General features: G+C 35.1%; 4 protein-coding genes and 1 non-coding gene across 11 annotated transcripts; 2 read left to right on the top strand and 3 right to left on the bottom strand.

Annotated features, from left to right (window-relative positions):
- Nucleotides 1–37,870: 37,870 nt before the first annotated feature.
- LOC109173224 (probable inactive purple acid phosphatase 28) lies at nt 37,871–41,518 on the bottom strand. Of its 4 annotated transcripts, none has more exons than XM_019322527.1 (6): nt 41,251–41,518; nt 41,010–41,157; nt 39,909–40,336; nt 39,171–39,644; nt 38,182–38,218; nt 37,871–38,091 (listed from the first exon to the last, which is right to left on the bottom strand). In XM_019322527.1, exons 1-4 carry the CDS (start codon nt 41,434–41,436, stop codon nt 39,177–39,179), a joined length of 1,230 nt encoding a protein of 409 aa, XP_019178072.1. In that variant the 5' UTR covers nt 41,437–41,518; the 3' UTR covers nt 37,871–38,091; nt 38,182–38,218; nt 39,171–39,176. The 4 variants fall into 4 exon arrangements, with proteins under 4 accessions (XP_019178072.1, XP_019178070.1, XP_019178074.1 ...); XM_019322525.1 differs by having other exon boundaries at nt 37,871–38,088; XM_019322529.1 differs by lacking the exon at nt 38,182–38,218.
- A 1,105-nt stretch (nt 41,519–42,623) lies between these two features.
- On the bottom strand, nt 42,624–45,406 carry LOC109173056. Its single transcript, XM_019322315.1, has 2 exons — nt 43,573–45,406; nt 42,624–43,186 (listed from the first exon to the last, which is right to left on the bottom strand). The coding sequence occupies exons 1-2, from the start codon at nt 45,404–45,406 to the stop codon at nt 42,624–42,626; spliced, it is 2,397 nt and encodes a 798-aa protein (XP_019177860.1).
- Nucleotides 45,407–49,045: 3,639 nt separating this feature from the next.
- TRNAT-UGU lies at nt 49,046–49,113 on the top strand. The gene has a single exon. It is a non-coding gene; the product is annotated as a tRNA-Thr (tRNA).
- Nucleotides 49,114–50,405: 1,292 nt separating this feature from the next.
- LOC109173016 (thioredoxin-like protein CITRX, chloroplastic) lies at nt 50,406–53,769 on the bottom strand. 2 transcript variants are annotated; one of them, XM_019322273.1, is made up of 6 exons: nt 53,596–53,769; nt 53,205–53,351; nt 51,773–52,026; nt 51,550–51,672; nt 51,305–51,385; nt 50,406–50,667 (listed from the first exon to the last, which is right to left on the bottom strand). In XM_019322273.1, the coding sequence occupies exons 3-6, from the start codon at nt 51,998–52,000 to the stop codon at nt 50,551–50,553; spliced, it is 549 nt and encodes a 182-aa protein (XP_019177818.1). In that variant the 5' UTR covers nt 52,001–52,026; nt 53,205–53,351; nt 53,596–53,769; the 3' UTR covers nt 50,406–50,550. The 2 variants fall into 2 exon arrangements, with proteins under 2 accessions (XP_019177818.1, XP_019177819.1); XM_019322274.1 differs by having other exon boundaries at nt 51,773–52,022.
- Nucleotides 53,770–65,917: 12,148 nt separating this feature from the next.
- Nucleotides 65,918–70,310, top strand: LOC109173031 (protein CHLOROPLAST IMPORT APPARATUS 2-like). Of its 3 annotated transcripts, none has more exons than XM_019322288.1 (4): nt 65,921–66,282; nt 66,315–67,346; nt 69,054–69,206; nt 69,792–70,310. In XM_019322288.1, exons 2-4 carry the CDS (start codon nt 66,366–66,368, stop codon nt 69,840–69,842), a joined length of 1,185 nt encoding a protein of 394 aa, XP_019177833.1. In that variant the 5' UTR covers nt 65,921–66,282; nt 66,315–66,365; the 3' UTR covers nt 69,843–70,310. The 3 variants fall into 3 exon arrangements, with proteins under 3 accessions (XP_019177836.1, XP_019177833.1, XP_019177834.1); XM_019322289.1 differs by having other exon boundaries at nt 65,921–66,285; nt 66,352–67,346; XM_019322291.1 differs by lacking the exon at nt 69,054–69,206 and having other exon boundaries at nt 65,918–66,282.
- The last annotated feature ends 1,779 nt before the right edge of the window (nt 70,311–72,089 follow it).

Below are 72,089 nucleotides of genomic sequence, written 5' to 3'. Positions count from 1 at the left end.
TGGATGATTACTTCCAATGAGTGAATGATGAAAGTGGAAAAGGATAAAACCCAAAAGTGAAAACCTTTCAATTGGTCAAGTCATCATTCATCAAGGTATCCTTAGTCTCAAAGACAATGGACCAGGCTTCCTTCTCACCACATCATTATATTGTGCTTTAATTTGCATTTCATTCTTCCATCATTGCCTACCTGGCTACCTGGCCTGCTGCATTTATCTACAATTGTCATCCTATCGATTAGGGTTCATTTGCATTGTAAACTCTGATCCAAAAAATATGTATATGTAGTTTACACATTTTGTATTTATAGTTAATAATTTATGTACTTGACACATATGTAGGTACATAATATGTTAAATGCAAACATATAAGATATTAATTAACATGTTATGTGTCTGCAGTTAACATATTCTGTACCTACAGTTTTAAAAACACATAAGATGTTGGTTAACATGTTATGTGTCTGCATTACGTTAACATATTTTGTGCATACAATTAACAATTTATGTGCCTGTAGTTATCATGTTATGTGTCTGTAATTACCATGTGATGTACCTTCAATTTATTTACAGGTATATAAACGGTTAACTACATATACAAAATGTGTCAACTACAAGTACAAAATCTAAAAGTTATTTTTGGGTCAGGGTCTACAATGCAAGGTAAACTCTGGTCCATGGTGTAATTTGCCATTTATCTATCTATAATATCAACTTCCCTTTGATGCATATATATATATATATATATATATATATATATATATATATATATATATAGATCAGTTCACGTGCGAAGACTCCCCAGGTGATAGATTGGGTGAAATCTGAGCTGTTGATCTAATGTAGATCAACGGCTCAAATCAAGAAAAATTATTAAAAAAACAAAAATGCACTATCGGTCTTCCCATCTCTAAAGCACAACTTCAAGCATAGGATAGTATGACTGGACATCAAGTTTACAATATGGTGAATTTTTCATTTCTCTCAAATATTCTAAAGCGGTTTGTTCTTGAGAAGTTTGAGGAAGCGCTGCAGATTTTTGATAGGATGAAGTTCGTTGGTTGCAAACCTGATACACTTTTCTATAATGCCTTGATTCATACATTAGACATGGCTCACCAAATAAAAGAGGTTGAAAATGTATTCAAAGTTGGAATGCAGATAAATTGTGTCAAACCAAACACTTCAAGATATAAAACCACGCACCTTAAGTTATAAAACTACGCACCTTAAGGTATAAAACAACACATCTTAAGAAGGAAAACAACACCCCTTAAGAAGGAAAATCACAGACCTAAAGCTTTAAACCGATACACGCATCTAAAGCTTTAGGCCAACGCACCTTAAGTTTAAACAACTGACGCACCTTAACACAGACCAAGCACCTTAAGAAGGAAAACCACGCACTTAAAGCTTTAGACCGACGCACTTTAAGTTTCAACAACTGACGCACCTTATGCACACAACACAAAAACCACACACCTTACATTTGACCTAGACGAAAAAAGAAAATTACCATCGCGTTTTTAATCCTTGTTAATCCTGGACGTTGATCTTGGCAAGATCAATCACTCTCATCTCACCCCACGTTCGCACCTGAGCACACCATCTATATATATATATATATATATATATATATATATATATATGAGATATCTGAGCCTTTGATATGTCCAGATCAACCGCTCTAAAAAAGAGCACTTCTAATATAAATGACGCCATCTTCTCCAGTAAACCATCTCTGATCTATTGTATTTGCTTTTTATTCAAGTCATGGAAGACACATAATTGTCTCCTGGAAGGCATAACAATATACAATGGGAAGCACAACAATATGCTATAGAAGGCTCAACAATGTGCACTTAAAGGCAAAACAATATGCACTTCGGAGGGACAACAATGTGCTCAAGAAAGCTCAATAATGTGCCTCTGAAAGGCTCACAATGTATAGTCTATGGCAAAACAATATTTGCTTCGAAGGCACAACAAAGTGCTCTGAAAGGCACAACAATATGCTTTGGAAGGCTAAAAAATGTGCTTTGGAAGGTCAACAATGTATACTGGAAAACACATCAGTGTGCTTTGGAAGACACAACATTGTGCTCTGCAAGAAGGAAAAAATGCTCTGAAAAAAAAAAAAAATTTACTCACACAAAATTATCATAATACCACCACATTTTTTAAGTAGCTTCATTCATGACCCTTGATCTGGACTGGATCAATAGATGAGATTAAACCCTATTTTTCATCTAAGGAAAGGTTTTCACCTGATCTGTTATATATATATATATATATATATATATATATAGAGAGAGAGAGAGAGAGAGAGAGAGAGAGAGTTGAGTTTAAATAAGGACCACTATATTATAGAGGACCGTTAGGACTGATGTAGTCGTGTGCCATTAATCTGTATGTCGTGTGCATAGGTTTGTTAATTAATAAAGCCTGGGACCGAAAGATGATGTTTACATGTATTCTTGTATGTCATTGTGTATTAAGTTGTGTGCCTGATACTAATTTACCATGTGCGCGTAATCATTCCGCACAGTCCTCTATACATTGTTGTCCTCATGTGAACTCAACCATATATATATATATATATATATATATATATATATATATATATATATATATATATATATATATAGGGAAGAGATCAGGTGCGGGAATAGCTTCCCGTGCGGTTGGACGCACATTAAGCATTAAACTAATGCACTTTAAGTAGACAATACACACACATTAAACACACAAACAAAACACCTTAAGAACACAAATCATGTACCTTAAGAACACCAACCACGCACCTTAAGCACATAACAAAGCACCTTAAGAACACAAATCACGCACCTAAGGTTTTAAAAATGGTTTACTTTAAGTTTCACATAACTGACGCACCTTAAGCATACAAATCACGCACCTGAAGATGAAAACAACGCACATTAAGAAGGAAACACACGTACCTAAGTGTCAGCAACTATTCACATTAAACACAAACACACGCACCTTAAGCACAAAACTCACGCACCTTAAGCACAAAACTCACACACCTTAAGTACAAAACCACGCACCTTAAGCACAAAACTCATGCACCTTTTGGTAATCTAAACGTTGATTTAAGCAAAATCAGTGGTTCCCCTTTCACCGCACAACCGCACCTGGGACCCTCAATCGCACAGGAACCCATATATATATATATATATATATATATATATATATATATATAGGATAAGGATCCTGAGAGAAAAATATCATAGGAGCCTTACATCTTTAAAAATTCAACAGATCTTATCAAATTTTTAAAATAATTGATGACATTTTCGTAATTATCATCAACTTCTCTATGCAAACTTTAACACTTAAAATATGCAATCTTTAACAACTAAATATGCAAACCTGGCAAATTTTATATCATCAACGAAAAAGTTAAATTTTAAATCTAAACTATAAATGCTAGACCTTATGTAGTAAAAAGTGAACCACTAAACTAAATAAAACCAACAACTCAATCATAAACTCTAAAATCGAAACCCTAAGTGCAATGAACTTTGACATTTTTGCAAGTGCAATCTTTTAATACTAAATATGCAAAATGTTAATACTAAATGTGCAAAATGTTAATACTACATGTGCAAACCTGAAAAAGTCTGAGAATTGCATATTTTAGTGTTCAATTTTGCATAGTAAAATTGGTGATAATTACGAAAAAGACACCGCATTTTTTTTTTTAATTTGATCTGATCCGTCCGATTTTTCTTGGTGTAATGTTGAGATTGGTTCTTATTGCTCTCCTAAGGACTTGTTCTCATTTGATCCTCTCTCTCTCTATATATATATATATATATATATGCCAACTTAATTCCATTATGCACATGCATACTCTTAATGTTCTTTACTTCTTTATATCCATGTCGCGCACTGGATGGTTCTGAGTTCTCTCCTGGGCGGCCCTTCGTATGAGAGTGTGCCCATTTATATATATATATATATATATATATATATATATATATATATATATATATATATATATATATATAAAATCGCGTTCAGGTGCGAGCTGCTCGTCCAGGAGAGAACTGAGAACCATCCAACGCGCGCCACGTGTCCAGATCTAAGTGCACCTAACGTTATAACTAGGTGCACCAATAGTTATAGGTAGGTGCATGAATGTTTGCGGGTGGTTTTCACGGGTCCTAACTACCCGCTGAACTTCCGCAAGAACAAAAGCGATGTCAAACAGAACGAACTCAGATCAATGAATGTTAATAAGGAAAATTTACATGCACTTGTAGGTGAAAATAGGTGCATTTGTAAGTGATTTTACCTGCAATTTTTATTTGCAAAGGTGCACCAACTACTTGCCATATAACACATTTACATGAACCAAAGGATACGTGGCGCGCACTGGATGGTTCTCAGTTCTCTCCTGGGCAGCCCTTCGCATGAGAGTGCGCCCTTATATATATATATATATATATATATATATATATATATATATATATATATATATATATAGGGAACGGTTCAGATGAGGGTATAGCTTCCCACGCGGTTGTGCGGTTAGATCTGAGCCGTTGATCAAATCTAGATCAACAGCTCAAATCAATGAAAATTAAAAAAAACGCGTGACTGGAAGTAAGAAGCATAAGCTAAAAATGGTGCACCTTAAGTGTTATATCTTAAGCATAGACTCACGCACATTAAGTACAAAACACATGCACATTAAGTACAACCTCACGCACATTAAGCATAAAACCCACGCACTTTAAATATTAACTCACATACCTTAAGTTTCAACAACTACTGACATTAAGCACAAACTCACGCACATTAAGTACAAAACCCACGCACATTAAGCACAACCTCACGCACGTTAAGCACAAAACCCACGAACTTTAAATATTAACTCACAGACCTTAAGTTTCAACAACTACTGACATTAATCACTAACCTCACACACATTAAGCACAAACCTTATGCACATTAGGCACAAACTCCACTCACATTAAGAACAAATCTCACTCACCTTAAGCACAAAAGCCCAAACTTTAAGTTTTAACAACTAATCACATTAAGCACAACCACACACACATTAAGCACAAAACTCATGCACCTTACGCACAAGACTCACGCATCTTATATACAAAACTCATGCACATTAATCACAGCACCGCTCACCTTAATTTTCACCTAGAAACAAAAATTACAAAATTGCCACCGCGTTTTTTTTTTTTTTTTAAATTTTGGTAATCCTGGACATTGATTTAAGCGAGATGAATGGCCCAGATTAAACCGCACAACCGCACCTGGGCACCCTAACCGCACCCGAAGCTAATTATATATATATATATATATATATATATATATATATATATATATATATATATATATATATATATATATATATATGAGTTCTGGTGCAGAGATGCTCAGGTGAAAAATAAGGTTAGATCTGAGCCGTTCATCAAATCTAGATCAACGGCTCAAATCAATGAAAATTTTTTTTAAAAAAAAAAAACGTGCGTTTTGCATCCATTTTTTTCATGTTTACTCCAAAAATAACATCTCCACCATTTGTTATTATATTGCTCTCATATTTATTTTCTTTTGAATTAGATCATTTTGAATTTGGGAACCAAAAATGGAAAAATTCATTGTACTGTTGATTGAAAAAAAAACTATAATAATGGCGTACCTTTAGAAGAAAAACAACGCACTTTAAGAAGGAAAACAAAACACCTTAATTAAGAAGGAAAGAATGCACCTTAAGAAGGAAGACCACACACCTAAAGCTTTAGACTTATGCACCTTAAGAAGGAAAACCACGTACCTTAAAAATGAAAACCACACACCTAAAGTTTTAGACTGAAGCACCTTAAGTTTCAACAACTGACGCACCTTAAGCACACAAACCACGCACTTTAAGAATGAAAACCACGCACCTTAAGAAGGAAAATCATGCACCTAAAGCTTTTGACTGACACACTTAAGTTAGTTTTCAACCAATGAGGCACCTTAAGCACACAAAAATCACGCACCTTAAGCACAAAAACCACCCACCTTAAGAAGGAAAACCACGCACCTAAAGCTTTAGGCCGATGCATCTTGAGTAGTACCGTTGGACCAAAGAGTCCATTTACCAGGACTGTTCAATGGGTCTATTGAAACCGTTGATATGTTCTGTGACCGTTGAGTAGTATTTGAGAACAATTCTTTGTAAAAAGTGATGACTAATATCAATCGCCAATCATGATTCATCAATAATTATTACAAAATTTTAAATTTGTAATATTTATAAAATCGATATAGTCCTCTTTCTTTTATTTTTTTAACAACTCTCAATTGTTAATCTATCTAAATAAATAAATAACATCGTTGCTTACTTTTTATCTGTTCGCTTATTTTCACCTAAACCTTTGATTAGCTTTACTTTGTAGTTTTGTTACTATCTGAGTCTAAACTCATTGCATTGAAGAAAGGGGGGATCCAAATCATTGGAACATTATATTTGAAAGTATAAAGCTATTAATTGAAAGGAATTTTGCTTCTTTCCTCTTCTTACAAGGAAAGTATCCCTTTATGGATCGGTTGATCAAAGGTTTCGTTACGTGTGAAGAAAACCTCTCTTCCGAGGCCATGTAATGATTTGGTCTGCATGTTCCCTAACAAATATTCAAAAAAGCATCAAAGTGAACATTAAAACCTAGGCACATTAAGACACCTTTGACCCACATTCCTAAAGCTATATCATCACCGATCATTATTACTTAGGTGGAATTTGTTCAACTATAGAGATTAGAATTAAAATTGGAATGAAATATTTAGTAGTTGAAATATGTTTTAGTAAAAGTAACTTATGTGTTTAATATAATTACAGGAATGTAAATTAAAATGAAACATGTAAAATTATTATTATAAAAAATAATATAAAGGCCATGTTTTATAAATGGTTGTTTAGTTGATTGGGTTAATTAGATGGTATAACTAGTTGATAACATTAGCTGATTGTAGAAAAGTGTTTGGTAAATTAGCTGTTAGCAGATAGTTTTTAGTATAATTTCTTTTCTCAAAAAGCTAATTGATTTAAATTTTAGCATTTTAGAGTTTCAAACAAAAGCTAATTAACCAAACACTTATATTGATTTTTTAACCAAGTCAAACAATTAATAGTGGTCAAAATATTTTTAAAATAAAAAAATCAAATTAATATCCATTATCTTTATACAAAAAAAAAAATCACATGTGAAACTTGTAGGAAAAGTGGCTAAAAGAATAAAAGAAATAAAGGAAAATTTTAAAAATAAAAAGAAGGAATGAAACCTCTAATTTTGTTAAATACATGTACTGTGATGATATCTTGGTTACGATTCCAAATAAATGATCATAGATTTGAACTTGATGGTGAGGGCTTAAATTTTTTGGGTTGAAAATATTTTAAAAAATAGAGAACATATACTATCTTGTAAAGAATCATGAATATTTAAAAAAAAAAAAACTTTTAATTTTACTTAAGAAGTTTCTTACTTTTACCCTTTTTCAAATCGCATAAGGGCCGGGAGCATTAATTTACCAAAAAAAAAAAAAAAAAAAAAAAAAAAAACACTAACCATAAAAATAATTGTGAGTCCTTACCTCAAAACCCATAAACCCAACACCCCTAGTATTACCATTATCTTGTCTCCCCTACTTGACCTTTTCGTCCATTTTATTTGCCTCAGTTCCTAATTTCGTTGTGGATGGAGTAATAGTATACTTACTATGGGATGTTTGGTTTATGGGTTTTGAACCTTAGTATCAAATTCAAATCCAATAACTTTATTTGTTTTAATCTTTGTTTTGTGTCCTAGAATGAGTTCCAAATAATGAAGGAATGCATCAAGTCATTTCCTTTTGTTAGACAATAATGTGACTAACATAAACTAAAGTAACGAGAAATCTGACCTTGTAATAACGGAAGCTTCAGGGTCATCTGAATATCTTTTGCCATAGTCGTTAGTATTGCCACTGGATGATAAACTTACAGAATAAAGGTTAGTGTTTTGTCTACTATTTCTCGATCTCTCGAATACCTGATGGTGAGTGTATGTTGAATACGGTCACCAGCGGCAGTGTGGGAGCAACCTCTCAAAGTGAGGGGGGCTCCTTGTGCGCAGTGAGCACTGGTCTAGCCTCTATGGTTCATGTTCAGTTGAGTCACCATGATTTACATCCTCCCAAATGCTCTGTCGGGCCGAGGTGTGGGGGGCCCTTAGGGTTGGGGTTCAGCCTTTTGGAAGAATGTTGAATACGGAGGCTGTGGGAGGACTGTTTTGCTTAGAAGCCTACATGCCATCAATGTAGGCAGATATTCAGTTAAAGCTAAACTGAATATTCTAAGTTGCCTAACAGATTAAATCACTAACCGACTTAATCTTCTACTTGCACCACAACCACCCAATAATACAATATATTATAATATATTATATTTAGGGAATACTTACACCTTTATGAAATTTGACATTTGTTTCTTCGAATGAAAAATGAGAAAGGAAAAAAAGTTACAAATTGCTCTCATTTTTCAAGTATCTTACACCATACAAATATATATATATATATATATATATATATATATATATATATATATATATTAAATACTAGTTTTTCACGCACATTGCATAAATTTGATAATGTCCAATGTTTATTTTTAAATAAGTACTTCAAAGTATATCAATGCAAAATTATATAGGAGATGTTCATATATGCATAGGTAATTGAATGTTGAATTTGTTTATTTAAATCGGTATCCAAAATTGTCCTCGACTATAGTGGTTTTTCTCAATTTCGTCCTAAACGACTTTGGTGACCTAATATAGTCCCAGACTTTTGTGTTTCGCTCAATTTAGTCCTTCGTTTGTTATTCCGTCAAATTGGTGTTAAATAAAGGGACAATTCAATAATAGCAATATTGACCTCTCTTTACTTTCAACCTGCGAAGTGAGAAATCTCTCTTTCTTACACGAATTACACCTAGAGTTACTCTCAGACCTACGAATCAAATTTTATATTCACAGCTTTAGAAGTGATTCTGGAAGTAATTCGTAAAAAAAGAGGGATTATGCACTTCACATGTCTATGAATAAAGAAATGCCAATATTAAAATTACTGAATTGTCTATTTATTTAACAACAAATGGACGGAATAACAAATGTGGGACTAAATTGAGCATAAACACAAAAGTCTGGGACGAAATTGAGTAAAAACACAAAACTCTGGGACTACATTAAGTCACCAAAGTCGTTTAGGACAAAATTGAGAAAAATCACTATAGTCGAAGACGATTTTGGGTATTAACTCAATCGGTATTTCAAAGTATATGAATGCAAGATAATATAGGAGAAATTGATTATAATTGTCACTAAAATAAATGTTTTCAACTTTGTACTAACGTTAGTCTAAATAATTAGTCTAAAGACGATAGTCAAAATAGATATTACTTTTGGTTTGAATTTCTCTCTTCTTAATTCTCTTTTGGGTAGCATTGTCATTGTCTTCATCTTCAGTACTTGTCTTCTTCTTTTTTGTTGGTAGTGTGTCATGTGCAATTGGGTTACCGGTGGTAGCATAGAGGGCAACATCATGCAATGAGATTATGGTGCAGGAAGTTGTGAATTTGCATTGTTGTGCATATGACTAGATCTTAGTTGTACTATGAACTCTTGATTTTGCAAGCGCCTGTTGATATTTGGCAATGATAGTTTTTTTCCTACATGTTTCATGTATTGTGAGATGTATGTCGTAGATTTTCATGTGAAAATATTAAACAAAATAATATTTATTATATTTGTAAAAGGTTCATGAGTAGTACTTCTTGTTCTAATTCCATAACTTGTTTACTTTATAGTAACAACAATGACTCTGCAGGTAGTTCGAATGCTGATGAGTGTTTTTGTTGTCAAGGTTGATGTTGATTTTGCCTTTATAATCCAAACATGTTGAGTCTAGAAAACAAAATGAATTGTAAATTTATATATATATATATATTTTTAGGGATTGTAAATTTATATTAGTTCTAATATATTTAAAGGATGCACAATAAGTATTTTACATACAAGATCAATGAATGTTGTAACAGTGGTTATTTTTTAAATTTCTTCATTTTATGGAGTTGCAAGATTGATGGCAGCATTGTTGTAGTCTTGGCATCTTTTCAATGCGTCAAGTGTGTCACGGTGTTCTATTACCTTACATTGACATTTTTAATAATGAGTTTTAAATGTAACCGCGTAAGATAAAAGATCTAATTACCATTTACATATTATTATCAACATAAAAGCATACCAATCATTTATGTGTTCTGATCGAGATACTTTTGATTTAACCATTATTGTTGAATAATTTCTTGTGGATAGAGAAATTCCTGATTTATTTAAAGAATAAAGGGAAAATTGTAAAAAATGTCCCTCTATAATATGTCAATTATCAATGTCACTCCTGAATTATGAGTGGTGTAAATGTTGCCCCTCAATTATCAAAACGGTACACATATAACCCCTCCCGTATCGGACATGTGGTTCCCCGTTAGTGTACGACACCGTTAAATCGGAGTAAATATGTAATTTAGTTGTTTTTTCCCTCCCTCGATTCGAAGTACCAGCGATGGACAGCGGTGGGGAACCACAAGTTCGTTACGGGAGGGGCTATATGTGCTCCATTTTGATAATTGAGGAACAACATTTACACCACTCATAATTCAGGGGTGACATTGATAATTAACATATTATAGAGGGGCATTTTTTACAATTTTTCCAAGAATAAAATTAAATCCATAAGGTAGTAAAAATTTATACATTTTAAATCACTTTAATAAAGAAATATGATGATTTACGTTTAAAGTGAAAAATTGTAATGTAATCTAAGGCAATGGAAAGTATGAAGTTAATGGCATGGGAAGAAGGTCCTCATTATAGAGGATAACCTTTGGACTGCTAGTAGAGACCTACCTCGATCTACTGAAGTTCTCATACTTTTAATGAGCTTCAACTCTGAATTGGAATATGGGTGAAGGAACTACTAAAGCAGCTAAATTATTTAGAAATAAGAAAACCTTGAATGTACTTTCAAAAAAAAAAACAAAAAAAAAAAACCCTTGAATACCAAGTATGAACGGTATTCGAAAATATCAAGTACACACATCATTAGGTATGCATAAATACACCACACAATATTCGAAAATACACCATTATGTGTGGTGCATTTTTTTGGTGTGTGGTGCATTTCGTGACATTTCATTTTGGTGTATTTTCGAATACTGTGTGGTGTATTTATGCATACCTAAAACTGTAAACCACACCGACCGCACGGGACATCCTATTCTCATTAGAGCCAATATATATATATATATATATATATATATATATTCATTAAATGCATATTATCTATTGTAGATGATATTACTCTTGAGAAAACTGTGTCCTAAGTTGTAAAATGAAGGCGTACAAATGCAATCATTATTCCATAGACCATGGTTCACACATTTGTATAAACCATAATTAAAAAGTACATTTTTAATATACTGAAAATACATTGTTTGTATACATGCATAAAGTACATTATTTGAAAATATATAATTTTTTTATATATATTAACAAATAATGTACATTTAGTACACAAAATATATACTTTTACTATATTAAAATGTATATTGCATTCATGGTTTACACAGCTGATTGGTAAATGACTGTTAGCTGATTAGGTTAATTAGAGGGTATAACTAGTTGATAACATTAGCTGATTGTAGAAAGGTGTTTGGTAAATTAGTTGTTAGCTGATAGTTGTTTAGTATAATTTCTTTTCTCAAAAAGCTAATTGAAAAAGTTGCTTTGAGTAGCTTTTTGAATTTTAGTATTTTAAAGTACAAAAAGCTATACTAGTTAACCAAATACTTATATTGATTTTTAAACCAAGTTAAACAACTAATAGTGGTCAAATAAGCTAAAATTGGCCTATAGGCTAACTATTTTACCAAACAGGGCCATTATGTATGTTCACCTAATAAATTATGTACCTATTACAATTAACATATTATGTATCTATAGTTAACATATTACTCCGTATATACTTGTACTTAACATATTATATACCTGTAATTAATAAATTATGTATCTATTACAACTACAATAATAAAATATTATATACATGCAATTAATAAATCATGTACCTACAGTTAACATATTATGTTCCGTCAATTTATTTAAAGATACATAATATGTTAACTACCTACTGGAAGTATTTATAATCTGAATGTGGTTTTGGACCAAGTTCGAAAATGCAATGTCGACCTTAACTTGCTCCATATGGTATAATTTGCCATTATGCATGTGTTTATGATTGCATGCCTGTTGAGTCTTAAAGGGATATATATATATATATATATATATATATATATATATATATATATATATATATATAGCCTTAAGAAATAACATGCAAGTCTATTTCACAGGATTTTAGATATTTGTATAAAAATAACCCCAGGCCCATGGAAGGAAAAGGGAGAAGGGCACTAATTAAGGCTGAGTTTACTTAATTCGTGGGATCCGAGGTAACTTTAATTTAATGACCATCTAAATAGAAGACGACGTTGAATTGTAGATGGAGTTACACCACCCTCGAACCGGTACATATAAATCTCTCTTTCCATGTTTTTATTTTTAGCACTTTACATTTCTAACACTTTGCAAATTCGTTTAAAGCTCGAGAAAATCAATAAAAAAAATAGTGTGTTGAATTTATTGTTCTATCAAAACTCTAGAATGTGGTTAAAGTTTGGGCTTCACACTTTGTAAACCAAGTTTCTCTTAAGACTAGCTAGTTAAGATTTAAACATAACACTTTGGTGTATTGTTGAGAAATCAACTTGTCAAGTCCTTAACCAAAATCACACACTTTTGAAAAGTTTTAGAAGTTCATCTACCCCGGCCTCTAGACTTTTACTCACATTATATTCAGAACTATCACACCTAAATATCATATATATTTGAGATAAATTTTAAATTTGAGATGTGCTAGGGATTTAAAAGCCATCTCAGGTCTTGCTAAATTGATGGCGATGCTTAGATTTTAGGAATCTCATATTCTTTGAAGGTTAAGAGGAAGGATTTTGAACATACCTTGATTGAATATAATTCTATGATTTTCATTCCGTTTTGTCTAGAAAATCCGCCATCTGATAATTTTAACTCCATGATTTTTTGTTTCTTTATATAATTCCATTTTGGAATGTGATTTTTTTTTTCTTTTACATAAGTGTATAGAATGCATGCGTTATTCTTTTTGAGGGGTGGAAAGTATTGAGTGTGTTTGGAGTATTAAGGGTAGTGAGTGTATGGAGGGTGTTAGAGGGTAGGGTTGTGGTGGATATAAGGATATTGATTATGTGATAGAGCATAATATATAGTATCATCCTTGTGGAATATAATATAACCTTCTTAGCCTCCATATTGATGCTTTTGTTGGACTTGTGAGTGGCAATACATTCAAATCTTTAACCAACAAGGATAATAAAAGTGTTAGAGTAAATTCAAAGATAAGAAAAAGAAAAAGGAAAAAGAACTATACTTCTTAAACAAGAAAATTGTTACAACTCCCTGGCAAATATGATGGAAGTATAAGTGTGAGTTCTATAAAAGGTGACTTCTACACAGGGTTGTCATGCTCTATTAATAGTGTGTGGGTAAAGAGTAAGATGCAAGCTAAGCCAATCATTAGCCGTACGAGTCACATAGAAGTTGGCAAATTATATTGTGCGTCTTGGCCAAAACAGCGTCGTTTTGTATATGTTTTTTTAGAAATTTCGTTTCCCGTTTCTGTCGTTAATTTCTAAAAAGAAATTAAAAAAAATTCTCTTGCATGTTTCGAATGTACATAATTGTATAGTAGAATACACATAATCTAATATAATACATAATACACATAAACTCTTAACATAATACACACAAACTATTAATATAAATAGGGCTATTTCCAAAAACATCATTCCTTTTCAGACTTATTCCGTGAACCAAACATGCTGTAAAATGGATATAACTATTAACTCAAAAATATTAACTAGTTAGAAGTTACTATCACTACAAGAAAAAATTGAAATAACTATAGATTTAACTATGCCTTAAATACCTACAAATTTTATTGATTTCCTAATTTGTCTATAAAATAGATACCTATGAATTTCATTGATTTACCTATGGATTTTTATGTAAGTAAATTTTATTTTTATTGTAATGCATTAGTGCAATAGGGTAGTGATTTCATAAAACTAATTTGGGTGGCGTTTGGTTGGAGACTTTTGTACCATACTATCAGATTTGATACACATTGTCATGTTTTTTTTTTTTAAAAAAAAAAAAAAAAAACTATTTATAGTATTTTACTATTGGGTTCAAATCATTTAGTAATTATACTAAAACTCGTTACCTCTCTCATTCCCTATTTTTTGGTCCCGGTAGTGTTTAAGAAGAGTCTAGAGGGGGGAGGGGGGGGGGAACAGACTTTTCGAATATAAAAACTAAACACGAGAGAGTGATGCACATCGAAAATTTTATGTGTTCTTTTTAATGTTTCTTTGCACGCTTTCGTTATAGAAAGATTAAGGTGTGATGATTGTGAATGATATGCAGTGCAAATGATATGAACGAAAGTAATAAGCGAGAGAGAGAGAAGATTTTTATAGTGGTTCGGTTGATAACAAAGCCTACTCCACTCTTCTTTCACAATTCGTGAAAGGGTTTGCACTATCACTCCTTAGTACAAACAAAGCCAAGCTGCGTCCTTGATCACTAAGCCGGACCACAACTTGCTAGGTTTTTCAATTCCTCGAGTTTACTCCACCTCTATCAACTTCTTCTTCAAAGTTGAGGGTTGGAATATGTTGATGTAGTTTCCAACTTGAAATCTTGGCTTGAGATTGCTTGATCTTCGATAAAAAGCAGCAAGATTTTCTTGATGTTATGAAGACTTAGATGAATGGATGATCTTCTTGAAAATAAGTCTTCACAACTACAAACTGGTTTAGAAAGCTTAGGATGATCGGTTGAAAGCTTTTTGGATAGCAAAGAGTGATAAAAACCAACACCTTCTTCAAGTGATGAATAGGGGTATTTATAGGGTGAGAAATCCATCCGTTGGAGGGAGATGGAAATTTCAAATCTATTAACCAGTGTGTAATAACCTCTGGGTAAGGAGACTTAAATGCGACTATACTGTGTAGCCGTTGGTTTCAAAAAGTAACCAACCATTTTGTCATCTTGTGCAGACAAAAGATACTACTCATTAAATGCTCCTTGATATTTGAAATTTCATTCCTAGGACACCATTTGTCTAGGATGATTTACCCATCACTGAGACTTAGACAAATATGCTTCTGATAGCATATGAATCTTGTCTAATCAAGTCAGACTTTGACTTGTGGTCTCGGGTCATATGATAACGAAAGATTGTCTATCTTTCATTAAGATCATCATACACGAGAGATAGACCCTTCCATAACTTTGGTCTTAGCTGATCTCTCGGTCTTCTATTGATCTTCTCTCTTCTTCAAACAGTTCTAACTTACTAAATACGGCTCTGATTCGTATAGATATGCTACCGAGCACGAATCACATTGAAATAAAAAATGAGTAAGAATAAATAAATAAAAAATAAAAAGGTTATTATGTTAGACTAAATATATCACATGCATCATATAATATGTGATAACAGGACCGACTAACCTCCAACCATAGTTCTTGAGACGGTTGAGCGATCCGGACTGCTGCAGAGATAACGAATATTTTGTCTCTCACTTTACTCAGCTCTCTCTAGATGGTGTATGGGGTATGTAGTGTGAGCAGTGAGAGGGCTAGTGACCTTATATAATCACTGACCATCATTGTGGTTGTATGTCTTTAGGTCTCCTAAACCCTAACCAGACTCCTAATCATAATGGTAGTCTAGCTATTAGGTTATTAGTGTTGCACCACATATCAAATACTTAATATTGTCATAACTTATCCTAATGTTATAATAATAGTAACGGATAAAACGTTACATATTATTCATGCATTCAGTATGAAACTTTAATATATATACATATATTATATATTTTTATATATTTATTTATTTTAAATTTAGTTAATTATTTATTTATTTATTTTGATTCCGATTCCTATTTACTAAAAAACAAATGATTAAGGCTAGAATAATTCTATTTTTAATGTATTAAAAAATTCATAAATTTTAAACATCTACAAAAGTCATGATTAAGGCTCTGTTTGGTAAAATGTTAGTCTATCAACCAATTTTAGTTTATTTGACCACTATTAATTGTTTGACTTGGTTAAAAAATTAATATAAATAGTTGATTAATTAGCTTTTTGTAACATCAAAATGCTAAAATTCAAAAAACTACTCAAAACAACTTTTTCAATTAGCTTTTGAGAAAAAGAAATTATACCAACCAGCTATTAGCTCCAGCAAATTTACCAAAACACATTTCTACAATTGGCTAATGTTATCAATTAGTTATACCATCTAATTAACACAATCAACTAATAGCTAATAGTCATTTATCAAACAGGGCCTAAGTATTAATCCTGACGTAAAATATATAAAAGTTTTGACCAAATAAGTAGGACGGAAAATACTATGTGTACTTTCATTTTTTACCTGAAAAAAGTAGCTTATCAGAATCTGTCATATCAGGGAGTAAAATTTAGGGAGTAGTAGAACTGCTGGACACTTCTTTCAAAATTCAAACGCACTCCACTAAGCTAGCTACCACTTATTAACAACGTAACATTAGTAACATAGTGCTCCCTTCTTCCCAACAGTAAGTTGTCGTTTTGTTTTATTGGTTGGTGTTTCTTCTTAATTCCTTCCTACATCTGATGAGTCTATTCTAAGTCCACTGACACCCATCTGTACTGTTCTTCCTCAAGAGACAGCCACAAAGTTTGAACATTATATTTTGCTGTTTAAATAATGTAATTTGTTAAACTAGCTAGGAACCACGCACTGCACGGACACTAAATTTACAACCACGTATCTACGTCATGTTTGTGTTACACTAGTGGAGATTGGAGAATAATACAAAATTTGCGACCAACGATAAGTCACAATGTAAGTGTATACTTCTAACAAAATTCAATATGTTTGAAAAGAAATTAGAAAATAACTTTTACTAGTCATTTTTTAGTATTTGACTTTTATAGAAAAACAAAATCAACAAAAAATAATAATTATTCATTCTAATCAAATGAAAAAATCCATTTGACATAAAATTATGGGGCGTTTCATTGAAACATTAGATTCTGAATCATAGTTAGAGTAATAAAAAGTTAGTAATTGTAATGTGTCTGTGTATTTTATATATTTATATATATATATATATATATATATATATAAAATAACCGATTAGGTGAAAATGTTGCCTTAGGTGAAAAATATGATTTAATCTCATCCATTGATTCAGTCTAGATCAAGGGTCAGAAATTCTAATTTTTTTTTAAAAAAAGTTAATTTTAATTTTAATTCATTATTTTATTTAAAATTAATTTTAAAAATTATTTTTAAAATCAGTAACCTACAATTTTAGGTAAACAGGTTATTTTGGACCTAATTGCATAATTTCGTGTTGTTCAGAGACTCAATTGCATCTTTTTTGAGTTCGGTGGCCTAATTGCACTTTGGTGTGCACTTGGGTGGCCTATTTGACCCTTATTCCTTTTTTTTTTTTTTTGTTTTTTGTTTTTTTTTTGTTTTTAACGAGCACTTGATCTAAGGCTGAGATTTATCCGCATGTTTCACATGTGGCGTTCTTTGCCCTAACGATAGGAGGCACTTTTAAGCCCGTATCATACTCAGACTAATCCTCGTTCGCACCGGGTCGGCCCAATTAAGAGGTAAAGTGCTGGCCAAATTGATTTTTTCATACAAAAGGGTGTTCAAATTCATGACCTCTCTAAAGGGATAAGAGTGCATGGCCACTCACGTCAACCAAGCTAGTTAAATTGGAAGAATGATGATTTATTATTTCAATATTAAATATTTCAATAGGAGGAACAAAGTTTAGTAGGAATACGTTCTCCGTGATTAGTATAATCTAAAACGGCACTTTATTATTAATGTGTCGTTTCATTACGTTTCTAGATCAGCGAATACGTTAGCTCATGTGTTAGTTAGAGCGGCGGCTTCTCAGTCTGGTTCTGGTGCTTGGTTTTTTTTTCTTATCCTGATTGTATTCAGCATTTAATTTACAGGTGATTAATAAATCTCATTTTTCTTGGTTTTCAAAAAAAAAAAAAGTTTAGTAGGAATAATTGCAACCGTCTAATCACTTAAATTTGATGAGTTTTTTTTTTTTTTTTCTTTTTCTAACTTAGGTGATCCAGCGTCACCGATTAATCCTAACTCTAGAGGATCCTGCCCCTAGAACTTTTGCAGTGGTAAATCTCGAGTCACGCAATCAGCCTACTAGTCAAATTCTAGTCTTCATGTGCATGCGTACAAGAGATCCAAACCAGATCTTCGAGCATCCTTGGTTCATTTTTCACATATATGTTTTGAGTGAGATTCGAATCTTCCATAGTGTTGCTTCCGATCATGACTTTTAAGTCAGGCGACGAACCAATCACGAACAATATGATGAGAGGTAGAGGCGCAGTAGAGCGTGGTGAGAGGGTACGGTGAAGTTAGCAGTGATATGTTACTATATGAAAGTAGGCAGTAGGCAATAGTACGTAGGAGCATGGAAAAAGTAGAAGGCTACTTTGATGTAGAAAGGGGAAAAAAATGCTTACTCAAAGGTAAGAGTACACCACACCAGATTTTGTGAGACAAACCCCTTAAGCTTTTTTCTCCATTAAATATATTGGCTCAGTTGTTGGAAGCTTTTGTCCATCAATTATTCATCACTAATATTCTCATCAATCTTTATGCATTGTCTCTGGGTGTACATGACATTCTCCAGTGTATTTGTCAGAGCCGTCACCACAAACAACTCATAAGACTTCCCAACAAAATAATTTCTCACTACACACTCACGTACTACCTATAATACACTCATTATTATATATTTTTATCTGCATGGACAGCTCAGTTCACTACTGAAAATTATGAAATTTCCGACCACCTGAAAGTGATCTTAAATCAAGTCGAAAGTCTTGTTCCGACCACTTTTGGTATCCGGAAAAACCTTTGTTGCTATTTCCGACCACTTTTTGGTATCAACTTGATTTAAGATCACTTTCAGGTGGTCGGAAATTTCATAATTTCTAGTGGTTGGTCACAGGGGTAAAGTTTAGAAACAATGGTCCGGGATCGAGTCTCATCAGCCCCAATGTGGAAGTAACCTTTCAAAGTGATGTAGACTCCTTGTCCACAGATATTCTGCCGGGTTGGGAATTTAACCTTATGGGAACAACAATTATTATATGTTTTTCTTTTTTATCTTTTTTCCACAGCCCTAGTGGGAATTGAATTGTAATTTTTAACTTTTAATAATGTTGATTAAGAGTTATACTACCTTGTCATCATATCTGGATAATTTAATTAAGTGGACAAATGATTAATAGTGCATGTTATCATTAAAGCAATTGCATTTCATTAGACACTTGATGGTAAGCAATTGGATAAAAATCAAATTCATTTTTTAAGGAATAAAGTAAATACAAACCATATTAAAATATAATACCAAACTCTTATTTAGTTATGACAAAAAAATTACAGTTTTAGTCACTGATTCAGTAATAAAGCATGTGTAATTTTAGTCCTTAATTAACAATGAGTTGCAATGATACCCCTATTTAGCTAGTCACTATGGTGTCATATTTAGTCCTTATTATAATGGATTGGATAAAGATTATTTTAGACAGAAAACTAAACAACACTAATATGAATTATTGCTTATAACATGAATGAGAGACTAAGCATTTTAGCTATTCATTTCAAATTTGGACCAGGGTCCACCCAAATTATTCTGTGGACCCGGCTCCACCCAGATGTTCACAATTTACCTTTTAAAAATTCACAATTTATATACTATGAACACAATATTAACATATATGTAATTGATTACCTTGTTTTGTATTCACAAGTTCCTTTCGAATACTGCAGTCACACAATATTAACATATTAGGTTTTGATGACCATGTATTGTATTCACAAATTCCCTTCTACAGCTGTTATGTATATTGATTTAGAAACACAATTTATATTCTAGAAGTTCACTATTTCAATATTAAAAATACACAGTTTATACATCATTTAAGACCAGGGTCCACCTTGCTGGTCCATGGTATACAACAACTCCTATGATTGCGTGAATATTCATGACACTTTAATTACTATAATTTTTCATATTCAATCTGTGTGAATGGACACTAAATGATATTTCAGGTGAGCATTAATTATCATGATTATGGGGTTTGGATACGTTCAAGATTTGGTGAAAGTTAGTGGATGTCTTTGAATTATGTTATGTGCAAACAATTTGGAGGAGATGCAACTTAGCAGTTAGCATAATCTACGCACAAGATAGTTGTCATGGTGTGTATTATTGGGCAAAACTTATAACTGTCAAAGCAGGAATGATGTGCATCGGTATGCATCATGTATAGTGCATACGGATGTAAAAACGATTTCGTTTTGACTACAAACGCGCGTCCCATTTAAAAAAAAAAAAAATCTGTTTCGATTCTCCTCAACAACATTATGTTGTTCATTGATTCTGGATTTTTAGTTCATTGATTCTGGATATTTAGACGGAAATCAAAACTGTTTTTTTTTTTTTTCATTCATACTGAATATTTAGTTCATTCATTCTGGATTTTTAGTTCATTCATTCTGGATTTTTAGTTCATTCATTCTGGATTTTTAGTTCATTCATTCTGGATATATAATTCAAATTATGCACAACATAATGTTGTTGCCGAGAATCAAAACTGGTTTTTTTTTTTAAGTGAACGCGCGTTTTTAGTCAAAACGACGTCGTTTTTGCATCCGTGCACGAATGCACAGCATAATTTGCCCAAAGCAGGTCGGTGGGGCGGGATCCGTCAAAGCCCGTTATATGCGAAGTGGGTTAAAAAGTCCATTAACAATACGGGCCTAGGGAGGCCGGTCCGTTCTGCTCCGCCTTAGGCCTATGAGGTTAGGCGGGGGCCCATTATAATTTTAACTTTGTAATTTTTGTAAACTTTTAATTTGTAAAAAAAATATGTAAATGATAAAATCATTTTAAATAGTCTAAACTCTAAAATGTGTAACATTTATTTATTTTAATTTAGTACTTTAGCCGGCTTGGCAGGTCCCTCCCGGCCACCCCCAAGCTTGCGGGTTAGGCAAGATAGACTAAAATACCTGCCAATAAAACATGCCTAAAATCTCAAAATTCGCCATTGTCCTTTTGACGGGGTGCAGTGAGAAATGTTAAACTTATTTTGATAGCTCTAGCAAAACATACTTATTTCATCATATTTTTCACTGCCTCTTACTCCAATACATCTTTCTTAAAAGTGCCTCTTACTCCAATACATCTTTCTTAAAATAAAAAGAATAAGCATAGAATAAGACACACAAAAACTTTGTTTGTACATGTAAGCATATATGGTATGAAGTATGGACTAAGGTGAATTATAGAATATAAGTTGAAGGGTGAATGTAAAATTTTTACAGTAACAGCACTGGGGAGCTAGTTTTACTAGCCTAATAAATGTCTCAGGAGTCCAAGTGAAATTATTCCATAGTAATTTATGCAATGAATTTGAGGCAAATTAAAGGCTGTGAGAATGTGGAAGTCACATTCAATTTAGTGAAAAGTTGCTCGGTTGTCTGCTGGAAGTACAACCTCACTATTGCAGTCAAAAGTTTTCCTCACCTTTACATTTTTAAGAACGTAGTAACCCTGCTTTTATTACTTAGCTACACCCCGACCCGACAAAACATCGGTGACTCAATAACTCAGCAGACAAGACCCAATGAAAAATTGGTCTCTTCTCACAAATACTACCTACTAAACCAGTGAGCTAAGGGCGTGCGAGCTCTATTTTTAAGTACTGACCAAATTAGTTTTTCCATATGAAAATGGGTTCGAACTCTCTTAAGGGACTATAGTGCACGGCCACTCACGTCAACCAAGCTGGTTAAAAAATAACTTTCATTAAATTTATTGTTCACTTAGCTTTTCATCTTTGTACTCAAATTATCGAATGCTCCACATGTTACATGTTATGAATTTATGATATACTGTACCAAGAAGGGTGATACATCAGCATGAAGAAGGGGATACTATATATCCAAGCTATGAGCAAATATTTTCTTTGAGAAAAGAAAGCAAAAGTGACAGCCTTAAACTCTCAAATTAAAACCTTTTAAACCCATCTTTGGTTTTTGGGCATGTTTTTATAATGTGTCTGTGAGTGGAAGCACGCATCTTTTTACTAATGCTATATATGTGAACCAGGCAACCAGCCTTTACCTGGGAACCTGCAAACTATTGAAAGATTACACCGCAATTACTATGTGATTGCATCGCAACGGCTCCAAACATGCCTAGACCTTTATCGTGAAACCATATCCATTGCAGTGTAATTCTTCAACAGTTTGTAAGTTTACACGTTAAGGTTGATTCACATCTGATTATGGATATATATGTATATATATAATAAAAGTAGGACTTGTATCATTGAATGGAGTGTATATTCCCAGACAATACATTATACATGGCATGCACTCAATAATGCAATGTAGAAAAGGAAAAAGTGGGTGAGAATAGAAGAGAATGTGGGAAAATGCCAAAAGCAATTAAACAACTCCAAATTCCTAAAATTCCCTTTCATGTTTTTGATTCTCTGACCATCTGAGAATGCAACAATATACCATTCTCTCTCTGATCTCTCTCTCTTTCAGATTGATTCATTAACGCATGCACATCAAGCTGACACCATCCACCACTTAAAAAAAAATAAATCCAATTTGGCTCTCCTTTTAAAGCTGTCAAATTAAATGGATTCTTTTTGGCTAATGCAAGCAAATTGAACCCATCACTTTTATCAAGAGATTGTACTAGATTCTACTTTCATGCTCTTTTTTCCCTCTCATAACCATCTTTTAGGTTATCAATGTAAAAGTGTTTTTTGGGTGTAAAATGTAGGTGGTGTACTGCTTGAAATACTTTACTTTGGTGTTCCAAAAGGTTGAATCACCAGCCCAACGTCTTCGTTGAATATTCGAGAAGATATAAATCATGATAACTTAGAATATAGAGGCTAGAGGTTTACTTACTGTGCACAAGAAGTTCCCTCATTTGGAGAAGTTGCTCCACATCATTGTTAGTCAGACTCGATTCTGATCTGACGAGTCATTGTTCTCAAATTTCACCCCGTGACCAACTGAATTGCTAATGCGGACTGCAATACTTTACTTTTTTATACAGATGATCGTGGAAACTACTTTTATTTTTAATATATATATATATATATATATATATATATATATATTCCATCACATGACTTATATTTATAGAATAAAAATGATATTAGATCACCTTTTAAAAGTAATAATTAGTTTACAATTTGAACAAATGCGCGTATAAAACTCAATAATGACACACCTAAATATTGATGCAGCTGCGTTTTCTTTATTTATTTTCATGTAAGGGTGGTTGAAAATTAGCTTATAACCGACAGCTAATTACGTTAGTTTATAATTAGGTGTTTTGATCACCAATAATATTAAGTGTTTGTAGAAATATGTTTGATAAACTAATTGTTTATTGTTTAACGGTATTAGTCTGTTATATATGTTATTTACTTAATTTTTAAATTATTGTTAATGTTTAAATATAATTAAAATAATTCAAATTTTATAAATAAATTCATAATATTAACTTCTTATTATTATTAATTAATTTTTTTAAGTATTGATTTGTGTTGGCCACTTTGGTGCATGTGTACCCACAAAAAGCAGCAAAGTAGATGGAAAGAAGACGGGAAAAAAGGAAGCAACAAAGTAGACGGAAATAAAGAAAGGAAAAGTAGGGATAGCAGCTTGCAGCTAGAGGGGTACGTTAATCTTAAAAACATAAATCATTAAGCTGCTGTCAAATACTACTCAAATTTTAGCTAATTGGGGTCAATAAAATCTTTTTTTTTTTTTTTAAAGTCACTTAACAAATACTTTTTGACAAAAGACCTTGTGGTTTAGCGACATAATTGTGACTTTCCCAAATGAGAAATCACATGCTCAAACCCCAGTGAGGGTATCGACTCATTGTGCTTCAGTACATTAAGAAAGTGTGAATCATATTATGTTCGATATAATGGGGTGTTTTAGTAAGATGAGAGGGTCTAAGGAATGAGGGGATTGTTCATCAAAATCTATTTACATATTTTCCTAACACGGGCGAAGAATGGCTAGGATAAGAACCATAAAAAAACTTGTCCCAATGCTTTAATTGATCATCTACAATGGTGTTACAATTATTGTTGAACATCATTAGTATAAAGCAACTTTGCCTTGTCCTATAGTACTGCCTTGCAAGTTTCATAAGCTTTATATATATATGTTATAGAGTTTAGGATCAATAGCCTGCCACAACATATTACGGAGTAAGGCATTTGCCTTTTCCCATTCTTTTACATTTTCAAAAATTTCGCTCAAATTCTTCATTAGATAATGTGACATAACTTGACCTTTGAACATAACTTCACGGAAGCTACCTAGTTGGAGTAGTTTTTATTTCCCCTCAACTTGTGCATGGTGATCGCATGGTAGGTTGTTAGAGTGAAATTTGATGAAGCCTATGGAGATACAAACAAATGACTAAAATGAGAGAACCTTGAATAGTAGCAAGTTGTCTATCATTAGCATGGTTGAAAGAATTGCTAGGCGCTCCTTGGCGCTTAGCATCTACGAGCCCGTGTATTTTTAATTTTTTTAAAAGATTTAATAATTATAATAAAAATTATTAATACTATAATAGTTAATACTAAAATATTAAATATTAATCTAAAAAATATCTAAAGTTTGAACAATTTATGATAGATTCACTCTTTTAGGTTATGGTCAAGTGGAGAATTGAACAAAGAAGAAGGAAGTTGTCATTGTAGAATCATTACAGAAGGAAGAAGAAAACCAGTTCTAAGCAGAGAAAAGAGCTAAGGCTTAAAAACACACAGCAGGATAGGAAATGGCAGTTATAACTACCTAGAGAAGGAAAGGACAAGAATGCCCTTCTCATAAAACTGAGCCTAACTGCCCTCAGCTGCCTAGAACACTTCAACTGTCTTCTTGATTATAAGCTCACTTCATCACCCCCCCTTAAGCTGGAGCATGAAGATCCTGAAGGCCTAGCTTACAATGGAAAGTGGTAAATGCTGACTTTGGCAGGGCCTTGGTGAATCCATCAGCAACTTGTTGGACAGATGGAACAGACATGAGCTTAATCACACCTTCATTTACCTTCTGTTTGACAATATGACAGTCTATTTCTATGTGTTTAGTTCGTTCATGGAAAACATGATTCTCCCCAATAGCAATGGCTGATTGATTATCACAAAACAAAGTAGTTGGACTGTCAAGATGAACTTTCAAGTCTGCCAGCAGGTAATTGAGCCACTGAATCTCACAAGTGGTTGAGGCTAAAGCCCTATATTCTGCCTCAGAGGATGACTTTGAGATGGTTGCTTGTTTCTTTGTCTTCCATGAAATTAAAGAGCTGCCAAGGTAGATGCAAAAATCAGTTATAGACTTCCTTGTTTCAGAACAAGTAGCCCAATCAGAATCTGAATAACTCTGTAACTTTAGCTGAGCATTCTTGTGGAAGAATAAGCCTTTTCCAGGGGATCCCTTGAGATATCTCAATACTTTGTGAGCAGCAACCAAGTGTGTACTTCTAGGCTTGTCAACAAATTGACTCAATTGCTGCACTGCATAGGAGATATCTGGCCTGGTATTTGTAAGATATAAGAGCTTCCCCACTAATCTTCTGTAGACTTCAGGGTTGCTAAGCAAAGTTCCTGCCATGCTACTGAGTTTATGTCCTGCAGTAGCTGGTGTGCTTGCAGGTTTGGCTTCCAAAAACCATTTTCCTCCAGAATTTCCAAGGTATACTTCCTTTGGCAAAGGCTAAGACCATCATGTGTCCTGAATGCTTCCATGCCTAAGAAATAATTCAGGCTGCCAAGATCTTTTATTTTGAAGGATCTGTCCAGCATCTGTTTCAGGTCCTTAATTTTGAGTGGGGTCTGTGCCTGCCACCAATATATCATCAACATAGACAAGGAGAGCCATATAGGAATTCCCTGACACTTTGGTGAATAGGGATGGATCTGCCATGGATTGTTGAAAGCCATAATGTAGCAAAGTTGCTGTTAACTTTGCATTCCATTGTCTACTAGCCTGCTTTAGGCCATATAAGGACCTCAAAAGTTTGCACACTTGCTTAGGTTTATCACTGTAGAACCCTGGGGGCAGGAGCATATAGACTTCCTCCTCTAGATCACCATGTAGAAAGGCATTGTTGATGTCCAACTGCTGAATTTCCCACTTCATTGCAACAGCCACAGCCAGAAATGTTCTTATGGTTGTCATTCTTGCTACAGGTGAGAAGGTCTCAATGTAGTCCACTCCAAGCTGTTGGGTATATCCCTTGGCTACTAGCCTAGCTTTATACCTTTCCACTGATCCATCAGCCCTATGCTTCACTTTGTACACCCACCTACATCCAATAGGAGTCTTTCCACTTGGTAAGTCAGTTAGCTTCCAAGTATTATTCTCAATCAAGGCTTCTATTTCAGCTTGCATGGCTTTCCTCCAAGGTTCTTCTTTTACTGCTTCATTGTAGGATTGTGGCTCTTGTATGGATGAAATGGCTGAGGCACACATCCTATGGCTGGAAGATAAGCAGTCATAAGATATGACTTTGTTTAGTGAGTGAGGAGAGGTCCTTCTGTCTGACAGTGTTCCATTGATGGATTGGCAGTAATAATCATGCAGTTTGGTGGGAATTTGCCTTGCCCTTCCAGATCTCCTAGGTTCAAATTGTGGTGTCTCCTCATTGGTTAATTCATTCTGCTCAACTAGTAAAGTTTCCTCACACACAGCATCACTGCTTGATTCAGCTGTTAGCTCAATTCCATTTTCACTTTCAGCAGAAGTGTCAATTTGATCATTCTCATGGGCTTCTGGATAATAGATAGAATTGTCATGCCTTTCTATATCACCACACCCTCCTGTGGCCTCAGGAAGGTTGTTATCCACCTCAGTAAGGTTGTTACCCACCTCAGTAGATACAGGTATGGAAGGTAAGCAAGGATTGAATGGTCCAATGTCAGCTGAGTCAGAATTAGCTTCTATGACCTTATTCTTGAGGGGGTAGATGTGTTCATAGAAATGCACATCCCTAGAAACAAAGATACTACCATCTCCCATGTCATAGAGTATATAACCCTTTACATAAGCTGGGAACCCTAAGAAGATGCACTTCTTGGCTCTTGGCTCCATTTTGTTTCTCCCCTGGGATGCAGTGGCACCAAAACACAAGCAACCAAAGGCTTTGAGCTGCTCATAGTGTACTGTATCACCAAACAGAATTTCAAATGGTGTGCTTCCATTAACCACTGCAGTGGGCAACCTATTGATGAGATAGGAAGCATGTAGAACACAATGCCCCCAGAACTCCATAGACAATCCAGATTGAAACCTGAGGGATCTAGCTACATTCATGATGTGCTGATGCTTTCTTTCTGCAATGCCATTCTGCTGAGGAGTGTTTACACAAGATTTCTGGTGGATGATTCCCTTTTCAGTGAAAAATTCCTTCATAAAGAATTCAGTCCCATTGTCTGTTCTCACTATCTTGATTCCAGCTGAAAACTGATTACACACATACTGATAGAAACCCTTAAAAAGGCTCTTAACCTCTGACTTAGACTTCATGAGATGCAGCCATGTGAACCTACTGTGATCATCAACAATAGTCAGAAAGTAGTGTTCCCCTTTTAGGGATGCAACAGGAAAGGGACCCCATACATCCATATGGATCAAATCAAAACACTTTAAAGCTCTAGAACTGCTAGTGGGAAAGGAGGACCTCTTGTGTTTAGAAAAATGGCAGATATCACATGCAAAATCAGAAGGCTTATGAAACTTTGCATGTTTTATTCCATGTAACAAATGTATTTTATCCATAGGATAGTGTCCTAGTCTATTATGCCACACCTCTAAGGACACAGTATTACATTGAATGTCAGAATTCTCAACAATACATTTGGTTTTCTTTCTAACAGGTGGATGACTAAGCAAGTACAGCCCATCCTTTTCTTTAGCAAAACCATCCACTACTCCATGTATGCCCTGTATGTCACAACAATCAGCATTCATAACAAGTTTGCAGCTCATATGCTTAGTCAGTCTACTGGCAGATATAATGTTGAATGTGAAAGAGGGAATAAACAACACACTTTTTAATAGAACACTGGGGTGAAGCCTGATTTCTCCCATATGTGTGACTGCTACAGTTTCTCCATTAGGCAGCTTAACAAAAACATTATGGATTCTATAGTATTTCTCAAAAATTTCCAAAGAGCAGGTAATGTGATCTGTGGCCCCTGAATCTAGAATCCATGTTGTGGGAGAATTCAAAATAGCATTAACATACAGTTTAGAATTGCACCTGCCTTCATTGGAATCTGTTGAGTTCTTAAAGCTTGACTTCATCCCATGGTTACTGACTGTAACTGCTGCATTGCTTGATGGTGGATTGCCTTGGTTCTGATTCTGCAATAAAGACACCAACCTCTGAAATTGATCAGCAGACAGGCCTATATCATCCCCATGGCTTACAGATGAAGCATTTGAATAGACATTCAAATTTTGTTGACTGTCTTGCTTGTTTTTGGACTTGTATCCTGCTACCCAACCTGGAGGGAAGCCATGTTTCTTATAACACTTTTCCACTGTATGACCAACCATACCACAATAAGTGCACTTTGGCACATTCTTGCCATTATTGCCAAACTTCTTTCTGTTGTTTGAGGCTGAGAAGGCCACAACACTCTCCTCATTTGTAGTATTCTGCACAGCATTGGCCTGACTCACTTCAGTATTCTTATGACCAAGAGAACTATTAAATTTTCTCTCCAATTTCAGGGCCATGTTCAACACCTTTTCTGCACTTGGAATGGGATCCATTACTAACACACCTGATTTTATTGTTTCAAAGTCTTCATTCAGCCCTTCCAAGAATCTGATGACTTGATCATCTTCTCTGTCTTTTTGTATCTTACTCAGCAAGGCGCATGAGCACCTAGGCACACATTCACAAGCTGGCAATGGCCTCATAGCTTTCAGCTGCTCCCATAGACCATTACATTTGGTGAAATATTCATTAATCGTCATGTTTCCTTGCACACATTTGAAAATTTGGTTCTGAACCTCTGCGATCCTATGCGGATCTGTCTGTGAGTATCTCTTCTTTAGAGTACTCCAGATGTCTGCTGCCTTTTCAAAGTACAACACACTCTCAGCGATCGTAGAGTTGAGAGATCTCAAAATCCACGAACAAACTATATTGTTGCATCGTTTCCACACTGCATATTTTGGATGAGATACTCCTGGATCTGGAATCGCGCCACTTGCAAAACCGAACTTATTTTTGACCTCCAAGGCCATTTGCATCGATCTGCTCCAGGACGCATAGTTGATTTCAGATAAGGGAGGAGAAACGAGAATCAAATTCGGATTCTCTGTGATGTGTAAGTATAATGGATCATCAAACTCGTCTGTTCGCTGAGCTGCTGCTGGGTTTTGCTCGTTTGGATTCGCATCTTGATGAGTTGAAGCTGGTCCGATCGAAGTTCCTTCTCCAGCTTGATTGTTCATCGTAACGGCCGCTGCGTAGCTCCTTTGCCGCTCTGATACCATGATAGATTCACTCTTTTAGGTTATGGTCAAGTGGAGAATTGAACAAAGAAGAAGGAAGTTGTCATTGTAGAATCATTACAGAAGGAAGAAGAAAACCAGTTCTAAGCAGAGAAAAGAGCTAAGGCTTAAAAACACACAGCAGGATAGGAAATGGCAGTTATAACTGCCAAGAGAAGGAAAGGACAAGAATGCCCTTCTCATAAAACTGAGCCTAACTGCCCTCAGCTGCCTGGAACACTTCAACTGTCTTCTTGATTATAAGCTCACTTCATCAATTTAGAATTATTTTGCTCAAAACGATGACGCTTTGAGTAAAATAACCCATTTATAAAAAATAAAATAAAATAAAAACAATAGCTAATCGGCCCCGACATAATCGGTGCCTAGGAGGCCTAGGCGGTCAGCGCCTAGTCAGCCGCCTAGACTACCAATTATGGTAATCGATACGTTAGGCGGTCGGCCAACGCCTAGGCTCCAATTAATCGGTGCCAAGGCGGGATTTCTGCAACATTGGTCATTAGTCAACAATTGTAGGGTTGATGTAAAAAAAAAAATAAATAAAAATTGCTATACTCGCCAGAGGAGAACACTCTAGCAAGTGAAGTTGGTTTGGAAAAAAAGATGCCTAGCGAGAGAGAATTGGCTAAAAAAAAAAAAAAGATGCGGCAGTGCGTGGTGGGTGAGGATGGTTCCTGTGGCGGGCTTCTCAGTGAGAGGGCACGATGTGGTTTCGAATAAGGTTGTGGTATTAGTTTCAAAAAATAACATTCAAAGATGCGTCAGAACGAGAAAGACCGTCATTGGGCCATAATTTTTTATATTTTTTAATATTGATAGGAGAAGAACTTAAAATTTAGTTGGCGAAAGGAACCTACTATGATACCATGTGAAGAAATATTTATGAATTTGATGATTCAAATGATTCTTAAAACATAAGTATATATACAATAAGAAACCTAAAACATAAAGATATGACTCTTGTATTCGATCTAAGAGTATATTCATAAAACAAAATATTAAGGTACATAAACTACAAACTCCGTGCGATAACTTTTAACTACAAATACATCATATGTAATGCCAATCACTATATTCTCTGTCCGTAATATCTCTTTATAAGTTTCTAAAACTAAAGCTTACGCTACATAAACTGTATACTCCAGTTACATCATGTGTAATAATAGACAATCACTCAATTCTATGTCCATAATCTCTTATAGAGGTTCATAAAGTCAAAGTTTAAGGTACATCACGTATAATTACATTCACTCTATTCTATGTCCATAATATCTCTTTTATAAGTTCATAAAACTAAAGCTTAATTGGGAAATAATAAGGAATTGAAAAATATAAAGTGATATCTCGACTAAGTAATGTATTTTCATCAAAAGTAATATCTCGACTAAGAATAATTTTCTGAGAATCAAGAGACTACAGAAGATTCCCTTCTGACTTAGAGGCATAACCAATCAAAATGCATTTGATAGCTCTAGGGTTTAATTTATTACCCGTACTGGAATGAGCATACACATGATATTTAAAAACTCTTAAAGCTAGAGTAATCAACAGGATTACCTGACCAAATTTCTTTCGGAATTTTAAAATTAAGAGATGAATGTGAAGATCTATTCACCAAGTAACATGTAGTATAAACGACCTTGACCCAAAAATCACATTGTTTCCATAATCCAACATTAGAAAATATACAATGAGTTCACTTCAACATAGTCATGTTCATACGTTCGTCAACACCATTCTGCTAGATCTTGCGCTTGGAAATTCCATTGGTTGCACATAACACATTGAAATCTGACTCACAGAACTCCAAGCTAGTCTGATTTATGGGGATAGACTACAATCCAATCTCTAGAAGGTTGTAAATATTTTATATATATTACTAATGATTTTTCTCATAAAGTCTGAGTTTATTTCCTGAAACACAAAAATCAAGCATTTTCTATTTTCAAAAAGTGGAAAATAGTTGTTGAGACTCAAATAGAAAAAAAAAGGTCAACAAGCTTAAGATAGATAATGGCTTGGAGTTCTGTGAGTTAGAGTTCAATGAGTTCTGTGCAACCAATGAAATGGCCAAGCACAAGTCCTTGCCAAGTAAACCCCAGCAAAATGGTGTTGTCGAACATATGAATAGGACTCTGTTGGAGAGAGCTCGTTGTATGCTCTCTAATGCTGGGTAATGAAAAACGACGTGATTTTTGGGCTGAGATTGTTTTTACTACATGTTATTTGGCGAATAGATCTCCACATTCATCTCTTGATTTCAAAATTCCAGAGAAAGTTTGGTCAGATAATCATGTTTATTACTCTACTAGTTTTTTTTTACGCGCATTGCACGAATGAGATAATGCTCAATAATTATTTTTAAATAAGTACTTCAAAGTATACCAATGCAATATTATATAGGAGAGGTTCATGCATAGGTAATTGAATGTTGAATTTGTTTAAAGTATATAAATGCAAGATAATATATGAGAGAATGATTATAATTGTTACTAAAATAAATGTTTGCAACTTTGTAATAACATTAGTCTAAATACTTAGTCTAAAAGCGATAGTCTAAATAAATACTCCCTCTGTCCCATTTTATCTGTCCTACTTACTATTCATTGGTCAAACCAATTCTTTCTTCTTTTTTTTTTTTGTTTATTTTCTTTAGTATTTTTTACTTATTTTTAAATTTGATTTTTATTGTTTTATAGTACTTTTAATGTAGTTTCTAAATATATAAATTTTGTATACTAATACTAAACTTAATATTATGAAAAATTTAATTAAAAATAACTTCAGTCAAGCCTCGTTAGTCGAATCAGGCACATAAAATATGACGGAGGGAATACTGCTTTTGATTTAAATTTCTCTAAGTCTTCTTAATTCTCTTTTGGGTAGCATTATCATTGTCTTCATCTTCAGTACATGTCATCTCCTCTCTTTTTTATTGGTAGTATGTCATGTGCAATTGAGTTACTGGTGGTAGCATCATGCAATGAGATTATAGTGTTGGAAGTTTTAGATTTTTTTTTTTGCAGTGTATATGACTGAGATTTTAGTTGTACTATGAACTCTTTATCTTACAAGTGCATATTGATATTTGGTAGTGGTAATTTTTCCTTCATGTTTCATGTGTTGTGAGATGTGTGTCATAGATTATCATGTGAAAGTATTGAACAAAATATTAATATTTATTATTATATTTCTATAAAATACTTAGTAAATAAATATATAACATATTTTGTATTATAACTTTGATATTTAATTACAAGATAATGTAAAAAGAAGACAATAGGCAATGTAGTGAATATAATTAATTAATGAATTTGAATTAAAGGTAAGAAATTTTGAATTGTAAAAAATAAATATTTTTTTTAAGGTTGTAGAAAATGAATATAATATAACTAATGAAATTATATCTCTTTTAAAATTGTTTATAATGAATAATTTTTTTTTTGAATGATGACATTATAGGCATCTAATTCTAAATTAATTAAATACATGTGTATTATTTTTTGTTGTAGCTATCAATATATTTAATTTAATAAGAGTAATAAAGTGGCGTATATACTTTTCATCAACAACGTTAAAGTCATTAATTTTTTTAATTTACATCATTGTTGAGACAAATTGTTTTGGGAGTTTGTCAACGGAATTTGCTACAATTGTTGTCAATAGATTATAATAAATAATTCAAAATATATTGTTACAATAGATATTGTTATAATGATATAATAAAAATTAACTTACAAAATTTTTTAGAAGCTTTCCTACATTAATAAAATTCTAAGAATTTCAGTGGGATTTAACATTGTCAATTCTTTGAAAAATTGTCCTATCATTTTAGAGTCCTCTGATCAACAACTTTGTAATTAGGTCGTGTAGGTCTGAAAATGATGTTAGAACACTTTTGTCCCATAAAAAATAATAGTATAATATTTGTAAAGTAATGTACAATTTTACCGTTATAAAAAGACATACAAAAAAAATATTAATATCATAATGACCTAAATCATTCCAATAATACCCAAAAAAAAAAACATAATTGAAATATTGAGTTTTGTTCTAAATAATCAAAAGAATATTAATTAAATGGGGGGAAAAAAAAAAAAACTTAACCTAAATTTGTTTTTTTTTTATGCAAAAAAATAAATTTATAATCTTTGATGCTCAACTTTGAATGTTTTGTATTTAGTCGAACTAATTATTTGACCAAAGATAATTTAAATTTTATATTGTATTTTTTTTTAATACTCCGTATATTTTAACATATTCGTAGTATATGTTTAACAATTATGCCAACTCTGATTAGGATGAGGTTCGAACCTAAGACCTTTCTTATAGAAACTAATGAGTAAGTTAAGAATAATAAATAATTAACGGAATATTGCTTTGCTAAAGTTTATACTAATGGAATCCAATGTTATTTAAGGGAAGAAAATAATATAATAGAGGGTAAATAAGGAAAATTATAAAAAAAAATAATATGAACCATTCATTTCAAGAAACAATTACACCGATATTTTTTTGTTCCAGTTAAGGGTCTAACATTATTGGCTCTTATTAGATTTGTAGATATTAAGAATCTTAGGATGTCCTGCATATGCTCATTCTAGTACGGGTAAATTAAACTCTAGAGCTATCAAATTCATTTTTTCTTTGTTATGCTTCTAAGTCAAAAGGGTATGGTTTATGGTCTCCTCGAGTCACAACAAGAGTATTCTATTACTCAAGATCGACCTAGGAAGACAATTTAAAAACCTGCTAGATATGCTACTGATAATAAAGTCCATTTGATTGTTTATACTCTTTCAATTGCACAGATTGTCCATTCTGCTATACGAGGCTATTTCCTGTGCGAACTCATCCAAGTGGTTGTCTTCCTATTGCTAGTTCAATTAATGTTTAAGTTCAATCAGCTATTCCAATTATTGATTTTCACAGTCGATTAACATCCACATCTCCACATAACCATGCAGCACATTCCCTCATGTCCACGGCGCATTTCTTCATCTTCGTGTGGCGCAAAAGTTTCTCCAAAGAGGTGGCAGCCATAATTTGTTTCTTAATCACCTCATCTCTTCAATTCATCCATTATTCTCTTTTATTTCCCTTCCCCATATATATATATATATATATATATATATAAAAGAGGCGAAGTAGTAGGGACTGATTCAGAAATTTTTTTTCAGTAAAAGCGTAACATTAAAACAAAAGAAATAATTAAAAAAAAAAAAGGAAAATTGTAAAAAATGCCCCTCTATAATATGTCAATTATCAATGTCACCCCTAAATTATGAGTGGTGTAAATGTTACCCCTCAATTATCAAAACGGTGCACATATAGCCCCTCCCGTAACTGACATGTGGTTCCCCGTTAGTGTACGACACCATTAAGTAGGAGTAAATATGTAATTTAGTTGTTTTTTCCCTCCCTCGATTCGAAGTACCAGCAATGGACAGCGATGGGGAACCACAGGTCCGTTACGGGAGGGGCTATATGTGCACCATTTTGATAATTGAGGAGCAACATTTACACCACTCATAATTCAGGGGTGACATTGATAATTGGCATATTATAGAGGGGCATTTTTTACAATTTTCCCAAAAAAAAAATTACCTAAGAATAGTTGTAAATATTGTTTGATATGGACGAAAAATAAAACATATCGAAACTTTATAAAAATATGAAACATAATTAATTTAATAAAAAAATTGAATATACAACACATTATAAATTATACATCTCACTATTAATATAAAAGAATGATATAGGTTGTGTGTGTATTAAATATTAAAGAAAAAACTATTAAGGTTGATACTAAAGATTTGAACCCTTGATCTTTAATATTACCATACATGTGCTCTACCAACTAATCTAACTCATTTCCTATTAACATTTAATAGTTTTTTTTATACTAATACTAAAACTTGTACTATATATACATATATACATACAAATATTATATATGGGGTGGGGGTGGGGGTGGGGGTGGGGGTGGGGGACAGCTGCCCCCCCCCCCCCCTTTGTCATTTTATATTTTTCCTCATTTATATTTTAACTTCTCTGTAATTCTCAATTTTTAATTATTCACTTCCACATTATTATCAGAGAAAGAACATACGTACCAGGATTCTCTCGCCGTTTTCGCCAATTTCCGTTGTATTCCTAACAATTCCATAAATCATAATCCACACAGCTGTGTGAACTATAAATAAAAAATAAAGTATATTTAATATACTAAAAATACATTATTTTGTATATTATCAAATAATGTATTTTTAATATATTAAAAATGTACCATGTATTCATAGTCCACACAATTATAGGAACCATAGTTCACAGAAAAAATTACCATATAGACTTTGCCAATATTAGTCCAAATTAGCGAAGTTTAATGCTGCCTAATTTACTAGATGTCGCAATCTGGACATCTTCCGAACAAAGTTCAACAAATGAAACAGCCCATTAAACGTAACCAATTTTTAAATTTTTACAATCGTTATGTTTTCCAAGAGATAACCCAGAAAAGTAACCATAGTCCACAAAGTGTTGGTTAATCATAAAAATAGTCGTTATACCGTAGACCACGGTCAAAACGACGTCGTTTCTTTAAATAAAGAAACGGTGCACCGTTAGTTTTAACGAAGTGCGTATTTTTTGTATGTTAATTACCAACTGACACTACAGTATATCTAAATCGACACTGTCTCACGTATTATTTTTATATTATCAAATGATGAAACTGCAATTATATCAAAATGATACTGTAGTTGTAGTGAAATGAAATTGCAGTGTATATAAAATGAAACTGAATAACATTTCACATATTTGAGTGTATATTGTACAATGAAACTGTAATTATATCTAAATGATCATGTAGTTGTGTTTTAATAAAACTATAGTTATTAAATAAAATTTTCACATATTATAGTCTATAAATATCAAATGAAACTGTAGTTATATCAAAATGAAACTATAGTTGTGTTGAACCGAAACTGCAGTGTATACAAAATAAAACTGATTAATTGAATAACAGAATTACTTTTTACGAAAGGGTGCAAAACAGCGGGAAACAGATGCCGTTTCTTTTCATTAAACAAAACGATGTCGTTTTGATGCGCGGTGCATAATCGATTATGCATCGCGGTGCATGATATAATTTGCCTCATAAAAAAGTTTATTTTTAATATATTAAAAAGTACATTATTTGTATACTGAATATACATTATACAAAATAATATACTTTTAGTACTCAAATAATATATTTTTTCTGAATACAAGGTACATTTTTTATATACTAAAAGTACATTATTTGTGTATTAAATATACATTATTTAATAGTATACAAAATAATATACTTTCATTACTCAAATAATGTACTTTATATACACAAATAATGTACTTTTTATTTATTTATGGTCCACAGCTATGTAAACTATGGTTCACATGAGTTTTATGTAAAACGTCTTTCATGAGACAGTGTAATATGTTTTTAATTAAAAAATGTAATACTTTTCTATTGATGCATAAAAATATTACTCCTCTGTCTCATTTTATTTATCCTACTTACTATTCATTGGTCAAACCAACTCTTTCTTTTTTGTTTATTTCTATTAACATTTTCATATAATTTTTAAATTTGATTTTGTGTTTAGTAGTACTTTTAATATAGTTTCTAAATATATAATTTTTACATAATAATTCTAAATTTAATATTATAAAAAATTAAATTGTAAATAACTTTAGTCAAGCCTCGTTAACCGACATATAAAATGGGACGGAGGGGGTATATTTTAATTATAAAGTATTACACATCTCACGTAATAATGTCTTACACAAGACTTACTCTATTATAAATATCTAACAATGGAAACCTGATATACAAGAAACAAAGCAAAACCTAGAAGACAGAACACCAAATAAAATGTAAACAAGACTTAAAAAGCGTTCTCTTACTATTTCAAGAAAGGCCAGAAATATAGTTCTCTTGTTAGTTAAATATACATTGTTCTAATGGAATATTCAGCAGAAACAAATCATTTTCATTGAAACACAGTGCAATCGTACAGCCACATCAACAAATGGAAAATAATACACATACGAACCTTCACTTGAAGAAGTTCATCCCATGATGCTGCATTGATCCTACTAGCATACATATAAAAAGAGATATAAGATCTTCCTTTGGAAAGATTTTCAAACAATTCAAGCAAATGTATCATCCATGCATGTTTAAACCTTTTTAACAGGACCAGCTTATCAGAGTATCTGTTTTCTTCAGGAAAAAAGAATTATGAAAAAGTTTGGCTTAGAAGTTATCCATTATCTGTGATCGGTAGTAACTTGTAACCCTTAATTGCATACAACATTCAAAACTTCAACGGAATTCGAAAATTCAATGGATCCAACATGAAATTGTTTTTTTTTTACCAACAAAAATAAAAACCCTTAATGGTTAAATAAGAATCTAATGTATTTGGCTTAGAAATGATCCAGTACAAAGATTGGTGAATTAGCAGATCTTTTTGCAGCCAAACTATCATCTTGTTACCAGATTGTTTATTTTCATATATGTTGAAGGGGGCTTAGGTATCTTGGCCCTGTTTGGTAAAATATTAGCCTATCAACCAATTTTGGCTTATTTGACCACTATTAATTGTTTGACTTGGTTAAAAAATTCAACTCCAAAATACTAAAATTCAAAAAAGCAGCTTTTTCAATTAGCTTTTTGAGAAAATAAATTATATACTAAACAGCTATCAGCTAACAACTAATTTACCAAACACCTTCCTACAATCAGCTAATGTTATGAATTAGTTATACCCTCTAATTAACCCAATCAGCTAACAGCTAACAGCCATTTACCAAACAGGGTCCTTATTAATTTATCACAAGTGTATTTTGGGAACTTCAACTTTGTTTATGGAATTATGGTTAACTAATCAGAAAACCCAAAGTGTCATCAAAAGAAAGAGTTGAAACTGCAGGCTTCCCCTCTTCAGCTTTAATCTTTTAGTACTACTAGCAAGCCAACCACATCTAGTTTCACGTTTAGGCATGTAGCATCTACTGGCTGTGTATTTTATTTTCCTTTTTTTTTTTTGTGAAGATTTTATTTTCCTTTTGTTAGTTGAATTAAAACACCAAGACTAATTCCTTACAACAAAATAAACAAGGCAAGCTCTGTGGACTACTGAATAGATCGGTGTGAAACATAATCTACATACCTAACATCATTTTGATGACTGACGGTCCCACAGGACTTGCTCATCAATCTTGCTCAGCATCTCATCATCCAGTCGCTTCCATGTTTTGATCTTTTCCACACCCATCCAGGTCTTTTCACCCTTTTCAAGCTCAGCCAATATGACCCTAGCTCTTCTTGGCCATCCAGCAATACCATAACCATGATAACCAAACCCTCCACCATAACAAAACCATATGCCATCTAGATTTCCACAAAAGTCATTCTTGTGGTCATGACCTATAAAAACAGCCTTCACATCCCCCATTGAAACAAGAGTCTTTAAAACTCCAGAATTCACTACTGAACATGCTATATATTCGCTATATTTGCCAACAACCCCTTTAACAGGACCTTGCCGGATTTCTGGAATAGGAATATGGAAGAATGCTAATGCAGGGTGCATAATTGAGAAAGAAGGAAAGTCCGCTAAATGATTGTCGTTCAGCAGTTGTCCCTGTTATTGTGTGGCCTGCAACAAGTTAATACAATCTAAATGCGCAAAGACAAACAGAACACAAGCCTTCAATTAATGCATAGAATTGCAGCTAGTTAATCGTCTAGTTGATTTTAGGGTAATGGGTGCAAAGCACAGTAAAAATTGTAGACATTTAGTCATGAAAGCATATCATGGTAGCCATGGAGACCTTTTGTTCTGTCTTTTATTTGCAATCTATCTACTAACAAAGAAAAGAAAAGTTTGGTTTTGCAGTCATTGTACCTGAAATCTCTTAGAAACACTACGAAGCCAACTGAGCTGAGACTCCTTTATCCATCCATATGTTCTGAACCCATCAACAATAGCTCTATCTCCACTATCAAGAAAATAGAGATTAAAAATGCTGCTGTTTGCCAAGTATGAACCCGGTGCTCCCCATATCCTGAGATTGTAATTCCCAAATCCATCAATATTTGTCATTGGTTTTTGTTTAGTTGGATCAAAGATATCTTCAACTGTTGGAAAGGTCTGCGACACAGAATAATCCATTAGGGAGATGAAAGACATCAATTCTTCACGATTCATTGTGGATTCCTGGTCATGGTTTCCCAAAACAGCTGCCCATGGAATTCCAGATTCTATAACAGGACCAAAAACTTCAAACATAGATTCCGCAGCATCAGTAGCACTTGGCCCAAAAATGTTATCACCTGCATATCAAATCCAATTGGATCCATAGTTTCATTAACATTGTAAAACAATAAACCAATAATTTTCACTTCTTCAAAAATCAAAATTCAATATTTGCTTTTGTGACGCAATGTAAGGCAAGGGCAAGTTAAAGCAAAAAGAAGCTACCAAAAATATGGATCCAATTGCTTATTTTCTTTACTTGTGACAAAAGGTGGAATTGTGAATACACCCCCCCCCCCCCTCCCGCATCCCGCCCCTACAATTTGTGGAGGGGTAAATCATGGTGACTCAACTAACCAACAAAGGCTAGACTTTTGTTTACTACACACAAGAAGGCCCTCATTTTGAGAGGTTGCTCCCACACTGCGGCTAGTGAGACTCGGTCACTGGTCTCTTGTGACAAATTTCACTAATCCGATTTCTTGTTAGCATGAAAGGCTGCTTGTTGTAAGTCAATGTATCTATTAACCAATTATATTAACCCAAATACAATCTATTGGTACACCTATACTCCATGGCAATACACTGCACTACCCCAGCTTCCCTTTTACTGTTTTCTTCTCTCTCTTTTTTCCCTCAATGCATATATTCATTTTCCCAAAAAGGTAATTCGCACCCCCTTCTGGATATGCATGTATACAGTTCAAGCCATTAGTGGTTATGCAAGAGTTGAAAATTTTAGCTAATGACCTGTGAATACAACCAAATCGGGGTTTTCAAGCTGTATCAACTTCCTCAAGAACACGGTCGAGTTGAGATCGGAGCAATTGTCGAACTCAGTCTCCAGCACATCTCTGCACCGCGTCACCTTCCCGTTCCCATAGTGCATATCCGCAACCTGAAAGGGCCAAACCCGAAAACAAAATCAACATCAAATCAAATAATAATAAAAGCAATTAAGGTAATCATCGATAGGGCCCTTTGGCAAGACCTGAAGGATCTTGAAAGTGCCGTCGTGGGAGCGGAAGCGAAGAGGGAGGTCAGGCTGCTTCTTGAGGCGAGCGTTTCGGTGATCAACGGTGAGCCTGGGGGCTACAGTGAGGGTATGAAGGAGATGCAAAGCGGCGATGACGAGTAGGAGGAAAAGCAGAGAGTGGATCCACTGCGATGATTCCATTGATCAAATTTCAGAGAAGAAGAGCCACGCCGCCACAGCCCAGTTCTCTGCATACTTCAATTCAATGGGTCTTCCTTTACTCAAGTGCGATTTGGAATTTTCAATTTTAAATGTCTCTTTCAATTTAGATTTATATTTGTTTATCATTTCTACTGAACTCTTTACTCTTTTGTTTTTTTTCGGGCCTTTTGGGAGAACGATGAGATTGAAGCTGCACCAGTTGGATTTATATTGGTTTATCATTTTTACTGAACTCTTTACTCTCTTTTTTTTTCTTTATAATCGAAAATTTTAATGATGGGAGCTTGAAACTACAAATTATTTCAACGACAATCATATTCTATAGATATATACTCTGATTTCTCGATAGAGTATGGATGTGGTATATATATTTTTCTACAATTTGAGGGGTGCAATTGTTTGTCTTTTTTTTTTTTTTTTTTTTTTTTTTTTTTGAACCAAAACGCAAACGACTTCATTAAAAACTTAGCAAACCAGAAATACAAGTCGGTGAGATAAATTCCCACATTCCAGAGACAGAAAAAGAATCGGTTGCCCGCACTAACTCGTGGGTCACTCGATTTGCTGTTCTCTTGACATGGCATACACTAACGTTACCTATGTCATTAGCAATAGATCGACATTGCTTAACTACCACACCTACGTACGAATAATTCGTACTACTAGAATTAAAAACGTTACAGAAATTAATGCAATCGGATTCAAGAACAATATTATTAAAGTGTAGGCCTTTGAGCCACGTCAACGCTTCCTTCGCCGCAATTGCCTCCACCATTAACGGGTCTCGGCTGCCCTCTATTCGCCCATTTCTAGCCGCCATGAAACGACCATCGTGATCTTGAATAATAGCACCAAAGCCGGCTCCATCTGGGAACGTTGCAGCGTCGACGTTACATTTCAACGAGTCACGTGGTGGTGGTTCCCAATTGGCCGCATGCGCAGTATGATTTCCCCTTCTTGGACCTTTATAGTAACTACTAGTTTCCCACCTGCTCCTGCAAGCCCACGGTGGACGGCCATGTATTACGCCAAACCACATCATTCCGAGCTGACCAAAGCACCGAGAGGATAGCTGCGAACTTGATAGATTGTCCCAGCGTGGACTTATCCAACCAATGCTCTATACACGATTGCATGCTGCGTCCCTGCAATATATCCTCCCGCCTCTAAACCTCTCTGGCGTAGCAGCACTCATAGAAAAGATGTTCCGGTGTCTCGGCCAGGTGACCACAAAATGGACATCCTCCGCCTATGAAAACGCGCTTCGTCTTCAGATTTTCCCGCACCGGAAGAACCCCGCGAGCGCAGCGCCATAACAGGTTTCTCACCTTTGGAAGAACTGGCAGTGCCCATAATTTGTTCCAAACCTGAAACTCTTCCACGGTGTTGTTCGGCCCAGTGTTTGTTGTTGATAACCGGTACCCATGTTTCACACTGTAAAGCCCATGCAGGTCACCCAACCACCTCCATGAATCTTTGAAGTGAGTATTTACCGGTGTAGCGATAATCCTCCTGGCATCCTCCTCCTGGAAAATGTCTTGAATGACTTCCACATCCCATGCTCCGCTTTCATCAAGCAAGTCGCTGAATGTAGCAAAACGTAGTTCATCAATGCATGCAGTATGTAACTCCGGTTTTGCCGCGTCCGAGAGCCATGGCCATTCCCATATTTTTGTGTCACGTCCATCCCCAATCCGCTTGGCTAACCCCAATTTTAACACCTTCTGCCCTGCAAGAATGCTTCGCCATATATAGCTTGGATTCCCCCCCCGACTGCGCCTCCATGAAGCCACACCCCGGGAAGTATTTCGCCTTTAGTAATCTGCTGACGAGTGAGTCCGGATTGATTAGAATACGCCACCCTTGTTTCGCTAACAAAGCAACATTGAAATCATGGAGCCGTTTGAAACCCAATCCCCCTCTCGTTTTCGGCTCGCACAACCTGTCCCAGCTCAGCCAATGAATTCCCCTCCTGCCTGTACCACCACCCCCCCCCCCACCAAAATCGGTTGAAAAGCTTCTCAAGCGAGTCGCAGACACGTACTGGCAATAAAAACATAGACATCGTAAATATGGGCATGGATTGTGCTATACTTTTCAGTAAAACCTCCTTACCGGCCCTCGAGAGTAACTTATTTTGCCAAGTCCCAATACGCTCCCGCACCTTCTCTTCTATATAATGAAACGTGGCAATTTTACTCTTACCAAGGACTGATGGTAAGCCCAGATATCGGCCTAGGTCCGCTGCAATGTTCACGCCAAGACACTCAGAAATCCAATTCTTCACCTCAACCGTCGTGTTCAAACTAAACACAGCATTGGATTTATCAAAGTTGATAAGTTGCCCTGAAGCCGCACAGTATAAATCCAGACATCCCTTAATCTTCATAGTTTCCTGCTGATTTGCCCTGAAGAACAATAGACTATCGTCAGCAAAGAAGAGGTGCGTAATGGTCGGAGCTCCCCGAGCCACTCGCACACCATGAATATCACCCCTTGCCTTCGCCTGCTGTAGCAGGACCGACAACCCTTCAGCACACACAATGAACAAGTACGGGGATAATGGATCCCCTTGCCTTATGCCCCGAGTGGGGCAAATCGTACCCACCCCCTCGCCATTTACTTGAATAGTGTATTTAACAGTTGTAACACACAACATCAACAGCTCGACCCAACCCCTGTCAAACCCCAACACCCGTAACATTCCTTCTAAAAAAGCACACTCCATCCGGTTGTATGCCTTAGCCATGTCTAGCTTAAGCGCCGCCCACCCCACAATCCCACTAGTTTTTCTCCTCAGATAATGCCCAATTTCCCCGGCTACAATCACATTATCCGTCAGCAACCTCTCGGGAACAAAGGCGCTTTGAGACGGTGACACAACTAACTCCAGACTTCCCTTGAGCCTATTTGTCAACATTTTGCCCAGCACCTTATATACCACATTACAAAGCGCTATCGGGAGCAGATCAGATACCCTTTCCAGGATCTTCTTTTTTTGGCAAAAGGACGATGTTAGAATCATTGAGACCCGCTGGCAAACTTTTTTTCTCCACACAACGAAGAACAAACATGGCCAGGTCATGTCCCAACACCGGCCAGAAGTGTTGATAGAAGGCCGGCGACATGCCATCGGGCCCTGGTGCTTTCTCCGGGGCCATAGAAAACAAAGCGCTTTAACCTTTGCGATTGTAAACGGTTGTAACAAAGAGACATTCATCTCATCCGTTACCCGTCTCCGAACGCAAGAAAATAGGTTTGGGCTACTTGTACTGGATGAAAAAGTGCAATCATAGTACCTTAGAATTTCTTCATGCATAGTTGTGCCTTCCTTCCATGTTCCGCCCGGATCTTTGACACGCACTAAAAGGTTTCGTCGACATCGGGCCGAAGCGGCCTTATGAAAGTAACTGGTATTCGCATCGCCATGCTTGAGCCATAACTGTTTAGACCGTTGCTTCCAGAAAATCTCTTCCTGTTGTAGTAAAATCTCTAGCTCCCCCTCAACAGCCAGAAATTCATCCACAGCCTGAGGTGCGCGATCCTCTTGTAAACTATCCAGACGGCTTCGCAATTCTCTGATCCGGTTCCCAAAACGCCGGAAATGCTCTCCACCCCACCTAGCCAACCGCTGCCCGCACAAAGTTATACGCTGCTGAAAATCCAGACCTGTAGATTGACGCCATGCTTCATCGACCACCTTCGCGCACCCCTCCTCTAACAGCCATGCTGATTCAAACTTAAACGAATGCGTGGCTGCCCGTACAGGTCTAGACTCGATGTCGACATAAATAGCGCTATGAGCAGACTGCAACGTTCTTATCTTGCGTACCAGCGTTTCCTCGTACGATTCCGCCCATTCCACCGTAGCTACCGCTCTATCCAGCCTCTCCTCTACCCAGGACTCCGTCCCCCTTCCCCGTTCCCACGTGAACCTGCCACCCACCATCCCAAGATCGATTAACTAGCAGTCGCTTAAAGTGTCATTAAATCCCTCAACCAGCGATACAGGTTGCGAATGTATGCCCCTCTTCTCCGATAGACTTGAGACATCGTTGAAATCACCAACGACAACCCAAGGCAATGGCGAATTATCTTTGAGTTGCCGCAGCAGATCCCATGTGATGTGCCTGTCTGATCTCTCTGGATTTCCATAGAACCCCGTCAACCTCCATGATGGCTTGCCCGGTAAAGAGACTTCCATATCTATATGGTTCTGAGAGTAGCTCAATAGTGAGGCGCCATCTGCATCCCTCCAAAGTAACGCCAGTCCTCCCCCCATGCCCTGCCGATCCACGTTAATCATCCCTTCAAAACCTAACTTCACCATCACCTCCTCCACTCGCTGTAACTTGGCTTTCCTCTCCATTAGAAAGACGAAAAAGGGTCGCTGCTTGGACACCATGCCCAAGAGTTCTCGAACTGTCCGGGTACCACCCAAACCCCGACAGTTCCAGCTTAGGATACTCATTTGGCTTGGCGAGCCTGGTCCACCAGACCCGCAGACATATTGTTTTTTGAAGTCTCTACCATCGTGACATCCTCCGCATGCGTACTGGCAGACGCTTCAGAGTCTTCTCGACGCCGTTTCAAGTCCCCTTGCAAACCTCCGCTCTCCTCCATGGCCTCCAACAATGGGGGCGAAATCCCGGTAACGGGAGCGGTCGCCGCCTCAGAAAGTTGTCCAGGCGCTGACAGGAACCATTTAGCCTCTACCGGACGCACTTGGTGACGTTGACCTGCCCTCATCCAAACACCAAACGGGAAAGCTTCTGGTGAAATCCCCTCCTCGTATACCCTTCTGCAAAACTTATCTGAATGCCCCAGCACTCCACAATAGAAGCAGAACGTGCTGAGGCATTCATAGCGAAATGTGATCCATTCTGATGTGCCATCTTCACGCATCAGCTTCATGCGCCTCTTCAGTGGTGAGGCGATATTCATCAGCACTCTGAGCCGGTAAAAACTCCTCCATGATCCACCAAAGTTAAAGGGGTCGATGGACACGAACGTGCCCACATAATTTCCGATCCTCGTGAGAAACTCCGTGGATGCGTACACTGTCGACAACCCATGAACCTGGACCCAAAATGAGATAGAGTCCAGATGCACCTCTTCCGGCCTAGTTTCGGGCGGAACCTGTGCGCATACAAATGTGTGGTTCTCGAAAGTCCATGGACCATCATCAAGTACTCGTTGCAGGTTCTTCAGGTGGGGGAATTGAAACAGAAACAATTCATCCGTTAATGGCACAACATGCATGCCCATCACTGGTCTCCAAACGGAGGCCATAACCTGCCGCATGAATTCGAATTTGATCGGCCGATCTGTAAGGAAGCGCCCTACCAAATTATACTCGATCGCTGCGTCTGGGTTCGTCTGAATATCATGTGCTTCCAACGCATTAATCTCTTCCTCGGCAAGTGACAGATCCGCGCATCGCTCCTCAATCTGACGGGTATCCATCATGGATCGGGGAAATCGTGGAAGAAACAGTAGGATGAGACAACAAGCAAACACTGAGAATTCCATCATCAGCAGCAGAATATAAACCCTAGATCGCTAGGGAAGAACTCCCTTGGCCACCACCAAGAGAGAGGGCCACGTTCTAAACCACGATCGGAGATCACGATCGGAAGAGGGGAACGAATATTACGAAGCAAATTTTCCCACATATTTCTCTTTCCTCTACCTAAATTTTAAAACTTACAAAAACCTTCCAAAATCAACTATTGTTGATGCCCCTCACTCACATAAATCCTAATTGTGAACTTCACTAATTTAGATTCGAAAACTTGTTTGTCTCTTAATATCTAGGGAGTTTAAGTGCAATTATCCTTAGAGTATCCATATCCGTTGAGGTTATTTTTTCAGTTTTTTGTGGATCCCAGCATCCACCTCATCACAAAATCATTTTTCCCATTAGTTTTAGGTTTTTTTTCTCAATTTTTAAGAAGGTAGACCAATCCGAGGGGGAGGAAGAAGCTAAGAAGCACATACTGGAATTTTTCATCAACTTATTTATCAAGGAAACACAGACCAACACTGGAAGCGTCTTGAGAGGTTGATTCTCAGCTCTGTCTTATGCGGATGAGCAAGACCTCAACAAACCATTTACCAAGAGGAAGTAAGACAAGCACTATGAGAGATGCCACCATTTAAGGCTCCAGGCCCAGACAGCTACCAGGCTGGATTCTACCAATAGGTATGTCATACTTTAGAGGATTCATTTACTGACTTTGCTTTGAACTTCTTTGACAACGGAACACTTCCGGATAGATGCAATGACACAATGATCACGTTGATCCCCAATGTCTCGAATCCAGTGTCCGTTAAGCAATTTAGACCAATTGGCTTATGCAACGTGTCCTACAAAGTATTGACAAAGACCATGACAATGAGACTCAAAAATCACATGCAGAAGCTAGTAGGACCACACCAAACGAGCTTTGTGCCGGAAGACAAATAACCAATAATATATTGGTGTATCAGGAGGTCCTTAATTCCATGAAAGCAAACCAAGGTGCAATAGGGTGGATGACTCTTAAAATTGATCTAGAGAATGCATATGATAAGCTCTGTTGGGAGGTCATAAGCGACACCTTAGAAGATATTGGCTTCAATCACACTTGGGTTAGAAACATTGTTGCTTGTGTTCAAACTTCCAGATTAGCAATAACTTGGAAAGGAGAAAGGACCGACTGGTTTAAACTGAAAAGGGGAATCAAACCAGGCGATCCCATTTCTCCACTTTTATTTGTGCTTTGCATTGAGCGTATAAACCATTTAATCGAAGACTATATTAGCATGGTATAACAATTGAACTCTACCACCAATTCATTAAATTTACTACTTTAACCCCAAAAATGAGCCCGGTTCAGTTTAAGCCCAAATCAACTACAACATTATTTTGACAAATTATTATGTAAGATTCGCGTCCAAATGTTCACAATTTACATATTAAATATTCACAATTTATCTTTTAAAAATTCACAATTGTATACTACGAACACAATGTTAACATATATGTGATTGATTACCTTGTTTTGTATTTACAATTTTTTTTCAGATATTGTAGTCACACAATATTAACATACCATGTATTGTATTCACAAATTCTCTTCTACAGCTGCTATATATTTTGACTTAGAAACACAATTTATATTCTAGAAGTTCACAAGTTCAATACTAAAAAGTAAAAATACACAATTATACATCATTTAGAACCAAGATCCACCTTGCAAGGTGGATCCTAATCCATGGTATAAAAACTCCATTATTTTCCTTCCAAATTATTTCTCCAAAATGGCCTAAATACTCAGCCCACAACCCACCCTTCTTATATCAATTAAGAGTTAATTTCATTGTTGCCCTTAGATTTATAAGTGACAATCCACTTTGAGTCCTTTTTATTAGAACATCCTTATTTGGTCCTAATATTATTGTGGCATGATCATATTTTGTCCTCCTTCAAGAAAATCGTTGATATTTCAATGATATTTAAACTAAATTAAAAAAAAATGCACATGCCAAAAAATATATATACATATGAGGAAAAAATATTAGGTAACAACCACTTAACACGTATGCCCCGCTCAGTGGTAGAGCGTCAGTCTTGTAAACTGAAGGTCTGTAGTTCAATCCTGCATGGGGGCATGGAGGGTCGGAATCGGAATGGGTATCAAATATTTGGTGGTAGTAAGGTGGAATGGGAATGGTTACTAATAGTAGGGAATGAAACCCTTATTGTATTTGGGTGAATAAGGGAATGAAACCTGGGTTCTTCAATTGATGGGGTATTCGAAACCCATAGTAATGTTCTAAAAATCTATCAACCAAACAACAACAATCACTTTCATACCCATTCCTATGTGCAAAACCCACCAACCAAACACACCCTAAAAAAAAAATTGCATTGTTATTTGTTTAAGGATTTTACATTTATTTTAATGTATTAAATGTTTATTTTAAAGTAGTATATCTAAAAAGAACACTCAGTACATTATTAATAAACATTTAATATAATAAAAAGAATATTTATCAGAGATCCATAGTATAATTTGTCGGCATTGGAAGGTTAAATTTTTGTTTTTGGTGATATTCTTTAAGTTAGCATGATTGAGAAGGTGTGACGAATTGCAAATTGTTTTTTTTTTTAAAGATAAAAATTGAAATGTATTTTAATTTTGTATGACATTTTACGGAACCAAATTAGGTGCTATTATTGGAATAAAAATATTGAGTTGGCGGGTATTATTACTCCGTATTATACAATATACAATGCATGTTGTGATGCTAACATGATGTCTTTGCAATAATATAGATTAGCAATTTCTCTTTAAAAAGTTTCTCTTTAAAGGGTCTCTTTGAAACCCTTTTTCTTTTTGAATGATTTCTTTTCAATGTTTGGCTATGGAAGAAAAATAAACTGAAAAAAAAAATATTGATTTTGGTCAAAGAAAAAAAAAATACAAAAAGTGTATGTCCCGTCTCTCTTATTTCTCTCGTCTTCTCTCTTGTGCCTCTCCAATAAATTTCTCTTAGCTCTTATATATATTTCATTAATTAGATAAGTCATGCGCACTCAACGATCAAAATATTGACTGTTGAGTGTGTATTTAATTCTTTTATCACTATATATATATATATATATATATATATATATATATATATATATATCCTATAATATTCTTTCATTTTTATTCAAAATTTTGTCTACAATCCATCAATCCTACTCTTTCAATATTTTTTATAAAATTTAAATTGCACTTCCTCTCAACCTCTCCACTTGCTCTAAGGAAGAACAATAGCTAATCGACTAGGCGGCCTAGTTTGCGGCTAAGTGGCCTAGGCAATCAGATCAGCACCTAGTCGGCCGGTCGCCTAGACCACCGATTACGGTGATACGCTAGGAGATGGTGAAGAATTTGCCTTATAGATTTAGTAGATATATATTTTTGGTATAATAATAAGAATTGCAGATTTTTCTTTTAATTCTTTCTACGAAATAAGGCTTCTAAAGCGAGTAACATGAAATTGAATTTTGTTACAATTAGAAATAGAGGCCTCATGAGTAATGGGTGCTACAATCGATTACATTTCATTATCAATGATATCCCTCATCATCTGTATTGGGATGAGACCTTCAGTTCTGATTGCATCTTTGTTTGAATCTGGACTGATGAAATACAATGTAGGTAATCCTCGAACCTGTGAAAACAATATTTACAACACATTCTTAATTGCCATGGATTAAAATTTTAAATAGTGCATGCTCAAATAATGAACCTTATGCACATAACTAATGAATCTTATGCACATAACTAATGAATCTTATGCATATAAATAATGAACGCTCAAGTTGTTTTCATATTAATTTGTATACATTCAAATAATGAAACATTACGTATAAAAATAATGTACCTTATGCATAAAAATAATGTATCATATGCATAGAAAATAGAAATAATGTATCTTATGCATGGCCCATGGTCCTCCTAATAAGCATTGAGGATTGTATATTTGTATGTACATGTCACTTGGTATCCCAACCAATCAAAAATCAACACATCATTGGTTTTCAGAGAGAAAAAGATCCATTGGCTAAATGAATATGCAGATAACAGAATCAGAGGCATGATGTTGGGGGGAAATAAAACAGATAACAAAACTTGTAAAGGATAATTGCACCTTGCACCCATCCATGGAGAATATTTTATATGTAGAAAGATATACTCCATAGCATAATGATGAAAAATAAAGATTTTCAAACCCCCAAAATCATTTTGGTTTATAGATTTCAAGGAGAGTGATCCTTCTTCAAAGACGAGTTAGAAATTATCATTACCTGCATTTCACGTGCAAATTCATATTCATCATCTGTGTCAACCTTCACAATAACTGCATTGCTTTCATACTCTACAGCAAGCTGAGGTAAAATCATCATATAACAACTAGTCAAGAGAAAAGAAATGAAGAAAATGGTATTATGCAGCAATGGTCAATGAGATATATCGACAATGTGAGATAAATGTAAATTTCCATTGCACAAAAGTCTAATAAAATCATGTTTGCAGGTATGATTCTTCTTACCATTTCAAGTTCTTGAGCCATCAGTATACAAGGACCACACCACGTTGCATAGAAATCAATAATCACTGGCACACTCCTTTCTCCCTTTATCAGCTCTTGGATCTCTTTGGCAGAGAGCTTCTTCTGCAACAGGAAACCAGTACAAACTCAATCCGTTAAATGAAAAGAAAACCTCAAAAAAGGTGCTAATAATAAAAGTAAGTATCTCTACGTATATCCATACCACAAGGTAATCCTCTCTGACATATTTCCCCAAGGGCGGTCTGCAAATGGACTTTCTTGAGGTTGATAATAGTGGAGAGGATCTAATGGCAGGACTCCAAGAATTCCAACCAGGGGTTCTCGACAAGAGACAATTTTTGGGTTTTGAACAAAACTGCAATTGGGGAGACGCAACCAGTGGTGCTGCAGACCGAACTGAGAGACAGCCAGCGGCGGCTAACTGCAGCATTCTTTTCAAGCTTCCTTAGCAACTAACTATGTGCATTAGAAGAATGTCAGGAAATGAGAATTTAGAGAGGTTTAAGGATTGGAGGTTTGGAATGCTTAGCTAAAAAAGTAAAACTTGCATGCCCTACCACTGAATGCAGAATACTACACCAACAAAAATCCAAATAATCAGATGAGGAGATTATTTTTATTTATTGATTTTTTCATTAAAAAAAGTGAAAAAAAAAAAAAGAGAAAAATATGAAGTTCATAAGTCATAACCTCTTATGGCCATACGTTAGGGGCAGAACTACCAGCTCCATAAAATGAAAAGTAGCTTATATAAAAACTAAGAAAACCATAAGGTCTGACAGAAACTTGAGTGTAAAAACAAGCTATGGTATATTTTCAAAAAAAAAAAAAAAAACACCTTAAACTCCAACTTTTTAGGTAAAGGAACGTAATAGGGCAGATAGAAAATTTCATACGAGTGGGGACGAAGAAGTGAAGGAAAAATGTTCAAATACAAAATATCAAATACGAATAAGATTGTTCAAATACAAAATACATTATAAATTACAAGACAAGGTTTATGATGAACTACGGGATAATTAATCATATCATTCATTATATATATTCATATCATTAATTAATCAATGATATAAAATGAATCCAACTAATCTGTAATTACTAGACGGTCTCTATTTTCTAATTAGCATAGAAATAAATCCAACTAAACCAATTTTAGGAATCCCAACTAAACATATGCAAAGCATAATTTCTGGAAATAAAAAAGAAGCACGGCATATCGAGTGTGTATATAATATATATATAGCCAATTTTCTAGGTGAGGGGTAAGTGTAAACCCTGAATCCAAATTCTCTAGTACTCAAGCTGTCTTTTGCATTCCTATTCAAGTGAAAAGATTTTGGCATAAAGAAATAGGCACAGATAAGTATTAACAGAGAAAATTGGGAGCAAATGGAAATGGCATTGGCACTTTTCAGATAGATATGCTATGAGTTCTTTAAACACTAAAAATTGAATAGATAGGGTTCTTTTATTGCAAGGGTATAACAAATTAACAATATCATTATCATATTTTGTTGGAGGTATCCGATTCACTTGTTGGAGAAGTTCAAAACTCAAAACTTAGGGCAAACAATTGAACATTTGAACAAATTAAGATTTATAGAAAGGGGGTGCGACCGGTGCGAACAACGAACCTGAGGGCTGAGGGTGAAGACGGAGCCGACGACAGATGACGGTTGAAGACGAAGCCGGGAAACCGGCGAGGCAGAGGCAGAGGCGCAGAGGACAGAGCAGTGGTTCGCGACAGATAGAGCGATAGAGCGGTGAAAGCTTGGCTGAAACTGGTTTTAAAAAAATTGTCCATTATGTATCAACTTTTAACCCAATACAATACAAGCAAATCAGTTGCTAACAACTAAGAATGTAAAATTGCATCCAACACGCATTCTGTAAAATTGCAGAATAAAAACCTCTAAATATCTATAATCAGCGTATTCTATTTCCAAACCTCCAGCACTCAAAGTCCATAATATATATAGACTGCAATAAAATCTCATTAAAGATATAACAGGCAGGGCTCATTACCTCACACGATGATGCTTCAGGCGGGTGCTGACCTAGGGCGAGAGCTAGTGGGGGAGTGGAGGACGGCGACAGTGGCCAGGGCTAGAGGGTGAGGGAATGAGAGTGACTATAGTTCGTAAAGAAGCGGCCGGCGACAGTGGCTGAGGATGAAATATCCTGGATAAAAGATAGTTTACAAATTATGGAGTATCTAACTATCTATTTGGAAAAATAGCAATAGTACTTAAGTCTTTAACGGATAAAGAGACATTATTAAAAAATTTCACCATTCACGGAAAACAAAACTTTTTTTTTAAATACATTTGGCCATGTTTGGTAAAATGGCGGTTAGTTGATTGTGTTAATTAGAAGGTATAAATAGTTGATAACATTAGCTGATTGTAGAAAAGTATTTGGTAAATTAGCTGTTAGCTGATAGCTGTTTAGTATAATTTCTTTTCTCAAAAAACTAATTGAAAAAGTTGTTTGGAGTAGTTTTTTGAATTTTAACCTTTTGGAGCTGCAAAAAGCTAATTAACCAAACATTTATATTGATATTTTAACTAAATCAAGGTTGATGAAGTAAAAGCATCCTTGTTCTCTATGGCTCCGGAGAAGGCCTCGGGTCCCGATGGCATGTTGCCATTGTTTTATCAACACTTTTGGCCAATTGTGGGCCATGATTTGGCTATGTTCGTTATACACTGTATAACATCTTGTACATTTCCACAAGAGTTAAACGATGCGAACATTACCCTTATCCCAAAAAAGAAGACACCGGAAACAGTGTCTGATTTGCGCCCAATTGCATTGTGCAATGTGGCCTATAAAGTGTTAGCTAAGGTTTTAGCTAATCGGATGAATGTGGTACTAGAATGTGTGGTATCTCAGTAGCAAAGTGCTTTTGTGCCTGAAAGACTTCTAACCAATAATATAATAGTTGCAGGGGAGATTGGGCATTTTTTGAGACGCAAGACGGGTGGAATGGTGGGCTGGAGAGCGTTGAAATTGGATATGGCCAAAGCGTACGACAGGATGGAATGGGGATTTCTAGACGGCATGCTATTGGCGCTGGGATTTGCCCGGGAGTGGACGGAGTTATTGAAACTGTGCGTATCTACTGTCAGGTACACTATTCAGATTAACGGGGAGCCTGTGGGCTCAGTTTGTCCTTCTAGAGGTATCCGACAAGGGGACCCGCTGTCCCCCTATTTATTTATTTTGTGTGTGGAGGCCTTATCTTTACTGTTACAACAGGCTGAAGCGGCTGGGGGTATACATGGTGTTCGAGTGGCACGAGGTACCCCATCTATTTCACACATTTTTTTCGCCGACAACAGTCTTGTTTTTTTCTAGGCGAATCATAGTGAAGCGCAGCGAATTAGGGACTGTTTGGAGGCATACTGTACGGCTTCAGGTCAGCGAATAAACTACGACAAGTCATTTGCTATGTTCAGCTTTAATACCTCGGCCGAATCAAGACAAGCGGTGATTCAATGTATGGGGGTTTGTGAATCGACGGATCTTGGTCGGTATCTGGGTCTCCCTTCGGTTTTAGGACGTAATAAGAAAGCAACGTTTCGATAGATTGAGGAAAAGATTCGGGACAGGATCGGGGCTTGGCAACATAAGTATCTCTCTAAAGCTGGTAAAGAGATCCTTCTAAAAAGCATTGCTCAGGCCCTCCCGATTTTCTCTATGTCTGTCTTTTTACTGCCACATAGTGTTTGCGATTCAATTGAAAAGATTTTCAACCGGTATTGGTGGGGTGGGGGTGGCACAAGCAGTAGGGGGATACATTGGATGAGCTGGACACGGCTGTGCGTGCCGAAGGATCGAGGAGGGCTTGGTTTTAAGAAAATCCGCGAATTCAATGTAGCTCTTCTTGCCAAACAGGGTTGGAGATTGTTGGTACATTCAGAGTCTCTAGTCAGCAAGGTTTTGAAAGCTAAGTATTTTCCTACGTGTGGTTTTCTTGATGAAAAATTGGAGTGAATCCGAGCTTCATATGGAGAAGTATCCTAGCAGGTCAGCAAGTGCTCAAACTAGGTGTGACGCGTCAGATAGGGGACGGTAAGGAAACAAGAATCTGGGACTGGCCATGGGTTACCAATGTAGAAGATCCAAATCTCATCACACCCCGGAGGGAGGATTTAGTGGAGGCAACGGTGAATGGACTGATGACAGGGCAAGGACAATGGGATGCGGAAGTTATTCGGGACATTTTTCTGAGCGCCGATGTGAACAAGATCCTAGCAACACCGATCTCTACACACCTTAAGGATTCGTGGCGCTGGCGGGGTGATATCCGGGGTACGTACACGGTTAAACACGGATACAAATTACTCATGGAGACGACACTGGTTGAGGACCCGCATGTTATTTTTTCGGCCTGGAAGCAGTTATGGAGACTGCCGGTTCCACCTAAAATCCGCAACCTTCTGTGGAGGTGTGCACGTGGTGTGTTGCCGGTAAGAGAGAACTTAAAGTCGAAGCGTGTCTGGATTGGTGGCAGATGTCCCATATGCGGCAGTGGGGCGGAAACAGTTGAGCATTTGTTTTGCGATTGTGTGCAGGCGCGCCGGCTGTGGGGAACGGATGACATTCCATAAGGTAGTACTGTCCAACACTTCATGGAGTCCAGGTTGGTATTGCCGAGCTCGGATCAGGCAGTTCGAATGGCGGCAATGTTCTAGGTTATCTGGAATACCCGCAACGATATGGTTTGGCGAAATAAGGAGAGGCAGATGGAAGTTATGCTCGTACAGGTCACCACGCTGCAGACCGTTATGAAGGAGGTCTATTTATCTCATAAACCGAATGGACACGGTGTGATTACTCATATCCATTGGAACCGCCTCCTCCAAATTATTATAAATGCAACGTGGGCCCTTATCCCTAAACCCAATCCTTAGTCCTAAAAGGAATAGAGTTAGCAAACCTATAGTAATTAGGCCCTAAGTAAGACTCTTAGATATATAAATAGGGAACATAAGGAGGCACCTAGAACTCCCACCACAATAATCTCTCACCACACCAAGAATTCCAAGAATTCCCCTAGGAGAAATCAAGAAAGAAGAAAGCTCAAAGAAAGACCCTTCATAGCCAAGGAATTAATTAAGGCTAAGAGGTAACCCATGTCTCAACAAAACCTATTTTCATAGCTATGATTCCCCTCTTAGGATTTCCCCCATATTCTTGTGTGTTGATGATTCGTTATAATGATCTTGATAATTGGTGCTATGATTCCATAGGTAATCTTGATGATAAGAGGTTCTTGATGATTATATGGTGTTCTTGATGTTCTTAATGATTATATGATGTTCTTGATATTTATATGATATTCCTATCGAATCTTGATTTTAGAAGATGAATTGTGTTCTTGTTGATTTAAAAATAATTAGAACCCTAGGTTATATCGTGGAATTCGTATGGTATTATTCTTGGTATATTGGGTGGGAATTCGCATGATTGGGTGTTGATTATGTTTAGAAAAACATGATAGGTTATGTGCCGTATGTTTCTTGATTTTGATCCGTTAATTGTCTACGTGTGTTATCAATTGCGTTTGAAAGTGTCTAAGCATGGTTTCGGGTTCCACAAAGGTTCCCGGGGCGTTTTTGGTGAAAAAGAGTCAGTGGGGGGTAGGGGACCCGCCACCTACCCACGACCAAAAGAGGTCTCGCCGGCAGCGGGCAGCCGGCGGGCGGGCAGCTGCCCGCCGGGCACCCGCTGCCCGGAACAGTGCCGCCGGCGGGTGACCCCTCACCCACCGGCTACCCGCTGGTTTGTACCCCACCTTGGGATTTTGGCTTCCTCGTTTGATGTTCCCCCGACCCCTGTGACATCCTAACGGACTCCGTCCATCGTGCCCATGTCTAGTTTGATATTTCGGGTACCATTCGTAGGTTGTACGAGTCTTATATATTGCATGCTAGTTGAATTGGTATCCTGTTGACCTAGGTGAAAGAAGTATGAACCCCTTAGGAGTATTCTTAGTATGTGAAGGATCACGCATAGGTTTTGTTATGCGTTTCCTCCCCCTTCCCAATGTATTAATGTGGGTTGCATGTGCTTGCTATGTGTTATGTGTGCATGATACCCCAATTTGGTTGCGATCAAATTGGCTATACGGGCAGTTGGATGGGTTGAGAACCATACTGACTGTTAACTAGGCCGGTTGCGATCGGTCAGGTATATAAATATTATATAGGGCTGCGGTCCACCATTCTACATGAGCTGCGGTTCATTTCCTGGCTACGGTCAGATGACATACTCTTGGGCTGCGGTCCACTGTTTGGTTGCTATCAAACTATGATGAGCTGCGGTTCATCGGTCGGTTGCGATCGACCCCTCCGTATTGTGAGACGGGGCAGGGTGTTGCGGGACCGTGTCAGAGCTATATGCGCTGACCCTCATGTATGGGCATGCGATTGGTCCTGTGGCGCCAACAAAGTGTGCTTATGTGATGAGATATGGATGAGTTGTGATTATGAGTATCCTGGGGATGAGACTACGGGATTTACGTTGGGGATTGTTTATGTTGGGTTATGATTATTGACTATGCTCAGTCTTATCTGCCTTGCCTGTTGCGAACTATATATGCTTGCTATAACTGCCGTTTGTGCTTAGCTTTATGTGTCGAGTCTATCCCTGTTTTAAAAACTAGAGTTCGTAGGATATATCTTCATGTTCAAAATGGTTTTCGTATATCTATATATATATATATATATATATATATATATATATATATATATATATATATATATATATATATGTATGTATGTATTATATTTCAACGCGTTGGAGTGGGTTACCAGCATCTCTCGCTGAACAGATATATTTGGCTTTCAGGCACAGAGGAGTAGACACTGGAGCGGCCAGAGTCTTGAAGCGTAGAAGTAGATAGTTTTCCCTTCGGCCTGCGTGCCATGCTTATATATTTACATTATTGAGGATATTAGTTAGTTAGCCTGTGCACCTGAGTTCTCTAGCTCAGGTGTGGCATAGCACCCCGTACTCTTTATATTATGTTTTGGGATTTAATAAGAATTTACCTTTATTATATAAGCTTCAAAAATTTAAAAATTTCGGGGTGTTACAGTAGTGGGGGGTCTTTCATGGCAGCAAAGAGCGGCCGGATTGTATGCGAATGTGATCCTCTTATGGCCGAAGCAGTTGCGGTTCGAGAAGCTCTCACTTGGGTGAAAGATCTAGGACATAATAATTTAATTCTTGAAACAGATTGTTTAAATTTTTGCACTGATTTAATTCTTACTATTTAGACTATTCATACATAGGTTTGGTTGTAAAGCAATGTCGTTCACTTGCTAGAGACATCGGGAACGTGTCTGCTCGCCATGTCAAGAGATCAGCGAACCGAGTAGCCCACGTGTTAGCACGGGCGACTGGTTCTTCGTCTGGCTCGGGTTCGTGAGTTGTCAACCCTCCGAATTGTATTTCAACTTTGATCGGAATTTAATGAAGGTTCTTTGGTTGGTTTTCAAAAAAAAAAAAACAATTAATAGTGGTCAAAATTTTGGCTTATGAGGCCAAATTTTTTTTACCAAACACGGCCATTATTAAAAAATTGCACCATTCACGAAAAACAAAACTTTTTTTTAATACATTATTAGCCTTATGCTAGAACTCAAAAACTGCTGGAGGAGAATTTCTACACGACTATTGAAGTAACGTTTTTAGGGTGATCGATTGAATTAACTGAACTAACTCCGCAGGAAACAAAACTATATTTATTCATTCGTTATCATAATTAGCCAATCTCACTCACATTAAAATGGGAATCTACTTGTATTCTCACTTTAGATAGTAAAACATTTTGGTTCATATAGTTTGATCCTACTTAGCATTTTTTTAAAAGAAAGTTTGATCTTTTTTTTTTTTTTTTGTTGAAAGGAAACGAAAGACTTTTATTAAATTAAATGTTTAATACAAAATGGAATAGAAGAAATCCAAACACGGGGATCAGATTGTGAAAAAACCGCTCTAGCAATGACATGAGCACACATATTCTCTGATCGGCGAACATATATAATTAAAGGACACTACATCAAAGTGTCTACGAAACCCCTTACAAGCTTCAATCGTACATCCTGCATATGAAAAATTCACACTCAAGCTATTAAGGAGATTACATGCCACCTGACAATCAGATAAGAAAGCGACATTAGAGATACCAATCTCTTTTATCCAGGACATAGCTTCACGAATAGCAATCACTTCTACAAATAAGATATCCTTTGATCCTATTTTAATTATGCACATATTGTAGATTTGATCACTAAAGTATTACTATAACTATTTTTTTCTCTTTAATCTCTATCTCTATATATATTAAAGCAAAATGATTAGGAAAAATTTTTTCCCTCCAAAGTGTGAAAGCATTTATTGTATTCACATTAATTTATAAATTCATGTAATTTTTTTTTGAGGAATAAATTCATGTAATTTTAATTACAAATTAACATCAACATCAACATAATTATTAAATTAGTCAACATAACATGTCTATATCATTAATTTATAAAATATTGCATATATTATTATATTATATATTATATATTATATCTCTATCTCTATCTCTTCTCTTCTCTTCTCTTCTCTTCTCTTCTCTTCTCTTCTCTATCTCTATCTCTATCTCTATCTATATATATATATATATATATATATATATATATATATATATATATATATATATATATATTAAAGCAAAATGATTAGGGAAAAATTTTCCATAATCATAATCATCATAAATAATTAAATAAAGATGAAAAGAAAATCAAAGTGAATAATAAGCAAAAAGATTTTAGTGGATAGGAGAGTAATTCACAAAATTAATTTGAGTAATAATTGTTGATCCATAATTGAGAATTAACATTACAATAATTATATTATGTTTATAACATTAATTGATTGGAGATAAATTTAAAATTCATAATCAATATTTACATGAACATCTACACCTACTTCAACACTATAAATAAACCATCATCCACAGGACCACAACCAATACTACAATTATGTTTTGGTCGTGGCTGGAATTGGGAGGATGGTTGTGGCTAGAATAGGGAGAGGAATATTTCCGAGAGTTTAGATCTCTTATAGAACTTTATAACGTGTGATCTAGGGAAGATGAATCAAGAAATGCGCAGTAGACATGAAGAAAAAACTGAGGATAAAAATCATACCTTGCTTCTGAACCTGGGGCTTCGATTCTTGGAGCTGTTCTTTCTTGGAAGCAGAGACAACTGTTAGCCGTAGCTCATGAACGCCAAGAAGAAGAAGAAGCTTACGTAAAAAGACTATTTTGCCCTCATGAATTAAAAAATTTAAAAAATCTAAGTTTTTCTGGCCAATTTCCACCGGTGATTTGGCCGAAAGGACCAAATCTGCTAAAGAAAGCATAGTTAAAGGACTAAACTGTTAGTTTTAAAAGTGATGGAGCGAAATTAAAACCCCCCCTATAGTCATAAGATCAAAAGTGTAAATTTTGCTCATTTGTTAAATTAATAATAGTCCGTGCATCGCATGAGACACTTACTAGTCATATGTAAAATAGCAATTTTGACAATGTCTTAATAGAACTCATCATATTCGACAAGAAATGTTCATTATATAAGAAAAATTGTTAAGATCAACCGAGTAAGGCTTTTTATATTACTAAAATACTCTGACTTTCAAACGTGTTTCTTACTTACGTAAGATCATATTTGCAATTGACCAATATTTCCATTACATCTCTATCTACAAGACTACAACTCTAATTTACTCTATACATACATACATACATACATATATATATATATATAATACATACATACATATATATATATATATATATATATATATATATAATACATACATACATATATATATATATATATATATATATATATATATATATATATATATATATATATAATAGAATACTAAAATGTTGGGATTATGGTGCTTTAGTTTACACCACCACATGGCATCCTTTAACTTTTAAGATTTGTGGACAGTATCATGGCAATGACATCTACAAGCTCCTTAATGCCCTTCTTCGGCTTTAATTTGAGCCCCCTACCTCCAATTTGGCAGCGTCTTTTAGCAATTTCTTGATTTACTTCGATACCTAAGCCTTTGACATCGAGCAAGCTAAGCTATCGCTAGAGCCAGCTTAGTAGTGTTATTTGGTCTAATGCTATCCTTTAATTTGTTTATGGTTGGTTTCTTGGTGGCTAGGAGGCAGGAGCATTAGAGACAAAAGCAAAGGCAGCCTTCAAATCACTAACCTCATTTTCCTCTTCCTCTTCCTCTCTCTTTCTTCTTCATATTCGTTGTAAACTTCTATTTTTCCTTCTTCTAGTTGAGTCCCCAAGCTAAGGTTGGTAGAGTCAATTCAGTTGCCCTAATGGTGTTGGAACTTCTATTGTAACATCAACTTCCCCTATTTGACTCAATCTAAACTTAGAAAGGTTGTAGGACGATAAATGTGTAGGGAAAACTTTCTATATTAGTATACTTGAAACTTTGAAAGACCGGAGAAGAATTGAAAGCAAAATTTAAGTATATATATGAATAAAACTTTTGTTAGATATGTAAAATGAAGACCATATATAGTTATTGTTAGTGTTATATGTTTTTACCCTACTTTATAAATGACTAAGTTATTACGACAACATAGAAGAGTCAGTAGATGTTACAAAATATTACTACGAAAATAATATTTCTGAAAAAATATAACAAGCACAAGAACGAAAGGAATTTATTGGTAGGTGGTTAGTACGAGTCGAGCGAAACACTCTTTCTTTAAAACCTTATTTGTCGTCTCCCAAAGGTGCTAGGAGCGTTACGGCCTAGGTTTTTCAAGATAAAACGTATTACGATTCCAAGTTTGAGCACTCAAATAATGGAATCCGACGAACTAGAGCAAGGGATGAACAACTCATTGGCTAAGAAATGAGTAGGAGCAGAGTTTTTGAGAGAGGAAAACTGATTTCGTTGTCTTGTAAAATCTGCTACTCAAACAACAACTTATATAGGAGTTGAAGATTAAATAACATTTAATTCATGGCATTAAAACTGATATTAAACTCTAGAATTCAAAATTGAAATTAATTTTGGATTAATTCCATAACAGATGGATTTATTAGTCATCGACTAATAACGCTCCATTCTGGCGAGCGAGTAACTTTTTAGGCTCTTTTTGGGATTTGATTTGCAACCACCCCCCCCCCCCCCCATACGCGAGAGAGAACCTCTATGCTATACAATTCAATAAGCCTTAGAAAGACTCTTGTATAAATAGTGGTGCAAACCTACTTCCAAACCAATGTGGGACAAAGGCTACTTTAAAGCCTTTTCCCTTCATTTTTTTCAACTCAAATGGGCATACTTTGAGAATCAATTCTCATTCACCCATTATCCGTTTTGAGCATACAATATATCAATCTCTTTGTCTCACTACGAAGAACTCGAATCCACTTTGCCCCGACCCCAATTGGAAGTTGACCCCACTAATAATTAAACCAAAAAGTAGCCATTTAAAATGTCATTTTATGCTATTTTTTCTAACAATAGAGTCCACAGATATGTTATGTAGATTAAGTCGACTGATGGACGGACTGCTGCAGGAGTAGCTCACACAGTGAAGGATCTACCGTTCAAGAAGCAGTTACTAACTCAATATATTGAAAGGAAGGATTTTCAAACAGAGTCAGTCTTGGATAGCCAGATCATTAACAACATCAAAGAAGCTTCAGGTTCCTCCAATGAATTCAGCTTCAATCTTGTAACACAGTTTGCGATTCAAGTTTCTTTTAGCATTGCTAGCTGAAAGTTGTTTCGATGTCTGACTGTAAAGAATGTTTTATCATTCTGTTTCAACTTATGATTAATGAATTAGCTCTTTATTTCAAAAAAAAATAAAAAATCTTTATAGTTATCAATCTTACTATCCAACCAACTAGACTAAAATTACCTTTGGACTCCCATATGAGAGGTTGTGAGTTCGAGCCTCAATGAAGACGTTATTGGCTCTTTGTGTTTTAGTAGGTTCAGAAAATAGTTATAAACAGATACTACATTGAATAGAGTGAAGCATTCAAAAAAAAAAAAAAAAGGCCTCAATCCTTACATAAACCTTATCTAAATTTAACAACCTCCCAACCAAATTTATTACTTAATTTCCAAATTTGGGAATTTCTAGATAGCCAAACGTAGGACTGCCATTTGCCGCACAACACACCAAAACCGCTTTAATGATTGCCCCTTTTCCTCTCCTCAGATCCAAAAATATACCGCAGATACACGTGAAAATCTACCAACCCATAAAGTGCTGCCACGTCGCCCAAAATATCTGGATCTTCCAATCAGCACTCCCCACGTCACTAGATAAGAGGCGCTTTTTAGTTTTTTTCCATCAATGCACCCGTATGGGTGAGTATGTACTTTTCTTCAAAAGGAAATCCCAGGGTGCCCATAATTAAGGATTACGTTCATTCTACAATTACAAAATTATCCCATGCTGGAAAATGAAACAACATGTTAGGGCATCCACAATAATAGTTTTTGGGGAGATTTTTAAAGAGATCAAGCTTATGTGGAGGAGAGATGGTGAATTTAATCTGATTTGAAGAGCTTGATTTTTGTCAAATTTATGAACCTTATTAAGAAAGAAAAAATGTCATGCGGCCTCGCGTGAGGCGCAAATCTTGCGCCCAGTCGACACATAAATCTTCACTTTTTTTTTTTAAATTTTGTTTTTGGTTATTTTTTTTAGATTTTGCTTTTGATTTTTTTCCCTTTTTTATTTCCCTCTTATTTTCTCTTTTCTAGTCGTAAAAACTGATCAAAAAATATAACTATTACAAATGCTTTTAAGAGGTAACATAACTATTTCTATTTCTATTTCTATTTCGTTCAAAATTTTATCGCATCAATTAAAAGTTTAATTTTTAACAAAAAAAAAATTACAAATTTAATATATACCCCATTTAATGAATGGATTTAATTTTTTCTTTTAAAAAATAATTGAATAAAATCTTATTGAAAATAATAAAAAATCTCTATTTATTTTACTTTTCACTTTTAATTCAATTTGCAATTAGTCATAGATAATTCATGTATTTAATGTTATTTACCACTTTTGTTATCTTAATACACGATATTGTAAAATATTTTGTATAATATATATTGACGTTTGTAAGATTTTAATTTCTAAATTTTTCGAATTGACAAACTTTATTATAAAATACTTAATATGTCATCACTTTTTAGATATTCAATCGAACTTTGTGGTTTTTCAAGTAAGAATATTCTGAATTACTTTTGATCAAAAGTACAAAATAAAATTGATTAAATATCTGAACATTAGTTTAGTGGATGATAAATATCTCATTTAAGATTTACTTTCCGTTACAGACTGTGGTGAGGCTCCAACCCTATGGGTTGATAGGATTGGGTGTGGTGGTCCTAGATGCAGTTCTTGTCCCGTTCTATGTTATCATCTCTATCACTAATCCTCACCCTCAATACACACACACACAGAGTGGATGCTGTTATGTTATCCAGTCAGCGGATCTTAGCCCTTTATCCCCGTGACTCTCTGCACCTTCTGTCCCTTCTCTCAATTTCATCTTTCTTTTTCTTTTTCTTTTTTTAAACATTTCGGATGAGTTTGGTTCATGGATTTACATATTAGAAATTAGGAATAGGAATCAAAATCATTCTTTAAAAAGGTTGAACTCCAACCAACTTTGGGATGATGTAAATCATGGTAACTCAATTGAATCACAGAGGCTAGACCTTTGCTCACTGCGCAAAAGGAACCTCCTCACTTTGAGAGGACTCGATCACTGGTCATTCTTTCAAAGTTTCACCTCTATAACCCGTTGAGCTGCCCATGCAGGTAATAAGAATCAAAATCATAGTTAGTGTTTAGTTTGACAATTTTTTAAAATACTTCATTCTCTACTTAAAAATGAGTATCATATGATTTTTAAGTTTGAATTAATGTTTTTAGATTTTTGTTTTCATTTTTTTTTCATATTGGTGCAAATATCATTATATTAGAATCAATTACCTTATTTTTTTTGTTTTTATATTTTTAAAATTTTTATTCTCATTATAAAGTTATACATAACCAAACATCAATATTAGTAATTATTACAATTCTACTATACTATCAAGCACTCAAAATGCTTTTGGCAAAATTTATTACTATTACCAAGTATTTAATTCTCATTCCGATTAGCATATGCGAACCAAACACACCCTTCTATCTCCCTTTTAAAAACACAAATTTAAACTACGCTTTTCCTTCGTCCTTAGATATTTTGTCCTGCGGGCTTTCTGGCTTCTCTCTCTGCATTTTCATCTCTTCATCACGTCCTTTCACTCTTAGCTAATTCTCCCAGAGTAACTTCCACCTCCCATTTACTTGCTATCTCGCACATATATATGTTCGTTTCTCTAACATTAATAAATCTCTTTCTTGTTTCGACGAGTTTGAGGTAGATTTTTGGGGATTTCCATTTAAAGCCTTAGCCTTCATTATTTTATTATAAGGCTCTGCTATCTTCTCTATATATAGCACTTTTATCTTTAAAAAAAAAAAGTTTTTGGCTTTTGTGAGTTCTCAGGGTTTAGGGTTCTTATAGTACTTGAGTTTTCAGGGTTTAGGGTTCTTCAACTTCTCCTTAAATTCGCACCCAATATAGGAATGGGAATTGGGTATTAGCCAGCCAAAAATAGGAGTTGGATTCTGGACTGGGCAAGGTATAATAATGGCGCCTTGTTGTCTGAGTGGAGGTGGGAGAGCATATAAATTGGAGGTTGAGATAATGAAGTCTTCGTCGCCATTATCATCATCATCTACTTGTTGGGCATCCCGCTTATCTTCTTCTTCTTCCCCTACTCTCTCAGAATCCAGTAATTCTTCTTCTCCGGTTGCGCTCTCCACCAGAAAGCCTCGGACGCCTCGGAAACGCCCCAACCAAACATACAATGAAGCCGCCGCGCTCCTATCCACCGCCTATCCGGCTATATTCACAAACCCGCCGCCTTCCAAATTCGCCCCACCCGCCTTCTCCGGCGATGATGATGATACCTTTCTTCTACAATATGATGAAAGAATCCCTGCTGCTCTCCCTTGCAAACTGCTCGCCGGCGGCTGGGAAATCCGCTCAAATTCGCCGCCCATCAGATTTGATTATTGCCAGGATTATTTTCAAGACGGGTTTGACGCGGGTTCGATTTTGGATGGGGAGATTGAGGAGGGTGGTATTGGTATTGATAGCATTATGGGGAAGCTCGGCGGCGACGATTCCGCACGGGAGGGTGAATGGATGGGCGCTAGGGCTACTTCTTACGGGTTTCCGATTGGGATGGGATTTAAGGCGGCCTTAAAGAATGTTGGCGGCGGTGATGGTGGTAGTGGAGATTATTGGTGGAGATTTCCGAGGGTTAACGTCGTGGACATCACCCCAAAACCAGAGAAATCTGCGCCGGCGCCGGAGAAGATGATGAAGAAGAAGAAGAAGAAAAAGAAAGTGGAAAAGCCGGCGGGTGAATTTCGGGTTACTCAGAAAGAAGAGAAGTCGTCGTCTTCTTCAGCTCAACGTGCAGCATTATCCAAAGAGGATGAACCCAAATCCACTTTGCTCCTAAAATTGAACTACCACAGCGTTTTGACGGACTGGATGGACCGGCCATCGCCCTTCTCCGATGAACCTCCGTTCTCCGAAGCTACCGGAAATGATGTCCAAGTACGTTTCACTCACTCTCTCTCTCTCTCTCTACTCTCTTCCCGCCATCATTTTTTTTTTTTTTTTTTAATTCTCAGCTTAAGTCTCTCTGGGGGAATTTAAAATTGGGAGCAATAATTTATTTTGAAACGTTATCTAGTGTTTCAAAATAAGTTTGGATTTTTTAATTATTTTTTTCTATTTTTATCTTTATTAATTTATAAAAATGGCACCAACTACCCTTCATCAATTAAAATCTTAGGGGGCGTTTGGTTCAGGTTATATAACATAACCAAAGGAATGTGACATTCCAAAGCTCACATTCCTATGTTTGGTTTACATTATCTAAGGGAATCTAACATTCCCCAGGAATGTCACATTCTTTCCATATAGGATTTTGAAGGGAATGTGATTCCCTTCAATTTCTAAGGTTATGTAAGATAACCTTAATTATGTTAGTTTATTACACACACACACACACACACACACACACACACACACACACACACACACACACACACACACACACACACACACACACACACACACACACACACATATATATATATATATATATATATATATATATATATAATTATTTTTTATTTTTATTATGTTAGGTTAGCATATAAAATAATTTTGTTTCTCAAGTTCAATATTTTAGTTAATATTTTAAAATCATGTAATTATATATGATACCGTAAACCAAACATGATTATATTACATACCTCAATTTTAACCAAACACAGGAATCTAACATTCCCAGTAATCTAACATTTCCTAAGGTAATCTGACATTCCGTGAACCAAACGACCCCTTAATATCTTAGTTTATCATTTTATGTTTTTTTTTTAACACTTATCAGCTACAATATTAATATACTAACATTTTAATTTCAATTAATTATCTAATTAACTTTTTAATTTTCAACTAGATGTCTTGATGCCAAACAGAAATTTTAATCTTCAATTTTCACCTTTCCCGGTACACTTTACATACCTCACTTACAACTTCTAACTTTTGCTCTCACTCTTCTACGTATCTATGAGATCCCTGTACTATAGTGTTTTATTCAACTTAGTTCATCTACCTTAATTTTGTTCAATTTAGTCTTTGTACTTTAAAAAATGAAATAATTAATGACAATAGCTTATGTGGCGCTGACATTATCATTACCACGTCATCATACTTACACGCCAACTCATATATTATTTTAAAAATATTTAAAATTAATTATTTTTACCACCAATATATTACATTAATATGTCTAAAATAAGTACATAAATATTTACTCACATCAGCTATTGTTTTTAATTGTTTTAATTTTTAAAGCGTAGGGACTAATATAAACAAAATTAAAATAGAAGAACCAAATTATTAAAAAAAAAAAAAACTGTAATACAAGGACCTCATAAGTACTTTGACTCATTTAGTCATTTACACCACACGCGTACACTCACTTCATTATTAACGTAATTTATATTCATTTCGAATTATATGTTACTTTTAACCGTTCATTTTTTTTTTTGGGGTCTACGAATACACAAATTTATAAAATATATTTAATGCGTTAGAATGATAATTAATTTTATACGTAGTTTTTTTTTTTTTTTTCCTTTTATCTTTTGTCCATACAATACAAGTAATATAATGATAATATATATCACTAAAAATAAAGTACGGAGTAGCATTTTTCATGAAATAATTGGATCTTTTGGTTTGTTGCAGGCTAAATTGGCACAAATAGACTTATTCTCAGAAAATGGGGTTAGAGAAGCAAGTGTATTGCGTTACAAAGAAAAGCGGCGCACACGTCTTTTCTCAAAGAAAATAAGATATCAAGTCAGAAAAGTCAATGCAGATCAACGTCCTAGAATAAAGGTATATATGGAGCTAGATATTTATTTATCCTTTATTTTAGTATGAATTTTAATTATATGAAATAATTCAATGAATAACATAAATGAAATAGTTCTCATCTTATCTATAATAGAGATTATAATTCCTAAATCTCATATTTATTATGGCAAATTCTCCTATGATACCGACTTAATGATCCTCATTCATGAGACGGATTGAATTTTTGATAAGTATTACAATTTTCGTCATAAGTAATTCTTCAACTCTTAATATTATATTTTGATTTGAAGTATTACACTTTCTCTCTTAAGTAACGTAAATAATGTATTTATGATTAGTATTACATTTTTTTTCCTCATAACTATTCAACCCTAAATATTATATTTTGATTTTAAAATATTATATTTTTTTCTCAAAGTATTACACTTATATTTCTTATAAGTAATTAATAAACAATTTATTATTATTAATTGTTACATTTTTCAACATAAGTATTGCATTTCCGGCCATCATAATCTAATTCGTCTTATAAAATCATAATCTATAATACGATCTCAGAGGAGACTCACCCTTGAAATATTCACATAAAACTACATTAATGTGCAGGGACGTTTCATGAAAAGCCCAAATTCTCCCGATGATAGCGAGCAAGGATGATGCATCATGGGGGACCCTTGAGCCAGCCAGCAGGCATCTTTCAATTAATTATTCCTTCCCATTGTTCTCAAAAGATCCCGATCCGGTAGAGTATCTGAGAAGATATAAATTATAATAACTCAGCTGAACACAGATGTTATACCTTTGCTTACTGCACACAAAGAATTCATCACTTTGAGAGATTGCTCCCACATTATTCAAATGTACTTCTCAAATTTCATTTTTGTTTACTCTTCAGAACTATACTACGGAGTACTATTTTATTTTTATTTTTTAATCATTAGATATCTACCTAATTTTAATTGTTTTTTGGACATTTATACTGATGAAGGAAGATAGACTAGGATCTAAGAGATCAATCTGAATAATAGTCCAAAAGACCAGTTTTCCCCTGGTCTTCCCCTTTCTACTTGTCCCAAATTTTGGTGGTTCAAATAAAACCACCAAATAATAATTATTATTATTATATTGTTTTTGTCTTTTGAACTAACTAAGGTGATGCTAAGATATTATCTAACCTTATTTATGAAAATTCTTTCAATACCGATATGTTTTATTTACAATGTTCAAATTTAAAACTTTATTTAAAAGAACCAAGTTATTAATTATTACGTGAATCACATTTATTCATTTTTTTGGCCCACAATAATATCTTCATTTATTTTTAAAGGGAAAATGGCACTTTTTGCCCCTGAGTTATATACTTATAGCACTTTTTCCCCCTCAATTATTTAGGTAAGCACATTAGCCCCCTCAATTATTCTAAAAGTGGTGCTTTTTCCCCATGATATATTAAATTGACATTTATACCCTTAAAGTAAACATTTTATTTATTTTACTACTCCAACAAATTATTGCGTATACGTAGGGATGACCACGGATCGGTTTGAATTGAACTGGATACTAAAGCAATCGAATTAATAGTTTTCGGTTATAATTCAAATCCAGAACCCAATATTTAAATGTCAATTTATTAAAATTATGTATCAAAAAAATTGAATCTTGAACCGTGAACCAGCGGTTCCGGATTCGATTCGCGATTTTGAACCGTCTTTATTTTAAAATCTTAATTTTTTATTTTAAAATAGTATAAATTCAACAATAAATATATTTTATTTTTTCAGTTCGGAACATGAACCGTCCGTTCCGGTTCACGATTTTAATAAACTCTAAATATCGAATTTTGATTCTAAATTGTAATTGGAATATTTCGGTTTGGTTGCTATAGTGTTTGTTTGGTTTGATCCAAATTATGGTCATAATTTGTTGGAGAAAAAAATAAATTAAATATTTAGTTTAAGGGTAAATATGTCTATTTAACATTTCAGGGGGAAAAATAGCCACTTCAATAATTTAGGGGGAAAAAATGCTATAGGTATATAACACAGGGGGAAAAAGTGCCATTTTCCCATTTTTAAATTATCTTGCAACGTCCATAAAGAAAGGAATACTAATGCATGGTTCGTTATATCGTGGACCGTGGTGCACGTGCACCGCGGTTAAAATCGCAAATCATGCTGTGCAACCGTGTGCATCATACATGGTGCACACGGTTGCAAAAACGGCGTCGTTTTGACAAAAAACGCGCGTATCACTTTTTTAAAAAAAATTCAGGTTCGATTCCCGGTAATAGTATTTTTTTTTGTGCATAATTTGAATTATATATCCACAAATTCATAACTATATATTCACAAATTCATAACTATATATCCACAGTGAATGAATAACACAAAACCCAGAATGAATGAACTAAATATCCACAATGAATGAACTAAATATCCATAAATTCATAACTATATATCAACAAATTCATAACTATATATCCACAAATTTATAACTATATATCCACAATAATTCATAACTACATATCCACAATAATGCTGTTGAGGGGAATCGAAATTGATTTTTTTTTAAAAATGGGACGCGCATTTTTAGTCAAAACAACATCGTTTTGCAACCGTGTGCACCATGCATGGTGCACACGGTTGCACAACATAACTATTGGGTTAAAACGACATCGTTTCTTTAAGTAAAGAAACGGCGCGCCGTTAATTTTAACGGAGCGCGCATTTTTTTGTATGTTAATTATCAACTGACACTACAGTATATCTAAACCGACACTGCCTCACGTATTATTTTTATATTATCAAATGAAACTGCAATTATATCAAAATGATACTATAGTTGTGGTAAAATGAAACTGCAGTGTATATAAAATGAAACTGAATAACATTTCACATATTTGAG

The sequence above is a fragment of the Ipomoea nil genome, unplaced genomic scaffold (assembly GCF_001879475.1).
Source record: "Ipomoea nil cultivar Tokyo-kokei standard unplaced genomic scaffold, Asagao_1.1 scaffold0465, whole genome shotgun sequence".
Classification (NCBI taxonomy): Eukaryota; Viridiplantae; Streptophyta; class Magnoliopsida; order Solanales; family Convolvulaceae; genus Ipomoea; species Ipomoea nil.
Note: the sequence above shows the minus strand (reverse complement) of the source record. Positions and strands in the feature narration are given on the sequence as shown.

What these genes read in the sequence shown, in the direction of transcription:
- LOC109173224 (XM_019322527.1), bottom strand. Translation starts at nt 41,436, where the DNA reads ATGGAATCATCGCAGTGGATCCACTCTCTGCTTTTCCTCCTACTCGTC. An exon ending in GCACTTTCAAGATCCTTCAG is followed by an intron (nt 41,158 to 41,250) that starts GTCTTGCCAAAG and finishes TGGCCCTTTCAG; the next exon opens with GTTGCGGATATGCACTATGG. An exon ending in GTGTTTCTAAGAGATTTCAG is followed by an intron (nt 39,645 to 39,908) that starts GTACAATGACTG and finishes ACACAATAACAG; the next exon opens with GGACAACTGCTGAACGACAA.
- LOC109173056 (XM_019322315.1), bottom strand. Translation starts at nt 45,406, where the DNA reads ATGGTGGGTGGCAGGTTCACGTGGGAACGGGGAAGGGGGACGGAGTCC. An exon ending in TAAGTTACTCTCGAGGGCCG is followed by an intron (nt 43,187 to 43,572) that starts GTAAGGAGGTTT and finishes GCATTCTTGCAG; the next exon opens with GGCAGAAGGTGTTAAAATTG.
- LOC109173016 (XM_019322273.1), bottom strand. Translation starts at nt 52,000, where the DNA reads ATGCTGCAGTTAGCCGCCGCTGGCTGTCTCTCAGTTCGGTCTGCAGCA. An exon ending in TCAGAGAGGATTACCTTGTG is followed by an intron (nt 51,673 to 51,772) that starts GTATGGATATAC and finishes TTCCTGTTGCAG; the next exon opens with AAGAAGCTCTCTGCCAAAGA. An exon ending in TGGCTCAAGAACTTGAAATG is followed by an intron (nt 51,386 to 51,549) that starts GTAAGAAGAATC and finishes ATTTTACCTCAG; the next exon opens with CTTGCTGTAGAGTATGAAAG.
- LOC109173031 (XM_019322288.1), top strand. Translation starts at nt 66,366, where the DNA reads ATGGCGCCTTGTTGTCTGAGTGGAGGTGGGAGAGCATATAAATTGGAG. An exon ending in CTACCGGAAATGATGTCCAA is followed by an intron (nt 67,347 to 69,053) that starts GTACGTTTCACT and finishes GGTTTGTTGCAG; the next exon opens with GCTAAATTGGCACAAATAGA. An exon ending in ATCAACGTCCTAGAATAAAG is followed by an intron (nt 69,207 to 69,791) that starts GTATATATGGAG and finishes ATTAATGTGCAG; the next exon opens with GGACGTTTCATGAAAAGCCC.